The 64,936-nt window shown below is 39.3% G+C and overlaps 2 protein-coding genes across 3 annotated transcripts; both read right to left on the bottom strand.

Moving 5' to 3' along the window:
- Positions 1-7,215: 7,215 nt before the first annotated feature.
- Positions 7,216-22,822, bottom strand: slc6a3 (solute carrier family 6 member 3; the record flags this gene model as incomplete). The annotated part of the gene is made up of 15 exons (XM_080039014.1): positions 22,757-22,822; positions 21,624-21,840; positions 18,827-18,958; positions 16,525-16,741; positions 14,474-14,612; positions 13,630-13,764; positions 12,535-12,638; positions 11,702-11,826; positions 11,228-11,340; positions 10,671-10,799; positions 10,363-10,462; positions 8,556-8,656; positions 7,990-8,157; positions 7,472-7,543; positions 7,216-7,239 (listed from the first exon to the last, which is right to left on the bottom strand). Exons 1-15 carry the CDS (start codon positions 22,811-22,813, stop codon positions 7,216-7,218), a joined length of 1,833 nt encoding a protein of 610 aa, XP_079895140.1. The 5' UTR covers positions 22,814-22,822.
- Positions 22,823-34,296: 11,474 nt separating this feature from the next.
- Positions 34,297-62,977, bottom strand: LOC307259141 (lysophosphatidylcholine acyltransferase 1). 2 transcript variants are annotated; one of them, XM_080038879.1, is made up of 14 exons: positions 62,567-62,977; positions 51,016-51,155; positions 49,414-49,628; positions 42,703-42,815; positions 42,448-42,508; positions 41,925-41,983; positions 39,668-39,702; positions 38,364-38,418; positions 38,171-38,253; positions 37,222-37,347; positions 36,455-36,608; positions 36,034-36,132; positions 35,374-35,515; positions 34,297-34,903 (listed from the first exon to the last, which is right to left on the bottom strand). In XM_080038879.1, exons 1-14 carry the CDS (start codon positions 62,687-62,689, stop codon positions 34,674-34,676), a joined length of 1,635 nt encoding a protein of 544 aa, XP_079895005.1. In that variant the 5' UTR covers positions 62,690-62,977; the 3' UTR covers positions 34,297-34,673. The 2 variants fall into 2 exon arrangements, with proteins under 2 accessions (XP_079895005.1, XP_079895006.1); XM_080038880.1 differs by lacking the exon at positions 51,016-51,155 and having other exon boundaries at positions 62,567-62,659.
- Positions 62,978-64,936: the final 1,959 nt, after the last annotated feature.

Genomic DNA, 64,936 nt, shown 5'->3' with positions numbered 1-64,936 from the left:
AAACGGTGCAAACGACCCGCCTCGTGTGCACCGCTACGGCAGGAGGTGATGGTAAAAGTAAGACGGGTCTCAGTAGATCTCCAACAACATATGCTGAGCATCATGGGAGTTAATTCACTGTGTATGATGGGTATCATGGGACTTCATCTGTTGGGATGTAGCTATGGGAACAGGCCACCGATTACCAGGGACCCCACACAGCCGAAATCAACAGGTGGTTAGTCATATAAACTTGAAGACAAAAAAATAGAAATATGTAGCAAGATTCACGTCACCAGAGCATACGAAACATAACCAAAGATCCATAAATAATTATGTGATCGGAGAAAAACAATTGTCCTAGGCTATACCATTGTACTGGGCTATACTGTAAAACTAACAGCGATGTGAGAACTTAATGGGCATCAAGAGACCAATTGGAAACTCGGGTTGCCTGTGACATCCCGAATGCGGGACAAAAAACATGTTTGTTTTGTGTACTATTATTGTGTTGCACAACAACGTGCAGATCCCTTTTGCATTGTATTGTCAAGTGGCACGTGTAATGTTGAAGCAACGAAAAGCCAGTGGAATTCATCATATCAATGTTGTGATTAATTAGTGAAATTGCATTCAATTCCCTTATGCTTATAAATATTGTCCCACTAGAAACACTTTAAAGTTATACTTTTGTATAAATGTAGGCTATATATGTGCCATAATAGTGGTGGCATAGCAAGTTATTTTCTGTCATTGTTTGTGCCAGCTGCTGTATGGCAGAGGGCTCATCAATCATCACACCAACCTCTTCTCATTTATTTATCTGCTCATTCACCTGATTGTCGTCATGACCTCTTTTATCATCAGCAGCAATCAGTGATATAATTAGGCCTGCCGCCTACTGCTCCACTAAGGCGTGTGGGTTTGAGGACCAACAGTAAGCTATGGTCAGTCAGGGCCAAAACCCGCAGTTGAACTTCAATATAATACCAGTGATTCTTGAGAAGTGGGACAAAACAGGGTACAATGTTGAAAAAATACAAACCCTATGTTTCGGCAAATTAAATTACATGTACTTATCCAACATATAGCCTACTAAGCTAAGCTTTGACACCACCTTCCAGCTTTTGTTTTTTTTACCGTCATTGGCCCATCACCACCGTCAGATGCCAACTCCGTCATATTTCCTGTCTGACTGTGTTGACATATTTAAAGTTTCTTAAACATAACACTGGAATTTATCTAGTAGCCATTTGTTTTTTCTGTTGATGTTAGGTGCTAGTAGGAACTACTTCAGGAAAATAAAATGATCAAAAAATTTCAAATAACTTCTTCAGAAATTGTAAGTTGGTGTTGACATATCATGGTTGTGACACAGGACTTTCAAGATTCGAAATGTAAAATATTCTAAAACTACAACACTTATCAGAGCCTGTCTGACTCTAATGTACTCTGCAGAGGTATCATTTGACACGAGGTCCTTCAAAGTGACAGCTGCCCCTTATTTCACCTGATTTTATTACATTTTACATAAAGAAATGTCTGACGGTGTTGACTTTCAGTAAAGTTGTCCCACCACTAGAATCCTTATAAAACATGAATGTGTTGTAGAAAAACTGTTTTTATTGATATGAGAGATTATTTAGTGTTGCTTTGATGAAAAAAGCTCTTTTTAATCATTAAAGTACATTTTTAATAGGTTTTATTGCATATGAAAGATTGAAACCTTCTCTGAGGACACACTGTTTTTGACGTCGTGAGAAGACAATTTTAAATATTTTTAGTTTTCAACATAACAGCAGTTACATATGGAAGACGGCCTTTTGTCCCGGTTCTCAAGAAACACTGATATATGTATTTGATATACTGTAGGCCTAATTGTCACGTTCTAGCTTGGAGTAACCTACAGCTAGCCTGGTCCTACCAGACCATCGTACTTCGGGAAATAAAAATTTAGAGGAAGTAGGTGGGCGGGCGGTGCCAGGCTAACCAACAGCATCTCAGCCTGCCAAAGAGTTGCTTAAAGGTGAAGTAAGTGTGTTAAATCACTCTTTATTCATACAGTGATCACTTTCATATTGTGCGGGTTTCATAAAGCCGATCTCTCAGTCAGCTGCTCTGCATGTAATCGGACAGGCTTGGGGGGCCCAAGGCAGAGGGGGGCTGCACCCAAATTTTTTTTTTTTTTTTTTACTGGCTCAATATAGGCCCCTGATCTTTGAAGGCCCAGAAAAACGTTATTTAGGGAAAAAAAAGATTTCATGGGCCTTTCATTCATCAGTACACGTTTCATTATCTCAGAGGGCCCATCAGGACTTCCTGTATAGGGGCCCAGAATTTGGACCAACGCCCCTGCCTCCACATATCGTATAAATAATCATGGTGGGCTGCCATGGCCAAAAATGCCAGGGCCGATTTTTTGTCCCAGTCCAGCCCTGCCTACAATGGTGGAGCAGGTAGAAATCCTTCCTAATGTCTGTTTTGATCACACTTATGGATCTGAGATGATGCTAGATAACTCGCTGCTTGAAGACCGCAGTGCATTAATGTGGTGACGTAGGGACGAGCGAAGGGACTGCGAACTGCAGTAACTGACAGGAAGTTAGCAAAAAGAACCATTCCGCCCCATGCATTCCGCTTACAGCACCTTTAAACTGCACAGCTGCACCCTCGAAAAGTTCTACTTAATCCATCTCTCTCCATTCTCTCTTTGGTCCACCAGATGGCGCTATAGTACACCCTTTAAAAGAGCAGACTTGGACTTGGCACAGACAAGTTGCAGTCATGTTTTTAGAAGCAGACACTTTAAATGCAAACCTACAAAGTGAAAGATAGAAAGTATGCAGACACTGTTGATGAGGCTGAGGGTATATTTTGTATTTTTATGATGCTTTGTGTTTAAGTAGAGAGTGATTAACAAAAAATTCCGCCAGGAGGTATATTCCTGATTCACACACATATAGGTTAAGGAATGTTTAGTTAGCTTATTCATGTAAACACAATTATGGGATTCCTAATTGTCAATGAAGTGGGGTATTTTTTAAAGACAGAGAAAGGTTCTCTTTTTGACCCATCTGGGGAGTTGTACTTGTTGACTTTTGGGACATGTAATGATTTTTGCAAATATATTATAAATTGACTGATGTGCAGTAAAGGCATTTTGTCAGCAGATGGCAGTGTACAATAAAAAAAGAAGCCATACTTGGCTCAAAAGACACACACTTCTGAGAAAGTAAGCGTGTTTTGTGGTAGGCCTATCTAAATTCCAACAGCGTGATTAAGATCATTATGAACCAATATATAATTGTCAATACAAATCTACAATACAGAGTAAGTTCAGCTACATAACTTCATTAGCTCTTTGCTGCAGGAAAGTGGCTGGGCATTCAAACTTATTTAGAAGCTCAGTCAGCAGTAGCATTTTTGGGTCATTTTTAAGCAATGACCCATGTAAGTCTGAGGCAGGCAAAAAAGGATTTGTAAAACTCATGACAGGATGAAATAATTGTGTGAATGATCGTATCTATTTCAGCGAGTTACAAAACGGGCCTGATTTTAGGAATGTTTCCTCGCTGGTAAAAGCAGGAGCCAACCAAATAATGTACACACCTGACAACACACGGTAAGCGTGGTCCATTAAAAAAAAAAAAACACGTATAATGGAGTGTATATTTATGAGAACAGGAAATATTACACACTCTTTCCAATAGGAAACATTATAAGTAATGGGGAGATTTACCAATAAAAGCTACTAGTCATTTGTTGATTGTGTGTGTCTTCATTCACACAATGCTAAGTCAAAAGCCGATATCATATAGTCCAGTGCACCTTCAAATAAGTGAACATCCCATTTCCTTCCACCTCTCCTTGTATATATCCTTTCAGTTTCGACGTCAGTGGCAAGACATGAAATTATACATAATTGCCAATGTTCATTGGATGTGATAATGGCACCTTTTAAACCCGAAGATTGCATTGCCAAAATTGCTTTGCAATTGTCCTTGCTTGACAACATTTGGAAAACCGCACATCTTACAGCTGTCAAAGCCCTTTACCATTGTGGATTACAGGTATAAAAGAGAAGGCTGAACTATTGCAAAGTGAATATTTTGATTGAAACCACTTTTATTAAAAGGGAACTGAATTAAAAAAGAAATACTAATACACACATTTGTTTTGGTAGTAATTCTCCCTCTCCACAGATGCAGTTAATGTTAAGATCTTTTTTATATACTATCTATGTTTACGATTCTGTAGCACATCAAGCAGATTGTGTCACATAGGGACAATGTGCATGGATTTTGTGCTTAGTCAGGGATGGAATATGTTGAAATCAATGACAAAGATGACACATTGTGTCAACAATGTATTTATTTTCTGATTTCCCTCTATTAAAGGTCCAATCGATAGCCCATAACAAACTACTAAAGTAGTCTTTGAATATTGGACACTACGCCTACATGCACTACAGGAGGTTAGTCTGTCCTGCCCTAAATAAATATGACTAGTTCCTCTTGCAAAAGGTCAATAGCGTATGCACGTTGCAATAAATACCTCACTTAAGAATCACAGTCCGGCCTCCTATTGATTAAAACAGGTTTCAACATATCTAAATGCTTTTTAGACCGTAAGCATCCCCAAATGTTGCCTGATATGGATATATTGGCTTCTCTGCCTGTAATGAATTGTCTTTGAGAGAGTGTGTCTTGACTCTTTAATGACCGGTATAATGTTATAAATGAACAATGTTGGTTCTGAGTCATGCTGACCAATCTTTAAAAAGGACACACTTATAGGTACTTTTCACTGAGTTGGGGATGTCTTTATGTTTCCCTATTTGTGCTTTCTCTGTTGGTTAAATGGATATAGATCTGTTTGGATCACATTTAGAAATATTGATGCATTATGAATGATGGATCATGAATCTTTACTTATGAGAAACCTTGACACTTTTTCTACTAACGATGGGACAGTTGAAGTGGATTTCTAGAGCATTTGACTATTGTAATGATTTCAGTGAGTCACTGACTGTGGAGCGCTTGTTGCCAAAATGAATATCTTCTCACATTTTTTAGCGTGCACACACACTGTACGGATGGCTAGCGGATCATGAGGAGATATCAACTGATTTTGACAACAAGCATTCGGCAGAATCACTGACTCTACCTGTAATAAATGTTCACAGTATTTTAGGGGGAAACATTTGGCTGCATGGGTACAGACAATAGTGATGAATAGTTCAGCAGTTTGAATTGCAGATCAGTTATGTTGAATATACAAAGAAAATAAAAGTTTCCATTTCGGACTAAAAATTATATCCGCCATATTTGCGTATTGATGATTTTGTTTTTGCTCAAACGACATACCTTTTAATTTAATAACAACATAGGGGGGGAAAGAAGACACGTGATAAGGAGTGACATTTTAAAATAACAAATTTTATTAATGATACCTCATTTGACAGTACAAAACCAAGTCATAAAGTCAGAAACACCACAAGGCACAGTACAGCATCACAGGCAACATATTTAACCCTTCAGAGTGTTACATGTACCACAGGGGGGAGGGAGGGGCAATGCTGACCAGTCTGAAAATTCTATTTATGGTTTCTGATGAAACAAAAAGGTTTTACGGATCCTCCATGTCATTTTCACCAAATCCTTAAAGCTAATTTGGATCAACTTCACAGTAACAAAGCAATAATCCATATATTTACTGGAGGTATAATCTGGTTTGGTCGTGTTATTCAATATCGTACAATACAATACGATACAAGCCCCTCGACATTACATTTACTTACACAGATATATAACTTTAATTACTTTTATATATTACATTTACACACTATTTGTTTGAAGTTCAATAAAAATCAGCTTTTTTAACAGTCTTGAAACAAGGAAAATGATCCTGTAAACAGTCAAATCAAAGCGTTATGCTTTCTGGAATAGCTTTCAAAATCACGACCTACAACTTTGTGGGACAATAAAAACACAAAATAAAACATTAAATTGAACAAATGAAAAATGAGAATGTGCATTTGGCAGTGCACAAATGTGATAGCGGAAATGTGTTAGCAGAGCTTCACCTTTTACAATGCAGTTAACAATCAAGTGGTCCGTTGATTAATTAAAATAAAGAAAATCCCTTGGCAATATTATTCTCAGGTGACAAAGCCATATCTGAATTTCTGATTTCATTTTTTAAGTCTTTGGATGATTAGATCAGCAGTGTGGCTGGTTATTTTTGTCAGTGTGTCCGTAACAATGATCAGTTTCAAGCACTTTGTTTCACTTATTATGCTGATTAAGCTTTGAGGGCAGCTGTTTAAAACTATATAAGTCTGACTACAGACAAGTTTAGTTTGAGTATTTTTTTATTGTTATTTTTCCAATCTACTCACTCTCATGATGGAATGAGAATGTTACAATAAATCAACACTTGATAGCATTGTCTTACTGGTCAGATCATGTCTTGGTTGGTCCATCCACCATAGCATTTTGTGCTCAGGAAAATAATTGACCCTGCTCAGTGAGAAAGCCTAGGCAATCCAAGGTGGAGGTCTATTCAAATAATTTTGATCTATATATGTAGCATCTGTTGTTTCCTGTACATTGGTTTGATGTAAACAAAAGCAGGAACAGTCTTTAACCAAAAAATTAATTAATATGAAATATAACCTTCCATGTAAACATGTGGCATTCATTACAAGTATGACTGCTATACGAACAAAATATTGTTAATCCAGAATAACAAATACTACTGCTACATACTGCTCGAAGATAATCCACTGAGAAATTGTAGAACAGATACAAATTATAGAAAAAATAATAATCATATTTCCACTAAATCTTTCCTTAAAGAAATACCATGCCCTTTTTGTTTTGTATTTATGGAAGTGGCAGTCTCCACCACAGCTTCACCTTGTTTGACTCAATGTCCAGTAACTAGTGTCAACACAGTGATGGAAACCACACATCACACATCCACTGTTGAAAGTAAAGCACACTACAATTTCTACGTTTTTTTTTGTCTGCACTTTTTTAAAGTGCTACCACCACCACCTCCATCATCATCTTGATCGGATTCCAATGGCTATTTATTTCTTCTTAGCTCTTCATATCTTTGCTGTGCTTGCACCCAAAGTCCATACTCCCATTATCTCTCTCTCTCACTCTCTCTCTCTCATACACTATCTATGTCTCTCTCACTCTCTCTCTCTCTCTCTCTTCGTATTTTTCAGACAACCAACCAGTGTTGCAGCTGTGGGAAAGATGAAATATATGCCCATGAAGTAAAATAAAATCTTCTTTCACTGCACCTTAGGCTACTGGTCCTTACACTCAATTCAAAAAGGCTAGACATCTGTTATATCATCAATATGAATATATGTCCAAAATATACACATGTTGGGTTGCAGCCGACAACAGCAATACACAGTTCTGAGGATAGGATACTATAAAAATAAATAAATCACAATTAAGTCAGCACTTACTGTGAACTGCCGAACCTCCCCATTGTCTATCAAATGATGCTCCTTCTCTGGGTTGATGGCATAAGCCAGTCTCTGTTTCAGGAGAAAGAAAGATGAGCACTTAACGCATTTCAGAAAAGTACTAAAATATAATTTTTAATAAAAGTTATCTGCCAAGACAATGCTTACTTAATACTGTATGAAAGATTAACATAAAAGGTGCTCCGAGGAACTTTCAGTTCATGGTAATTATTGCACCTCCTTTGGACAAAAGCGGTAGTGTTTTTACTACGCCAGCTTTTGTTCCTGGGTGAGCGTACCCATGACAAAGGCATTAGGAAAAACAAAATAAAAAAGCATTCCTTGCGCTGATGCTCTCGTTTGCTGTTACATTTAATTTATGATCATCAGATGAAAATACAGACTGTTTCAGAAATATTTAAAAGCTCCTCGTAGCACCTTTACTGTGGGAAATTGCAATAACTGGTCTGCCCTTATTTCATTGTTGCCCAAGAGAAGAAGTCTCAGCTCTGACTTACGTCGCAAAACTTTCCAGGCAGTCTGCATAGTTTGTAGATGGCGTAGAGAGGAACCATGGCCATGGAGGACATGGCCAGACACCAGCCCACCATGTTGGCCCACGGAGGAAAGGTGTAGGAGCCGTAGCTTGGGGAGTTGAACGTGGCAAAGCTCACCACCACCATAAACTGTGGAAGAAAATAAAACAATTGACACACACACAATTTGAGAAACCATCAGTTCAAAATGCATTCACTCTTCATCCCAAGTCATTTTAACAGCAAATTAACTCATTTAAGGGCCCGGTGCCATTTTGTGATACATACTATTGACAATGTGATATACTAGAATGTTCTGCTCAGACTTAAGAATGAGATAATTGACAGACTAGAGTAATGAGAAGACAGGAGTCACAGGTAGACAACTGATGCTTATTTTGGTTGTCGCTCTGTACATGTTGTTTGTGTGTTGAAACCATATATTGGCAAGTTAAAATCACAATCTAAATACTTTTATCCTGCAATTTCCTCCTATTTGTTACCTGGGTTTGATTCCAATGTACAATACGTCTTGTGCAGGGACTCACCAGGAGGAAGCAGGGGCTGACAAACTTCCAGCACAGCCTCCAGTACAATCCTGGACGGTGGCCTATCATCTCCTCTATGTCATCACTGAATCGGTCGACTCCTGCAACACATAGCAATACATGATGATTACCTTCAGACACAACCTTTGCTCAAATGTATAAAATAAGGAAACAAACCTGCATGTAGCATTCATTAACAGCAGGTTTTTGGGTGCAGTGAAGTCCTTGTCTTTGTTTTGGGGAATATTGTTGAAAATATCTCCAAGACAGGATTGAATTTTGTGTATGGTCGATTGGTTCCATATTATGCATACGTTCAAATGAAAAGCTGACCATGCAGAAAAAACCAAGACACAATAGGTTGTAGTAACTTTGAAATACAATTCCCAATTCAACCATTTGCAGTAAAAGTCAATATGCATCGCCAATTATAATAAGTCACTGCTCCATTTTTACCTTTTCACGTCTTTTCTTTTGCGTTGCAATTTTCTCTTGTGTCTAGAAGACGTCATTGACAGCAGAGGAATATATCCAGACTGACTAGCAGCTATTTGGCCACAGCTAAAGGCACTTCTGTGGTGGACAGGCAGGACCAAAGACCACAGTGGCCAAGGTTCAAGGGGTCCTGTCAGCAGTAACGAGGATGGGGGAAGAAAAGAAAAGGCCCACTGAAGCCCTTAGGCTTGATTAATTTGGCTTGCCAAGGTCAGGACCCACTGAAACAGGCCAATATGCTGACCTCACCGCCTGGGGGACTTCTGCTTAGTATTTAGCCCTTTATGGATCCCTCCACAGGCAGGTTCAGTAGACATGAGACAAGACACTCAATAAGGGACTTTCAGGTCAACCGTTTCCCCCAACATCCAGGTTGTTTATAATAATTTGTGCCAGCTAATATTCGAAAAAGGAGGTGGGTTTTTCACACTTTATGAAGAGTAAATTTAATTTAATTTTTTCAGCTGGGAGGGTTGTAGGTGGAAATATACACTATAAGAAAGGTAAATAAATATCCATCATAAAGCCAGTGGGCTATAAATGAAATGAAATGAAATGAAATGAAATGAAATGAAATGAAATGAAATGAAATGAAATGAAATGAAATAAAATAAAATAAAATAAAATAAAATAAAATAAAAGGTGGGTTACGTAAACACAAGGTAGAATTTTGAGGATGGAACAAGTTACTGTGTAATGTAAGAAGCACTGGAAAAGTACATGAAAGATCACCCCAGGGATATGTTGCCTAATTCACTTGGTGAAACACTTTTCATGGAGAGATTTATTATTTTATTTATAGAGTTTTAGCGTGTTGAAAGAATTACATAGACCTAGATATATACAGTATATAGTAACTCAAGTCATAGAAAGAATGTGGACATCTGGAAAGACCCAACAATCTACAACCCAGCTATTAGACACTTGACTCCTGTCCATAACCAATGGACACTGCCTGTTCCCCATCTGCACATTTCTTTATATGATGGCTCCCCACTGCTGAGTGAACACATAGGATTACAGTGGCAACGCTTTGTACTCAAGAGGCCATTACAACTCAGCAGGCTACTTTTACCTTAACATTACATGCACCGAGACTGAAGAGACCAACACAAATCATTAGTGGGAATTGACTGTCTATCTGCAGTATCCTTTCCTCTGATTGAACTATGTCGCACCGAGGCACAGCACACCTCAACCAACAGATTTCTCATCAAACTCTTAATATAGCATCAGCTTTCTTAACCATGAAAAACCGAATCACCCTTTTTCTTTCTCTTTTCTCTTTTACTCCTGTGTCCATCTTTCTCACCGTAAAACCACGAGATGCCGATGGCTTCAATAAGCACTCCAAAGAGAATGGATGTCCCTGCAGCGTAGTGGTCCAGCAGAGTGAACACATACATCCCGCCCTGGAGAAATGAAATGAATGTAAAATAATTGTGCTATTATGGTTAAGTTGAATCATACAGGTTATAGTAAGACACACAAAAAAATTATTTACTTTGTGAAAATTATAAAAAATGTATTGTATACAAATTATACAGCCAAAGCACAGTGAAAAGCACAAGCAAAAAATAAATAAACTTGCAACAACAGCCTGTCCAGTATGATACTTACATTTGTAACACATAATAGGGATATGAGGAAGGTGGAAGACACAATGAAGAGGGTGAACAGCTCTCTGTGCTTGTGGAGGCATTTGAACTCGTCAATCAGCCCTGTGATGACTGATTCCATGCCACCCATCTACAACACAGCAACACGAGAGTTAGAATAACACACACAGTCAGAGAAAATTGAGCCGGTAAGCCAACATAGATGCCCTACTTTTTACTACACATATTCACTGCACAGAGACTCCTACGCACACAAATTGAAAAATTAATAAGTTTGAGATTGTACTGTAACTAAAATACCCACAAATGTGGTTACTAAACGGTTCTGCCACAATTTATCTCACCTGGCTGACATAACACATGTGTAATGTAAGTGTTCATATGTGCGTGTGTGTGTGTGTGTGTGTGTGTGTGTGTGTGTGTGTGTGTGTGTGTGTGTGTGTGTGTGTGTGTGTGTGTGAGTGAGTGAGTGAGTGAGTGAGTGTGTGTCTGTGTGTGTGTGTGTGTGTGTGTGTGTGTGTGTGTATGTGTGAGAGGGGTGGGTGCGTGCAGACTCACAGCACTGTCAATGCCTAGTGTCAACAGCATGATAAAGAAGATGACTGCCCACACGGATGACCCAGGTAATGTTGCAATGGCTTCTGGGTAAATGACAAACACTAAACCAGCACCTAAAGTGACAAGAAAATTCAAGCAAGGTAAGTAAAAAGTAACATACATTTGCACTTGGAGCATCAAAGAGGGGCTAAAAAAGGGCTTTAATGTAATATGGAATAACAAATAAACTCAGCCTCCAGAACAGATTGCCCAAGAGTAGTGATTACATCCATGTAGGAGAAAAAAGTACCGCATATTTGAGAAGAGTTTGTGCTACACGTTTAATTTGAATCTACTTGTTAATGAAGCTTGTAACTTATTTTCCTGCAACTCAATATGTAAAGACAAGTAAACTCAAACACTTATATTTATTCACCGTATATACAGCATACATATCGACACACACACTACAAACACAGAATATCAATAGCATACCGTCTCTGGCTACTTTGTCCAGGGGTACACTGTGCTTATGGGACATGTACCCAAGGAAGGAGAAGACCACAAAGCCGGAGAAGAAACTGGTCAACGAGTTGATGGAGCTGGTGATGATGGCATCTCTGGATCAATGAAATCAAATATGAGCCTTAGGCAGTCATCAGCCATCACACAGTCAATATCGACACACTTGAACAGCCAGTCAATTGAAGAGTATGTATGTGTTTGGCGTCAGGGCATGTCAGATCTCTAGTTAGGAGACCCATAAATATTAGATTTTATAGTCAGGTAGTAAATATTTGTTTCTTATACCACACACTTGCATGTCTGTTGGGATGTTTACCTCCCACAATTGCCAAAACATGAAGTCATTAGATACAATTAACATATACTTACTAAATAAGGACATAATCTTGGTCAGTGAAAGGAGAATAAGGTGACTACAAAAATGTGAAACCCTTCATTACTTTTCCAAGTCAGATATTTTTGGCATTCGGCTCACGATATATTCTCAGTGTTTGTGTGTTATGCTCACGGAGGAATCCTCAAGGTGGACAGTGTCATGCGTCAGTTATCAGAAACATTAAAACAAGGCAAAAAGGGAGATAAAAGCCACCTGCGGGATTTGCTTATGATTTTCAAAGAGTGCGACAGTTCTGTCTGTTGCACAGCATGGTGTCAAAGACAGCGGGTTTCAAGGAGCTTCAAAGGTTATTTTAATTCACCTGCTTATGTGGCGTGCTTGTGTCCATGTGTGTTTATGTTTGTGTGTGTATGAGTGTGTGCAGTATCTCTGTCTGCCCGTATAAATACCCCTATGTGTCCTTCACCTGTAGCAGTTGTTGCTGAATTTGTTGTAGCTGGAAAAGGCGATTAGCACACCAAACCCCACTCCCAGAGAGAAGCAGATCTGTGTGGCTGCCTCGATCCAGACCTGGGGGAGCGACAGAACGGGCACACTTGTGTGAAAGCGGCAAACAAAAGGCACAGGAGAGGAAAAAAGCCATTATTAGGGATAATTGCAGGAAACTCATTCAACGGCAGCAGATGAAAGACGCTAGTGAATACGGGGGGTAATTTTGCAAATTGCTGCTCCATGCATCTACCTAATCTAATTCTCCAATTGCTGCCATGCATCTCTGGATCTCCCAACCCTTCTTCTTGCATTCACTCTCATCCCTCGATAACCCCGGTCCCTTATTCCTCCATGCTTACTTATTGAGCTCCTTGGTGCTCTCTGCTATTAAGGTAAATCTGATATTGTTGGATGTGATCACGCGGGCTTCACGGATAAGGGGGAATATTAGAAACAGGTTACACAAACAATCAACTCAAACAGTTGGAAGTTGAGTTCACAGGAATAATTTTTAAATTCACAGATTATGTCATGACCCTGTGGATCACAATGAAAGATGATTGATTTTGCCACGGGAAATCCTTTGTCTACATGTGTTGGTTTGTTGTGTATGTGCCGTCAAAGCATATGTTTTATATTCTTTCTCGCCCCTGTAATGCCTTCATTAATGTCTTTTTACATTGTACTTTTTTTAAAATTTGGTTCTGGGCTTCCTGTTGCTGCTGTGGATTGCCTGATATGGGATACATATTTTTCTCGTGCATGTAATAGTGAAACATTATTAAAAAATACCATGTCAATATTGTCTTTGTTCATCTTCATCAGCAACTCTGTGTTGCTATCAAAGCCTACAATACAAGATCAACCTCTTACAATGGACACTGTTATAAAATAAAATAAAGTATTTTAGATTTTTCACATTGTATCAGCTTTTATCAGCAACTCGAAAAGTATGTGTAAATGATCATTTATCAAACAATATAAACCCTTTTTACCTCACATGGATTCAGCATGTTTCCTTTTATCTTTTTATCCCCACCTCCCTCCCCTCTTTCCTGTTGACACTCACCTTGGCGTCACAGAGTTTCAGGAAGTCCACGGAGAGGTAGGCCTTAATGCCATCCATGGCTCCGGGCAGAGTGACTCCACGGATCAGCAGCACAGTCAAGACCACATAGGGCATGGTGGCTGTGATCCACACAACCTGAAAAGAGTCGCACAGGGTACACACACACACACACACACACACACACACACACACACACACACACACACACACACACACACACACACACACACACACACACACACACACACACACACACACACACACACACACACACACACACACACACACACACACACACACACACACACACACACACACACACACACACACACACACACACACACACACACACACACACACACAGTATACAGACAGATTTAAACAGGGAATACACATACAGTTGTCTCCGAAGACTACATTTAAACATCTAAACTGGACTAGAAAATGCTTTATTTATTCCCCATTTACATGTCCTTGGAGTAATGTTGAACCTTACATGGAAGTATGACTCACTTAAAGAATCTTAGGTTGAAACAATCATGCTTTCCTGGTTTTCCCAAAGGTTGAGACAGCGATTTCTGGAAAACATTTGTTGTCAAAATCACATTTTGTCAAAATCAGCGAATATCACCTCACAGTGAACTACCTGTCTGTCCCATGTGTGCCTTGAAAAACAAAAATCGGGTTTAATACACCAGAACACACACAGTAGGGATAGATAGGTAGCAGATCGTGAGGAAATATTCACTGATTTTGACAAAAAAAAGGGGATTTTGACAACAAACATTCTCTAGAATATTTGACTCCACCTCTAAGTAACAAGACACACTTTGTCATTTCCTACCTTGCCAGAGGTCTTGACTCCCTTCCAGAGACTGAAGTAGAGCAGAATAATCACTACACCAAGACAAGAAGTCAACTGCCAGCGTGGACGGCCCAGATCATCAATGCCATTACTGTCCTGGATGTGGAGAACGCCCCGTCTATAAGGTAACGAGGATATTCTGATAAGAATCAAGACTGAGCCACCTTTCATAGTGATAAGGTTTTTTTTTATAGACACTTGGAGCGAAGGGATCTTTTCAGGAAAACTGTGAGCACTGTACAAAATCCCAGAGAACTAAGCCTAAGAACGTGTTACCAAAAACCTCTGATTGTTTTACCTGTTGTGACCAATGCCTGCAGTGTTTTAACTGTAAGTGCCAGAGCTACTTATACTGCTTACCATTGCAGAGGAATTCCTCTTGGAACAAGGTTCAGGCTGTAGGGCCACACCAGTACAATTGGAATTTGGAACACATTTTTGAAAAATCTAAATGATCGTGACAGATATGCAGATCGGAAACAACTAAATCCATCGGTTCCAGAGGTATGCAATATTTGACACATTCAATCTCTGAAGGCATTCTTGGTCCATTATGAAACAAGAGGTCAAGGTTCGTTATGTGACCCCATGAGTGTTCAGCAGTCAAGGGGACACTGAAGGGATATTGAAGGCCATGAAATGTTTCCCCATTTCACTGTGCTGCAATACAAGGACAAGAAGTGCAACAGACAACTACAGTATGATGACCCAAAGCTTATTGAATCTAGCGTTTTAAAGAACTGATAATTGCAGGAAAGTACACATAACCTCCTGGACCTCCTGAATTAATGACGGTAAACAATTTTTTTTAGCTCATCTCACCATTCATTATTTCTAGATGTACTACATGCAGAATATTGGGTGCATATTAGATCCATATGGCTGATTTCTGGTAGATTACAATGCTTACACAGAGAGTATGCTGCATTATACCTGAACAACATTATTATTCACCACATCAGTTTCGCTATTCCCACTTAGATCTAGATGTTGTCAACACCTGGCCTTGTTGGAAGCTGGGTATACCGCGTTCATCAGTAGCAAAGGATAGTGGCTACATAAACTGTTGCTACATCTGTTGCAAATGGCAACTTTTATTACGTCAATGTTACATTCTTTAAAGTTGACTTAGTACTGTATGTGCCACCTGAAAGATTACAATATCCGTGAACACCGTCACCGCCCTTGATTCAGATCATTTCACAAACAGCCTGAAGGATGATGCTGAAGACGACCAGCTGATGTTCAGCTGATGTGGTCAAATTGTCTGCAGGTGCTTCTATGTAAATAGCACACTGCCATTTCAACTGGTGTGGATGAAATGCCTCAACTGTCACAACAGTACAACCCCACACATGTCTGTATAGGAGACACCTGGTCAGCTTCACATGGAGGTGGGCTTCAACGGCTAAATGCAGCCAAACGCCGGATCCATTTTGAGAAAATATATACCTGATGTTCTTTTTTGAATATAGTATACATTCTTAAATTATTCATAATCATATATACTAACACATGACTTAATTTAAACAAAAGGTGTGTGATAATTACTGTATTTAAGCAAAAAATACATATATAACATTTATGATAACCTAAAGCATGAACGTAAAGTTTAACTTCACTTATATATTGTGTTATAAAGGCTCAATGGTGTTTTGTGCCCCCAACGGAGCCTTCAAGGCAGCGCTGCCTAGAAGGCCCCAACCCTAACCTTAACCAGGCAGCGCTGCCTTGAAGGCTCCATTGGGGGCACAAAACACCAAACACCGTTATAAAGTATTTTAACTGATATAAGTTATACATATCCTTATAAGGGCTAAACTGAATAAATAACTAAATAAAATCAGTTTTACCCACATAACACATATAAATAGCCATTATTGTATATATCGTAAAAAAAAACATGATGGGGCTCCAAATTGACTAAAATCTATGAAATTGTTGTTGTACTTTTTTTTATTACAACTTACTATATCAAACACATATTCATTAATAAATGCTTATTGGGGCCTCAGTTTAGGCCAACTTACTCAAAGTATTCCTGAGCGGGGGTGGCCTTGTAGATGTCACCGATGGAGCTGTTGTCGGCCCAGTCGGAGCAGTTGGGGCTGTTCCAGGTGTTGTTGCAGTGGACCCACGGCAGCTCGCTGGTGAACGAGGAGAAGAGGTAGAACAGCGCCCAGGAGATGATCACGTTATAGTAGAAACCAACGTAGAGGGAAATGAGGATCACTGTGAAGCCCACGCCTGTTAGAGGGAACACAAATGGTTCATATCCGGAGGCATTAAAAGGTGCACTATGTCACTTTGGGTGTGTCAGAGAAGTGAACATTTTCTTAGGAATATTTTCATAACTGAATAAACAAACTTTCCTCACAGGAAAACTGGATCCTTGGAACACTGTTTGAAGTTAGAAAGCTTCCTGAAAAGTTACTGTTTCACGTTATTTTGTTTGCAGCAAAGGGGCTAACAGTTTGGTTTAGAAACATATGCTAGTCTTATGTTTGGTGTGAGGTGCCTCAAAATAATTTTGTTTTGATTTCTGATGATATAATAATTCATTACTTAAATGACATGTGGACTAAGTATGCTATGTAAACTTACTGCAGGCTCAGCAAACATGAACAAATCCCCCTCCCCAGAAACTGCGTAGTGCACCTTTAAAGTGAGAGGCACAGGGATACAACGAGTGCAGCATTTGCTATCTCTCACTGCACAAATGATCACCTGAGATATTAAAATGGGGCATCTCAATGGAATGTAACAGCCCACTTAGCCATCATTGCCTTAGCCCTTTTACATTGTTCGTGAAATACAAGCATTGCTTTCCACGGCTGCAAAATGGGGTTTCAATTGATGTAAAGGAACTAAGTACATTTGCTCAAGCACTGCACTCCTATACAATGTGTATTTGTTCATGAAGAGTCATTGCGAATGAGTAGGAAGTAGGAACAGTAATATATTCCGTGCGTCGTCCCAACTTAAGCATTGCTCTGCCGTGACTATGTCCTCTTCTCACAGATAACACCACCCATCCCAAGCACACTCACTCAAATAAGTGCATTGGCTATGGATGGATACTGGCCTGCTATCTCCAACACAACTTCTGAAGATTGCCTTTTCATGCCTTAATTATCGACACATCTACCCTTTCTATAAACCTGAAACAATATCCTACCCGACTGAGGCTGAATATAATTGCTAACCTTTGCTGAGAGGCATGACCACAACCGCGTCTTATTGATTCCTTTGTAATGGGGATGTGATATTTTTCCAGGGGAACGACGCCTCATATTAGCGCCACACGCAGCCATGCTATCTAACCATCTCCATCCGTCTCCCTTGTTTCTCTGCCATTTTCTTCAAATGCATTGATCCCGAGAGGAAACCAGCTTGTTGATCAGAATAATTACTGTCAATACTAGCATGTGTATGTGTGTATTTGAATAATTACTATTATCCCCGTCGCCGGGAGACAGAGAGAGATTGAAGCGTGTGATTAGGACGTCAACGTACTCAGTGTGATCCCTGACGGACGGCACATGTTCTCACAAAACACACACGCACAGAAACACATGGTGGAAAACTACACACACACGCACACACACGCACACATTCTACGGGCCACCATCACTGTGGACATGATGTGATAAAAGACAGCGGTATGGCATCATACTGTGAAGCAACAGATGGTCTGATGTTAATTATGGTATTTGAGGTTGCAGCTTTAGATTCAAAGTGAAGTGTTATATTTGGGATTTAGGTGAAAACAAAACTTTACCAAAAGATGTGTACCAGAACCAGACATCAAGTACAAAGCATAGGAAATTCAACCGAGCAAAGTGTAATGTCATCTTTTCGACCAATGACTTTGCTCAGAAACATTTATTGGTTTCTTACTCTTTTGGTGAACGTTGCAACGGCATTCAACTTTAACTGTGCTTTGCTTATCGAAGTGTGGAAAGGTAGATAGAGAGCTATTTGACAGAAGTCTTTGGACAATCAGGACTAAAGTGTAAACGCCCAATTTTCATTTGCTTTCCATCTGAGTGCCAACAGAACCTGGTGTTCTTCTGGGGAGGATAAAGAATGCCTGTCACTGCTCAACACAGAGACAGGCAGACAAAAGACACTGACATGTGGGCAGACGCAGGCATGTGGGCAGACATTTAGACATTCAAGGAAGTATACTATCAGACAGACAGGCACATAGGCAGATGTACAGAATGCAAATCTTACCATGATAGGCAGAATGAATATACATGCACAAACATTCCTGTGGAAACATGCAGGTAAAAAAAATAGTATAGGTTGCTTAGTGTTACTTCCAACCTTTAAATATGGGACAGATCTTCCAGACCCCTGCAGCCCCCTCTCTGTTATATTGTCCCAGAGCCAGCTCCATGTAGAAGAGAGGCATGCCCGCTATCACCATGAAGAACAGGTATGGGACCAGGAACGCACCTGCACACACACAACACATGAAATGATAAATTCCAGAAAAAGGTTCAAATTGTGTCATTGAATTGTAGGGGAGAACGGGGTAAGTAGGCACACTTTTTACTCTAGTGAGAATTGCTCATCACCAAAACATCTGTCAATAGCCATTCCTACATTAAATTGAAGCTTAAGGTGTTGGCTAGAAATGTGTGTCTCTCTTTTTTTCCAACTTATTGTAATGAAGAAGTAATTTACCATCAAAGACACTCTGACACATTGTGACAACCAACCCCATCAAGGGGTCGGTTGTCACACACTATGGGGTTGTTTGTCACAATGTTATCTTAATGGGAAAAATCTTAAAAAGAAGGCAAGGAGGCAGAACCAAATTTGAATGTTTAATTGCATTGTCAAGTTGACAAATAGGCCTACATAACGTTCTGTAGCCTTGGCAGCTGGTCTAGTTTGGGATGCACTGGGTTGTTTTGATTTTGTTGCCCTTTTTTCTTTTGCTTGCTAGCTGCCTTTTCCTGCTCTATTCTTTCCCTCTCTGGGGTGTCAGTGAGGATACAGCTTGACAATTTATTTCGTTATTGGGTTCCTTTTCTGGCTGCAGCCTTGAGATAACATGTGACAACCAACCCCCCAAAAAATTTGACGACCAACCCCAACTTGAATTTCTTGCTAGCATCAAGGCCAACAACCATCTGACAACTAATTAGCTTGCTAACCACAATCTAAACTATAGTTTACCCTTCACACTTTCTGAGGGTAAAAAGTGTTTTGTTATAAACCCATTGTGTAAAAGCCTAGAAGAAAAATACTGAGAAGCAAAATATTTTGAATTTGACATGAAAAACACAAAACATCCTCTCACCTGAAATGCAGCTGTCTTCCTCCAAGGAAGTCTATGTATGTGACCTCTGATCCCAATTCTGGACCTTTTTTATATCAACATTTCAGAGCTAGCGCGCTCTGGTGGCGAGATATAACGAATGTGACATCCAACCCATGTGACAAATTACCCCGTTCTCCCCTACTTCACTTACAGTATATGTGAGTCAAAGCTTAACTGCCTAACTTAACTGTTGCTGTGGTATTCTGAGTAATCTCGACAACACTGTCGGCGCATTTATATGAGGTAGGTACAGTATGATCATCTATGGATTTTATACGTTCAACAATTGAAACATTTCCTGGGCGCTTAATGGAATTTTTCTGAGTTCCTGCGGCCATACAGAGAAATACAGAGGTAGTTTTGTGGAGCTGATAGGGTTATTCAACTTCGTGTCAACTTGTTTGTCGATGGTTTGAATGTAACCGACTTTCATTTATATGAAATAGTTACACACTATAGCTTTAAGTACTCAATATACTACTAATACTCACGGCAACATACATACTTTTCCTAACGTAAGGTACAATATTGAGTGTCTGAGTTAAGATCAACATTCACTGTCCATCAGCCGATGCCTCGCACAAAACATGGTTATCTTTAGTCGAGACTGAATGACAAATGACTTGCATTTCTATTCCATGTTAAATATCTTCTAAGAAACTGTCCAGGTCTTTTTTTAGACTATAGGTTTAACAGCCTATGTACGTTGATGGAGATATTACAATTGACCACATATGATTGCGTAACATAGTTTCCCATCCAGACACATACACACTCATAGAGAATATGCTGATTATTAACCCCTCAAAATGACGGCCTTGGTTGCTTCAGGTTCAAAACCACAAACCCCAACGTCCCAGGTTTATGGTATATGAACCTTTATTGCATGTCATTCTCCTTGTGTCTCACCCTTCATTTTTTCTTTAATCTTTCAACTGACAACTATATAAATACAGGCAAATAATACCGCCAAAATAATAATTTGGCTTAATTGCCTCAAATTGAATATTTAAAACACACATATGACAGCATACAGGATTCGGGTGCATATAGTCAGCCTCGACTATGGCTACAGTGTCATTTACAGCTCTTAAACATAATGAGAGCTCTATGTTAAACAGCCGTAATTAGTGGCAGTGATTGTTAGAGCTAATCTATTCAGAGCAGCTGTGGAGGTTTTTCCCTTATTTTGATCTCTGTGATGGGCTGAAAAAATCTCAAACGACAAACCGCGAGCACAAGGAGCTGACACACACACACACACGTACAAACACACACAATATCACACATACACTCACATAGTTTGCATACATGGGTAAACATGCTTTCTTCTTTTCCTGTTAACTATATTCCCTCAATTCCTTCCTTCACTACTCTCGTTGGAGAGGAGGTTCTTATTTTAATAATACTAATATTACATTTAATTTCTCTTACTCAAAACGCTTAAATTCTCTCACATAAAACACACCCAATGTGAAAAAAGTATTTGGAACATATTACTATGTGTACATTCGCCAACTTAAAAAGTTGGGTTCAATGCTACGTCAGTGTTAATTTTAAAGAAAAAGTACTGGGAGTGTATAAATCACCTAATTCAATGAAGTTAATTGCTTGAAGAAAAAATAACAAACAAAAAAGAGATTCATGCAAACTGTTGCGTTATTTTTTGTTGTTGATCCAAAGCATTTGTTTTCAGAGTGTACCTCCTTCCCTCACTTCCTTAACCCCTTTCTCTGTACTCAATCTGGTTGGGTAAACCCTTTGGACACGGGCTGACATTGTGTCTCTCACCTCCTCCGTTCTTATAGCAGAGGTAGGGGAACCTCCAGACGTTAGCCAGGTCCACAGCGAATCCGATGACAGACAGGAGGAAGTCTATCTTCTTGCCCCAGGTCTCCCTCTCCCTCTCCTCCTCCCCGCCCGGCTGGGTCTGGGAAGGGGGCGGAGCCACCAAGGTGCTGGAGGTGATCTGAACCCCATTCTGCTCCTTCACCAGAATCAGCTCCACCTAAGACAGTTAGAATAGTCTATCAGTCGCAACAGGTGCGTCACACATACAAGGGCCCTCTATATGACTGTATATCTATCTATTTAAAGTTGGAGTCAGCAATTCTGGATAATGCTTTCTGTCAAAATCATTTGTCAAAATCAATGCATGTCTAATCACTATCCACTGCCTGTCCTCACTGTGTGTGCGTGAACAATTCCAGTGTAAATACCAAGCCTATATGCTCTGTAAATGTAAATGGGCCTCCTTTGAATACTTAACCTTTGTTCGGTGTTTACCAGTTCACAGAGCCTAGGCTATGTATTAACACCAGATTTATTTTCAATGCACACCACACAATACGGACAGGTAACGGATCGTGAGGAGATATACACTGATATTGACAACAAGTGATTTTGAGAACAAGTATTCACCAGAATGGCTGACTCCCCCTTTAATGTTGTCATGTTGATTAACAATTGCCATGTATTATCTCTAGGTGTAAAGCAAGACAGGTGAATTAGACAAATCTGATGAGAAATACAATCAAATAGACCACGTTTCCATGTAAAAGCATATACATGTGATTTAATGACTATGTGGTCTCACCTTCATCCTATTATTCTCTCACTTCCCACACATGACAGACAGTGACAATCATCTCATTTCCCCAATGTTTCATGTACCAGCTGAGGCTTTATATTTTTGTCCCTTTAGGTAAGTTATGTAAATGGTAAAAAAAATGCCTCTCTAGAAACCATTTCAGCATCCAGAAAATATGTCTTAAATTGTTACCACTACGACACTTTTCTGTCTAATTCGAGTCAGAAAGTCCAATTAAGAAGCTCACATCCTGCAGTGATTTAATCAGGTTTTTCTTAATCAGACTGAATGGCGTGCTATTTAAACTCTACAATGGTGTCAGATGGGCACTGACCTCTTTGGGCCCCATGGTGTTGGAGGCGAGCTTTTCTGGGGCTACGACTGAAGACATCAGGCCGATAGGGACACTCTCTCTCCGTTAGCAGGAAGGCAGGTGCAGCTGCAGAAGAGACGTGTTTGCATATAGGGAGAAATACATGAGATTGGCCCATCATTGAGAATTTAAGTAGACATAACGGGGTTCAACACAACAGTAGGAGAAAAATATATATTTTCTTAAATAGTCAAACAACATATATTTTAAACACTGAAGCAGTGCATTGGGAAACAAATTATGGTGATTTAAGAATGGAGAATGATGGGATCCATGCTAAAGGGAGTGGGGGTGCATCTCTACAAGGCCATCGCAGCGTGCTCATTTTATTTCACACTTGTTGATCGCCATTTTGCTCACAGATTGATTCAGTGTCTAGTACTAACCCTGTCTAACCACAATATTGTTTATTTCCATCACAATAAAAAAAAAAACTTTTGACTAAAATGATCCTAAATCAAAAGTATATCAGCATTAGTCTCAGTTAATTTAAAAATAAAATAAAGTGATCATAAAAAAGAAATTATGTTAACATTTGTACAATAGAAAATGTTCATATTTATTCCAACTCATAGAGGGCATGGTTTTCATATTTTAGACAGAGTCTAAAATTATTTGTCAAAAAGTGAGTATCATTCTGCTCATGTGAATATTTTCAACTTTTAACAATTTGTGACAACCCAATCCCATCATCACTCAAACCTTTGTAACTATACCAAACACGTTTATCCTGTATATTTTCTGTCACTTTAGGTGACCGATAACACCAGCAGTTACAGTTGAATTCTAATCACAAATAAAACTACTCTTCAAAAATGCAAGACAGTAATTACAGTAAAAGAAACATTTTGCTGAAAATCAAAACACTTACTTTTGCCAAAAAATGACAGGTGTGAAAACTCCTCCAGTCGTCCAGTTGGGTCAATTTAATTCCAGCTGTGTTCTTCAGTGCGCTCTGAACTGATGCAGACCATATTCACGCAGAACCGAATCGATGAGAAGTTAAGACTCGGACCAAGATTTTAGGGATTTTTTCCCCCCAGAGAATAAGGAAATGTAAAAGTGTGAGAAAGATATGATGATAAAGACTTAAGAATTTAAAAAAAGGATGACAGGAACGGATGAGTTGAAGAAAGCCCTCCCACCCTGTATGGCTCCAGTGACAGACACACAGAGCTCAGAGAAGCCTGTGGTCTGCTATGGAGATTCGTCTGCAATACCACTCTTGTATGAGAAACAATCAACAACACCCCCCCACCAGATCCCCGTCACTCTCCTCCCTCCCTCCTTCCTCCTTCCTCAATCCTGCTTCATCTGTTCCTCCTCCTCTCTCTCTTCCACCATTGCATTTTCTTTTCTCCGCTGATTTGATATTTATTTTCCTGGATGACTTTCATTTTTTTATTGTGTGAGAGGTACATATTTGGGGCACACACATGAAGATTTGAATGATTTAAAACACACTGATACAATAAGTTCCCTTAGAAGAGAGTAACATTTGAAATGTAATGTACTGTATTTCATTTGTATAGAAAGTAAGGGCATTATTATGGATCGTTCTTTGCAATAGAATATGACACTTAAGGTTAGTTAACCTCCAGTGTTATTTATTGGACTGTGGTAATATTGTACATAATACAACACATAGACCATGTAATGTAACGTAGGTGCTGACATATTATAATGTGAAAATACACCAAAATATGTCTTTTATAAATATAAATTACGTAGAATTAGTCCCTTGGGAGATCATTTTATCAGTTTTTTTTTTCTTCTTCATTGTTTCTGAAATCTGAATCCTTTTAAATTAATTTAAATCCCAAATAAAAAAAACTAAATGTTATGACACTGATCAGCAAAGATCTGTCCGAAAGCTGGAGGGAACTCGGCCACATGTCTTATACCTAAAGATAATGTTTCTCGATTTTGATTCAAGCATAAGATATCACATTTAGTATCACATTTGATTATGTATTTTATCTAATAGCAAATGACTCATTTAAGATTAAGAACAACAAAATAAATTCAACAAAGACATCTATATGTTATTGTTTGCAAAATATGTATGAAGCCGTGAATGGTGGGAATACAGTTCTGAAAGCTGGTCATCTAAAGACCCTGAAAACTAGGTTTGACTAACTTCTCCTTTTCATTTTTGGGTATTCATTTTTTAATTGATTTTTAAATCTTTTCTCAGGAATGTGTGGATGCAGTTTGCTTAGATTTAATTGACAGTATCCTGCAGGGCAACGACAGGGGGTAAGGCAGATGGTGGTCAATACTCTTAAAAAAAAGACTTTCAAAGACAACATTAATGTGAATGCTAAGTACCATGCCTCACATTCTCTCTGCAGTGCAGGTCTGCATGGTTTAAATCCAATTTGGCGACATAATCCCCACAGACTACCCCGGAAGAAATGTTAAGAAACAACCTCTATTTTGATGCCTTCTTTTGCAATCTGGCATATTACCCACATTTTACAAGTATGTTGTATTGTTTTCTTTCCTTTATCGTGGAAAAACGTGTAGCCTACCTCAAAAAACTGTTGTTAAATACAATTTTAATTTAAATATATGTAAATTGGTGTGTCAGTAATGAAATCATTTCCCATAACATCCACAAACACCATAACAAATAAATAAAAAATAGCACCCCGCTACTTCCCACAGCCATCAGGGCTGTACGCTTATTTTTTAAAGTGGTAGCACTGGTGCTAGCAAGCAAAAAAATTCAGTAGCACAAAAATAAATTTGGTAGCACACAAAGTATGATCGAAAACTTGCATAACCTTAACCCTTGCATTTCGCTCTAATTACCTTTGAGCATGTCATCTTGGTTTTATTTGAGATTCTCAATGAATATGATATCCTAGTGTGCAGTAGTAATTGTAGAAAAATGAATAGGGGTGCACTGATTGCAATTTAGACAAAAGAGTCTAACCTGCCAATGGCAATTTTTTTGCTGATTCAGAATTATTTCCCCCCCATAGAACTATAAAAATAATGTCTATACCTATATATTTTTATAAACATATCATTATTATATTAGGCTAATAATAACAAACATTTTTAGAACATTTCATTCTTTTAATGAAAACCATACTTTAAAACATTGAACATATAGCCTATTAAATAAATTAGTCAACATATTTATACAATTTAGGCCAAGTTAAATAGGTTGTGTCAATCTTTGTCAGTTACTATCATAGATAGTTACTGCTGTTGACTGCAGGGCTGTGAAGCGGCCTAACTTCCTGTTCTTACCTGCTTCAAAATAAAAGTCAACTCGCATTTGGCTAGTAACCGACTTTTATTGTGAAGGCGCACAGGAAATGTTCTGTTTGCACACGCGCTAACTTGACTGCCTTAATGTAAAGGGAGCCGTCTCCTTCCTGTTTTTAACCGTTGGTGAAGTTAGACGCTATAATCTCGCCGCACAAGCACAGATCCCGAGCACACATCTTTCACCAGCCAAAGTGGAGGGTAGACTTAATAACTTACTTGCCTAAGACTACATTCACCCGCATTTGGAGAGTTTTAATGTAGAGCCCTCTAAGCAGTGTTGTGCAGCGCTCCTCTGTGTCTCAAACAGACAGCATCTGCTCATTAGCACTGGTGCGACTGGACTTGTATTCATCATCGCACGTGATCAATTTCAGTAGCAAATGCGATCAAAACTGTCGCACTGTACAGCCCTGGCCATGGTGTCCTGGCATCATAAGCAAACAATTAAGAGACTGCAGAATTCCATGCTATCAAAAGCAATTAGTTTAAAAACAGGAATTTCATTTATATATTTATCATTATTGTCCTCTTGCTTGGTTTAAACACAATCATTTGTATCACTACATTTTGATTTGTTCTAACTGATTTAAACTGATTTTTTTTTAATTTGTATTTTTATTTAATTTTTTTATTTGTATTTTTTTATTTTTTTTATTTATTATTGTCTTGGGTTTTGTTCTTAATTTCTTTGATTGTTTTGCATAGTTTTTTTTTCTCATTTATACATATTGTGTTTTTTTTTTGTGTGCGCGCTTGTGTGCTGATCTGCTAATATTAATATGTAAATGTATTTTGGGTGTGGCTCTATATAAGCCTGTACAGGTTTCTGCCACACCCACACATGTATTTTTTATTTTTTTTACTACATGTTTTTTTTAAATCTATTTTGTATGTGGAATAAAATAAACATAAACATAAACATGTACAGTGCATACAGAACGTATTCACAGCGCTTCACTTCATGTTACAGCCTAGAATAAGGCTGGATTAAATAATTTTTCCTCTGAATTCTACACATAATACCCAATAATGGCAACTTAAAAAAGTGTGTTTGAGATTCTTGAAAATGTATTTAAAAATAAAAAAATTAAAATATAATATGTACATAAGTATTCACAGCCTTTGCTCAATACTTTGTTGTGGCACCGTTGGCAACAATTACAGCCTCAAGTCTTTTGGAATATGAAGCCACAAGCTTGGCACACCTATCTTTGGCCAGTTTCGCCCATTCCTCTTTAGAGAACCTCTCAAGCTCCATCAGGTTGGATGGGGAGCGTCGGTGCACATCCATTTTCAGATCCCTCCAGAGATGTTCAATGGGACTAAAGTCTGGGCTCTGGCTGGGCCACTCTAGGACTTCGATATCTTGGCTGTGTGCTAAGGGTCGTTGTCCTGTTGAAAGATGAGCCATCGCCCCAGTCTGAGATCAAGAGCGCTCTGGAGCAGGTTTTCTTCCAGGATATCTCATTACATCGCTGCATTCATCTTTCCCTATAGTCTCCCAGTTCATGCCGCTGAAAAACATCCCCACAGCAGGATGCTGCCAACACCATGCTTCACTGTGGGGATGGTATTGGTCAGGTGATCCTCCGAACATAACGCTTGGCATTCATGCCAAAGAGTTTGATCTTTGTCTCATCAGACCAGAACATTGTGTTTCTCATGGTCAGAGAGTCTTTCAGGTGCCTTTTGACAAACTCCAGGCGCCACTCTACCATACAGGCCTGATTGGTGGAGTGCTGCAGCCATGGTCATCCTTCTGGAAGGTTCTCCTCTCTCCACAGAGGAACCCTGGAGCTATGTCAGAGTGACCATCGGGTAATTGGCCACCTACCTAACTAAAGCCCTTCTCCCCCGATCACTCAGTTTAGAGGGACGGCCAGCTCTAGGAAGAGTCCTGGTGGTTCCAAACTTCTTCAATTTACGGATGATGGAGGCTACTGTGCTCATTGGGATCTTTAAAGCAGCAGAAATGTTTCAGTACCCTTCCCCAGATCTGTGCCTCGATCTGTGGGACCTTGAATAGACAGGTGTATGCCTTTCCAAATCATGTCCAAACAACTGAATTTCCCACAGGTGGACTCCAACTAAGCTGTAGAAACATCTCAAGCTTGATCGCAATGGCTGTAAATACTTATGTTCAAGTGATGTCTGCAAAAATCTCAAAAAACTTTTTTTAAGTTGTCATTTTTTGTAGAGTTTTGAAAATAAATAAATAATCCAACCTTATCCAGGATGTAACATAACGAAATGTGGAAAAAGTGAAGCGCTGTGAATACTTTCCGTATGCACTGTAACTACTGTTATCAGATAGCAATTTGAATATTGCTAAATCCTAATTGGTGACATCAAAAACAAGACCCGGCCACTTCAGAACCAGTGCAAAGCGCCCAGACAAAAACATGATCACTCAATTGAAACAGTAGCAACTGAACTTTACAAAGACAATATTGTGTTCATGTATGTTCCCCAACCTTTCGGGGACTTTAACTCCTGTAATAATAATTCCACTGTGTAACACTTAGTCCCTTCCTGCTGCTCTCCATGAAACCTGCTGGCCTTTTTTCAGTTCCCCTCTTCTTGCTCCACCTTTCAATAGACCCCACCTGATGTGAGCACCCACCCTGCTGTCAATAGGCTAAACAATCTCATTAGCTGTAATGTCTGACAGGCCTAAAACGCTATCGGCCCTGACACCCAGACCAACAACAGGACTGATTGCATCAAATAACACAATCAGCTCGCTCCCCACGGACAGATTTATGATCCGCGCGTGTGTCCAGGTTTGAGAGCGTGTTGTTTGAAAGCAAATAGCAGTGATCAATCGCCCACTAATCCTTAACACCGCCCAGCAACCACAACGCACAATCAGTGCAATCATCCGTCAAGCCACGGGCCTCATATCAGAAATGTGCTGGGGTCGATGGGCAGCCAGAGAGCTGGATGTATGAGTTGTGTGAGGGTGTTGGGACAAACGATGAGGGCCAATGTAATCTATTGTCTTGTTTTCATAAATTGCAGCAGCTGAGGCCTAGAGAGAGAAGAGGAGGAGAAAGAGCAGGAACCAGGTGAAGAAGGGAGATGGAAGGAATGGTAAAATAGTAAAGACAACAAGTCAAAACGGTGTGGGTAGGTTTTTCATTAGTTCTGTGTCTGTTGGCCAATTGCTGTATCTTTCTCATCACTGAAAACTGAGGCTCTCACCTTTTCCACCCCAGCTGTAGAATCTCAGTAGGTTGTGGATGTGAAGGCATAAGTGAGGGCATGTCACCTGCAGGGGCTGGTTGGCTTAGCTTAGTCAATGTATGCTGCTACGTGTGTAAAAGGGGTACAAGACAATTAGGGCATTGCATATTGTACACATGATGTAATCCTAAGCCTTTATGAAGCATACATCCTCCAAACTTGAGCTTCGTGTTTCATTCAGAAGTGCTCACTTCAAACTATATCACTATATGGAGTTAAAAGGATAAAGGCCACACTTTACTTCAAGTTACATGCCAGGAATGAGAGCAGCTACCCCCCTGTTACACGAGGCATTATAATCCTTATATACACTTATAGAGTAGTTGATATGATGACAGTTTGTACCAATACAGTATAGTCATTAGTCAATGTCTTGTTTTAACATCTTTGGGATATGGACACCATGTGTGCTTCTACAAAGCTTCATAAGAAACCATCCCAGGTTTGTAGAGATACTTAGTCTGGACCAAAGCTATGGACTTTGAGGCGGGACAAGCCATGGAGGTACAGCTTAGCTGATTAAAGTCCAGAATATTGCACACATGTCTCTATCTTCACATTAAAGATAGCAACAACAACAACAACAACAACAACAACAAAACAACACACATGCACAATGAGAACAAAAGTACTGTATCGCAGGTGGAAATCCTTCAATCACTGTCATAAAAATACTTTGCATAATAAATACACACGGTGGAGTTCTGTAAGACAGTGACGGACAGATCATCTATAAACATCAACACACAATCAATGGAAACAAAGAAAGGCCTAGCAAAGGAGAGCTTGATTAGTGATCGACTCAACTTGCCAATTTCAATCCACATAATATTATCATAGACATTTCACTTACAAAAGGTATTGACAGTCACGTCCACTAATATTGATGACATTGGATTCCTTCTGCCAGGATCCTTCTCATACATGAAACCTGCATCTCCTGAAATACAAATTAAGAACACCATAGCTATTTCATGAAAGCAGATATATGAACTCCTTCCATACTGTATACCTGATGCAATTGCACTCAATATTGTACAGCTACAATGCTACCTCAAGAGGGAGACATTTATGCAATTAGGCAGCAGGTGAGGAAGGGAACATGGTTACTGTAGACATACAGTAAGGGATATATGTGTAACTCTTTAAATGAATGTTTTTTCACTTGTAAACTGAAGAAGCAGAATTAATTTGGTTTCAAGCAGTAAGGTGGCTGATGCATTTGTTGGACAGTAGTCTTTTGGCCATCAATGTCAATCAAAACACATCCTATGAAAGTAAAGAATGAATGGGTTAAATTGACTACTTGCCTGTACCATAGTTCAATACAATTGCTTTGACCGTGAAATAGAAATCTATCTATTTAAAGGAATAAAGACTGGAATCTATCTAGCACGCCCCATAAACGAAACTCACAACACGTTCCAGCTCTGCACCATGCAAACGCGCGCGCGCACACACACACACACACACACACACACAAACACACACGTCAATAACCCTGGCGAGGGACACAGCCGTGTGTTAACATTTCTTTTTAATTCAATCCAAGAGTCACATTAACAAGTTATATCATAGCAGTCCCGGACAGACAAATTCAAAGTAGCTTGCAGCAATGACTCTTCATCAAAATGCATTAATAAAATAAAACCTGTTGAGTATAGAAAAAAGACAGGAAGTAAAGCTACAGCGAACAGACAAGGAGTTCAGTTTTTTCTCGGTCCACAGACAATAAGCCATCGGAAAGACACTATCGCTCTTTGAGAGTGCACAAGTCCTTCGTCTTGAGCTCACTGCTGGACAAACTGTGGTAAGCAGGCAGCAGTAGCATAAATACAAGTTTATCTCGCAGGTTTACATTTTCTCAGATCGATAGCAGAAATGAGGTTGACCTCTACTAAGGTATATAAAGAAATGTAAAGGAAAGGAAGTGAGAAAACAGATGGCCCCAATATTTCCATACAGCCCTAATGAGGACGTGTTCTTGATGTAAATATTATTAAATACATTTACATATTTGACTTGCCGTTGAAATATATCAACCTGTAGATGCACAAAAGGTAATAAATAAATACAACTTCATGAAGGGTTACTGTGGCTTAATACATTGCATTATGGGTCAGGTCTTGAAATATCAATTCATTGTTTCAGGTGAAATCACATTCTGCACCTGTTTTTACACAAACAATATGGTTCTTTATACTTACAGGGTTAGTTGTATAATTATTCTCCTGATGTAAAATCACATCACTAAGGAGTACATTTAATACTTATCCATTCCACGGTGCAAATAGCTTTTAGTCATTCAAATCTTGTGGCCAAGTTCTACGAGTTAACAAAGTCATTTCAAGCTACATCATTTCCACAATCTTTAAAACAAAGCAAGAAAGTAGGTCTTAAAAGTGGGTTAAAACTAACCAATCTCGTTTCACAGTACGGAAACAAATGTAGGGCAAGGAACAGCTTCCTTTGATATGAGATCTCTAATTTCCTCTGTGCTCACATTGTCGCTGCAGGATTATGAATGCAAAAACACTTTTTTCATATTAATAGAATATTGTAACCTACAAACGTAACATGCTTTACAGCAATGTGATAAAATAATCTAAAGTGCAAGCACAAATACATTTAAGTTAAAAAGGTAGTAAGGGGAGAAGTACTTAAGATTGTGATATAACATTATGTGCGTACAGTAAACGTACAGTAGAGAGTGTTCAGTGCGATGTGGCCCGTCATGTGGTGGCAGACTTCACCTCAAGGCCTGACAGACTCGCACTACGCTGATTTCAACCTGCTTTGCCTTAAGCGTTAAACATGGAAAAGTCAATGGAGTGATAATTCAGAGAGGATAAAAAGTGTACATTTGAGAACCATGATATCTTCGGAAAAATGTCCACGGGTGACAAAGATTGTCTATACATTCTCTTTTTTTTAGCATAAAAATTCTATAGATTCAAGGCTATCGGTTTCCATAAGAAATCTGCATTTTTGTTTCTTAGCAATCAACTCAGCGATTATTGTCATAATATACCAACGATAAATCTGTACACTGTGTAGGAGGAATACGTCACAGAACAATTGCAGTATATATTACAAAAAGGGAAACAAAAAAGAATGTTGCTCATTTGTCACCATCAATACAATCTGCAGAGGAGATAAGATCACAGATCTTTAGTCATGGCAGTGAAAATAAAAAAATCATTCATATACGTATATCAAATTCACAAAATGTCCCGCATTCGGAATATTCAAAATACATATGTGAACTCTTCAAAAGCATACATCTTGAGAAGGCTTAAGAGATTGTGAAATATTGCTCCACTGAAAGCCGTAACAGGAATACATGTACAATATGCATGGTCATGGAATGTGGCGGGAAATGTGAGGCTCTCCGACACAATGAGGAATTGTAGAAAAAAAAAAAAACACACAAACCATAAGTTGTAAATCCTAATATGATCTGATATCCGTACTGATATCCATAAAGGAAAAAAAACAGGATCAAACCATGAATGCACGGATCCCAAGTACAACTGGCTAAAAACAGATTCCAATGCACTTCAATTCATCTGCTCACGATAGGTATTCCCTTTAGCAATTAGTTGTCTTATAAGATTACATTATAAATAACTGTACATTTTGAGAGAAGTTCCTGCATAATTGAATTTTCATTGCGTGTGCGCTTCCAGACAGAAAGAAGAATAATATGAGCCAAGGATTTGTTGGCAAATGATTGAAATAAGCATTGTGTGTAACACGTTATGTCAACACATGCAAAAGTTGATTGTAATTCATTTAAAATAAAATGTGAAGATAACATTTCTTTATGTCAAATGACTGGGGAAATCTTCTCAATATCAAACACGGTAAGATGATCTTAAAATCAATCATTTAAAAATGGTAAATAAATCACATTTAGTGACAAATATTTTCCCTCCAAATTTCGACCACCATTGGCTAAAACTACGAACAAGGCATACACATCGCCAAAGTGGAAAGTTTGTCTTTTCCAGAGTGGCCCCTCACAAGTGATAACATGTAAAAGGTGCTTGGAATATTTAAAATGTGACTAAGTGAATAAAAATGTCCAAGCACATCTGAAAAAGATTGTGAAGGTCAAATTGACATATGACTGAGGGGCCAGTCTTTAAATATTACAGCCTTCAACACACGCCAGAGCAGTGAGAACTTCAGACGGATGGATGGATATGCTGAGAAAATTGTAAAGATGTCAGAGAAGGGAACTAGTATGACCTTGATTTTAGAATACCTAACATAGCCACCTAACCGTATGTGCTTTCAATGGCCACACATGAGTTTCCCCCTTGTTGCCATTACACCACTGACTGAAAGAAACGACAGTACAAACATGACGAGCGACATTACATCACCCAATGCATTTTTGGTCCACGGTGTGTGATTTCAACACTTAAAAAAGAAAAAAGGATAGTAAGAAAAAAAAGACACTTTTGCTAACCTAACGTAAAAAACTTTGAAGTCCGTGTGAATGACAAAGGACTGGGCAGAAGATTACGGATTTTCTTAGAAAAAAAGACATGCGCGCAACCCAGTCAGTGTCAAAAATGATGACATCATACGAGTTACATTTTTTCATTTTTGTCACTGAACCCTGAGCTAAATCAAATATATCATTGTATTTATACTTATATATAACAGGCTCATATCAGTGATAACCATCAACTCACAGGAACCTGAGTTGACCTCAAATGTGGCTACAGTGGCTAAGCAGTTTAGTCAAACGTAGTCACATAATTGTCACCGGTCCCTCAGGCCTCCCTTCTGTAGATGAATAATCCTCAGTACAGGAGCCCATGCATTCTGCACTTTCAGGTAGAAAGGCAGCTAACATTAAAGAGAAGGAAAAAGGTTAAAGTTGAAAATAAAAAAAGACTCAAATACAAGATTTCACAAAAAAAAAAGTGTTTTCAATGTCCAGGGCTTGTGTTTTTCTGTCTTCCCCTTGTGTTAAAAACATGCACAGTTAGTTTGATGTTGGAGAAGAAAAAAATAAAATAATAATTGCCCCAGGAATTTTCATAAGTGCTTGTCCTTCAAGTATTCAAGCATCGTATCTGAATGGCATTTTCAAAATATTTGCAGTAAAAAAAGAAGAAAAAGAAAAGAAGAAATATCTCACACAATTAACTGTTACAAGGCTGAAAATAATCCCTATTGTACACTAATAATAAAAAATTATAAGGTAAACTGGTTCATTTCTGTATTTGTGGTTAATGAAATGTAGTCCCTTACTAGCTAGCCCCACGCCACACACAACAGCCTCTCACCAGGAGAGGTGTGAGCTCCCTCCCACTACATTTAAACCATTTTAATTGTGTTTCTTGAGGAGTCCATCTATTGTGCCATGGTCATTGGGGCTGAAGTCGGGGCAGATACCGTTAGCTGTTTTGGCGGTGGCAGTGCCTTGCGGGGTTTGGGGAGACGGGCTGCTCTTCCTTTGGTGCGCGTGGCAGGGACTGCTGTGGAGGCAAGCGTTCTCTGTGTACAGGTAGTCCTCTGCAAAGTCTGGGTGCTGCTGCACAAAGCTTCTGAACTTATCTGCGGAGAGACCACAAGGGGGTGCCAGAGACAAAGGCAACATTAAAACAACAGTTTACAAGAGATGGACAGATTGGCCTTAAAACCTCTGTATACCTGGTCTAAAATGAAACAATTTGTGTTAAATAAACAGCTTTTTTACTGTTGAGACTGTTTGACAGGACTGTGTGGCTGTCAAACGGTCGCCATGGCACCAGTGATTTTTTTTATAGAACTTTCGGGGAGAAAACTGCCGTGATTGGTTCAAAATACTTAATGTCTAATCAGGAGAGCACAGCCCACCTTATCTAAACTGAATTTGTGTAAAGTTGATCAAACTTAAATGACAATATCCTTTGGATTGATACATATGTCTAGCTCTTTTCTGATGCTTACTATCATGCAACTAACTCCCCACATTACATATTTAGAAAGATGTTGTTGATTTGTGGTACGGCCCCAGGGGGGGTTGACTTAATTTAGGGTCTTACCAAATGTGGTCTTCCCTGTGTCTTCAGTGTCGATGGCAGTAAACAGACGTGACACACTGAGGTGAGTCACTCCTAAAGCCGTCTTCAGGATAACTGCCAGCTCCCTCTCTGTGATGGCACCGTCCTCCTCTGCCTCAAACATCTGGACAAGATACAACAAAGGACAAATGTCACCTGTGTTTGACTTGACTTTAAGCATGCCACTCTGACTGAGTTTTCATATTAGGAGCCTGTACAATATGGCTGCCCTTTTTCTGAAATGATAGTTATTATAAATTATAAATCTGTGCTAGATTGGTTATGATTAAGGCTTAAACAATTCTGAAAAAAAGCAATTCAAGGAAGAAATATGAAGCTGACACAAACTTGAACTCTTTTGCTTTTCATGCATTCCCAACAACCGATTGGTGGCAATGATGACCCTTGAATGCCCATTTAATCTGATGTTATGAAATGCATATCTGAGCATGAACATGAGGGAGAACAAACAACCATTTAACATGTCAGTACGGTACGCATTATTGATGGTATTTAATTACTGTGCAATGCAAAAAACAAGACGGTAACTTGAATTTTAACATGGTAAATGTCATGCTGATCCTATGAGCAAGGGAAGAAAACTGCTGGTTGGATGAGCGTTAAGCGTGGAAATGAACATACCTTGAAGGCCAATTTCATAGTTTCCAGAGTTTTGGCAGGTCTGCATACGACAGATAAGGCGATCACATATTCTCTGATATCCATGCAGTTATCTTCATGCTGGAAAAAACAAGAGAAAAACAACACGTTATGAAAGATGAAGAGAGAGAATGCGAGCGAGACTCATGTAATTCGCACAAGTAGCTGCAGTTGACTGCTGCTTAGGACATGAACCTATCGCTGCAGTAAAACGTGTTTGTTTGTTTGTGTACTAAACTGCAAATGTATCCCTGAATAAAAAGCAAGTTATTGAATAGCAGGTTTACATTTGCAGGGAACAAAAGCATGACCTATTGCAAAAGACATCAGAATGCAAGTTAGTAAGTAATTGAGAAAGTCTGGGGAGCCAAAGTGCTAGTGCACTATACCCGTCTGTCTATACCTCTTCAAAAAGGGCAAACATGTCTCGCAGCATGTCTGAAACTGGCACATCCAGAAACTGAGCAAAGTCGTCCAAGTTTAGCTTCTGTCCCTCCAGCTTCCTGGCTCGGTTCCCAAAGTCTTGCAAAACCTTCTCCGTGTTGTGGGGTTTTAGCCTGCAAGAGCAAGGTATGCAAACGTAATGATAATAAATGATTTGGTCATAGTGCAAGGACATTTAGAAAGGCCATAATACAAAAATAAAAAGAAACTATCGAGTCATTTTTCAAGACAGTTTTTGTTGTAGTCTGAGTTGTATCAATTCCTCTAAAAAAGACGTCTACTGTAGGTTGTTGTGGTAAAAAATTATATTGAGGTGTTGGCAGAATTTTTTTCCAAATTGTACACATTTTTCCCTCCCCCATTCACAGTCATTGTCACTGCCAACTCCTGAACCAGGGGAGGAAGTGGAGTCATGAGCCTGCTCCAATATACATGGTTGTTGCCAGTGGCATGGAGTTTCACCAAGAACCTGTACTGTGTTTGAAGCTCACACTAGCCCATCAACAAACAACTGACCAACGTGAGTGAATCACTAACAGTGCAGTGACAAACACACTCGCCTAGCTGCATTTGCTGGAATTCACAACAAAGGTACGCTGGTAGAAACTGGATGAGAGTCCATGCTGTGTTTGGTGAGTATGTTTGCCCTGTCACACCTTTCTGCCCCACTTCTCCTTGGTTGTCTTTGAAGGCAGCATTTCACACTGGAAGCTTTGAGTGACTCACCCCAGTCTCCTGACCAGTTTGGCATACTCCAGCAGACAGGTGTCGACTGGCAGTCTCAGCTGGCCTTCTGCCATGGCCAGCTGGCAGTCTTCAAATGAATAGTCAGTGATGGGCACCCCCAGGGCTCTGAGGAGAGCACACAAGAGAGACAATGGGCTGCAAGTCAGTGTGTGCAAATGTGTGCATACAATTTCCAAGTGTCTGGTAGTGTGTATGAACAGCAGCAGTAGGTACAGCCTGTGTGACCTGAGCTCAGCATAGGATATTAAGTTATGGATAACAATGTTGGGAGGTACAGAATTTGATTAATATTCAAGTGCAGGTCTCATATTCAATATGGGATGACATTTATAACCGTACACAATTTACGCTATAGTGCGTGACTTCTGTCACCCCCATGAGGAATTCAGAGGAATTACAACAACACTGTCAACACATCTACATAAGGTACGCCTTCGGTGATGGGGTTTTGTTCCTTTTACTGAACGTCTAGGTTTTTTCTTAGTAGTAGAATCGACAACTGAAACATTTCTTCTTGAGATCCTGCATACTGCAAAATACAGAGTGTGTTTTGTGGAGCTGATAGGCTAAATCAACATTGTGTCAACTCATTTGGAAATGGCTTGAATGTAACCGACATTTGTTCATATGAAAAGGTTACACACTATAGCTTTAATGCTCATGGAGAGGAAACCAAATTAAAATGTTTAAAAAACAGTTTAAATCCAATGTTCATGAACCACACTGAAACAGTGTAGAATTGGTGGTACACGTACAACTCATATCTGCCTGTATAACCTGTACACCACTTTCAGACCAAAGCCACAGTGAGGGACCTGTAGAAAACCCTTCATGTTGTATAAGTGACAAAACTAATAGCTCTAAATTGTCCACTTTGCTTTGTGTGCATTCAAAGTGAGGAACAGCCACATATCATACATTTACTTACTTAGCCAGGATACGTCTCACATTGGTAGCAAAGAGAGCAGGGTTATTTTTCTCCTCCTCTGACGGTGTGTAGATAGGAAGGTACTTCAAGGAGAGAAAAAGTTTTTAATTAAAAGTGTGTATTCACAAAAATAATAATACAGTTTATCTGATTTACGATTGACAAATATATTATTTTATAATTTCAGACTTACCTCGATCACAAACTCGTTGTGCAGCTGGCAGAGGGTCAGCCACAAAATTTCAAACCTGGATAATAAAAAAGGAGCACATCAACAACAATGAATGAATACAGACATAACCAAGTGATTTGTATTGTTTCACGTCATTTAAAAAGGTGTAGTTAGTGATTCTGGAGAACACTTGTTGACAAAATCACTTTTTTTCCAAAATCAGTGAATTTCTCCTCACGTTACCAGTCAGTACTTTATGTATACTTAGAAAAAACATTCTTAATTAATACGCATCATATGCTCTGTAAACTGCAATTTAAACAAAGGGGGCCCACCGTAGCTAGCAACAGGTCTGTTAACATAGCCTAGGCTGGATTATTACCAGGTTTCTCTTCAGCACACACACAGTACAGACAGGTTGTGGATCGCGAAGAGATATTCGCTGATTTTGACAAAAGTTATTTTGTCAACAAGCATTCTCCAGAATTGCTAACTCCACCTTTAAGAACGCAATGCATTTAACTCAATTCAGAGATTTAGAGCAAAGGATATGAAAACATTTCCCAATGTGGTATTTTCATTAAACGTATTGTGACATGTTTCGGAAGAAATGTAACTTCATAATAATACCTGCAAATGCTTGTGTCTGTCTCAGAGATTTAGTCAAAATAGTATATAGTTCTGCTCAGTCGAGCAGGGAACAGCCAACTGTTCTCAGACATAAGAGCATAATGATGGAAGCCAAACTAAAACAGGACATAGTATTCTGAGAACATGGCAGAGAAAGAGAACAAGGACAGTGTGTCTCCTCAAGCCAGAGCTAATCTGCTTCCAGTCTATTTGAGATCTCATTGTAGTTTTTATAAATAGTAGGCTGCATCGGAGCTGTATAATGAATCAGACACAACCTTTACTATGATACATGAAAGTGAGTGTAACATTTTAAAATAACTAAAACAAATATTAAATACACAAATCACTAAGGCTACAGAAAATCTTAATTTCCATTCAATTTCTATTTTAGTTATTTTTTCCCACAAGGTTGAATAATGGTTAATTGTGTGGAGCCAGATGTTGCATGAGTGAATGGTTTCTAACCATTTATTTATTCTAAATTATTTAATCAATAATTTCTGTGATAAATGTTGTGAAGAACACAAACAGCATCACCACAAAATAATAAGTTTAAACATTAATGTGTAATATATGGGTTTATTTTTGTATTTAAATAAAGAAGACATTGAACACAGATACATGTTGTACTGAATTTTAACAGTAAGTGGAAAGTGATACACATCAAAAAATGAAAAAACAAGGGAACTTACGCTCCAGGTCCTTGCCAGGTCCATGTGATGGAGTCCTGTTAAAAGCACATGAAATCAAGACATACTACAAATTAAAATAAAAACTGATATTTAAATATTTATAGGATACATTGTTTAACAAAGGTCTCCTCAACAGAACTCTGCATAGATATTTCTGAATTCAGATTACTGCAAATAGTGGGGAATACCGGTGTCACTGCAGTTCATGTCAACACAGTGAAATTGACTTAGGTTACATTTGTGAAGCATCTAAGCAGCATCTCCTTCAGTACAAGACAGTACAGGTTTGCTGGATTTACTAACAAATCCTTTTCACGGTGTCCCTGGTTAAAAGTGGATTTTCCACCGCCTTACTAAAAACAAGCCTGAGCAATGCTTTGGACTTGCATTTTGAGTCATATCATGATTAATCAGATCCCCAGTCAGGGCATCAGAAAGTTTCTCGGCACGCTTCATTGAATTATTTTCTTAAACGACTGCAACTAAATACACTTCATTGGACTGCGAGTAGTTATCTAGAGAATCAAGAGACCAATCCATACAGAATAGCAGGCACACATGACTTTAATTGACAAACTCAACTTGTATTGAGCAGTAGAACGTGTGACCTTCTGGCAAACACATATTTATTGAAACTTGAACGAGCAAAAAGCTTTCTCAGTCGTCAAAATCACTTTTTTCCCAAATCATTGAAGATATCCTTGCAATCTGCTATCTGTCCATACCAATACAGAGCCTAGGCTCTGTAAATGTTACTAGCTACAGAACAAGCGTTCTCCAGAATCACTGGTTGCTCCTTTAAAGCTTTATATCCTTTTTTCCCCACTTTATTCAATGGTTTACATAGAACTTTTAGCAATTATACAATTCCTGCTGTTAGCTCATCAGCCTAAAGGCTTTTGCACACCGGGCGCGACGCGAATAAACGCAACGTAAAAGCGAATGTTTTGAAATGTGAATTTTGTCGAGTCTCACTTTAAGAAGCGACGTCCCAGAAAAATCAAACTCAGTTCGAAAAAATTAAAAACGCAAATTTGCGATGTGAAATGACGGCGCTGGTGTGGAGGCTTGTATTGACTCTGTATACGTTCGTTAATTAACGGATTAATCGCACGAATAAAATGCGCCCGGTGTGCAAAGGCCTTAATGCATGTTGCATTTAATAAGTGCAAACAGTTAAAACAGACTACAGACCCACACGATATGTATGTATGTGTGGACCGCTGCAGTGGAGTGAAGCATGAGAGCCGGCAATAGTAAACAAAGCACCATGCAGCCATTACTAGTGTGATTGTGCTTTTACCTAAAATGCTGACACTGACATATTTTATATTTCTGATATGTTAGTTTCTAAATTCAAGTTCCGCCTATTAACCGATTGCCAATGCCTTGTTCAATTACCCTACAGTAGGTGGTGACCTGTACTTCCAAATAGGAGCCATGCTTTGAACTCTTATCTGTACTTCTTTTCTAATTTGTTATACAACCATTTCTTTCGCGTGAAGTGTAAACAACTGAGTGCAACTATAAATGCCTTCCAGAAGTCTGAAAATGTGATGTTTGAGCAAACTCGTGGCCCCCCCCTCACTCTGATGGTCGGCTTTTCATACACTCGGAGTAGGCCTACACAGTTTTGATTTCACACAACTTCAGATAATACATCCTACAAAATAGTCCACACAGACACAACCATCAGAGCTTCAGAAATTGCCCAATGCGGTAAGGATCACCACACGGATCTCATTGTGTATGGAAATCTGCTGAGTTTGCGAAATGCTCCTGCATAACTCGGAACAATTTCTACTTCATGGATACTATAAATATGTATCTGCAATATGTTTCTTATCACCATGTGACCGGCAAAATCTTTATCTAGTTGCTGAGTGAGACTGGCAGAATGCCAGGTGGGCTACAGGACATCATGCATAACATACCTACAGACACAGCAAAATGGAGCATGTACATTTAAATATTGCAGGCCCTTCCATGTGATCCAATCTCCTACCACTTACACTATTTGGTTTTGAATTCAACTTAGCATAATATGCACTCCCCATATGTTGATGATGTATACATGTTCTCTGAAGCGTATAATACAATCTGAACACTGGCAGTGGGCCACTGATTCATCTTCATGCAAACAAGTGTTTGAACAATAATGTTTATATTTTGTCACACAGTTAGCCACAGTTAGGAGATATATTAGATAGATTTTTCAACATGTATTTAGGTCATTAAGGTGTGTATCAAATCTCACCATCTTATTAGGGTAACGAATCACCACAGGCTGCACTGGTACAGCTGGGATGAAGGCCCCTGCAAGAGTCAAAAAGAAATAAAATATATATTTCAATTCAAAGTATCTGCATAAACAATGAACTGGGTATTGGGAAGAAGAGCACATACATTTGAACACAAATTACTTTTGACAAATTGCTCCCAAAATAAAAATGTTCTGTCAGCCAAAAAGCACCATTATTTATTCATCTTCCAAATAAAGTCCCATCAGTCATAAATGCATCCAATCGCACAACCCTATTTCATACTTGTGTGTGTTATGTATACCAGAAATGTTTTCTTCTGGAAAGTCAGTAACAAACTCAATGTCAGACAAGGTTGAGTTGGAAATATCAGTGCATGCTGCTATGAGTAAACAGCTGGCAGCATGACTTCAAAGGCAGAGAGAGAGAGATAGAGCAGAGAGAGCAGAGAGAGAGAGAGAGAGAGCGAGAGAGAGGAAAGCTGAATTTGAAGTAAATTGATGGCAGAAGAAGCTTTACCTGGCTTAAAGGTGATTAGGCAGGATCGATTGGTGCATGTTCCCTCTGGAAAAATCATGATCTGTAGAACACAAGACATGGTTCACATGTTAGAGAAAAAACAACTGCCACCATAGATGTTGATTTCAAATAATGTCAGTTAATGTTGGCATCAGATGCTGTTGTGTGTGCGTAGTATGTGTGCCTACAACTGCATAGTATGTGTGCCTACAACTGCATATGCGAGGGTGCAGAATCATTGTTCCATCAATTTACCTGAGGCCATTCCCCTCCAGAGTGCGCTCTGCGTTTGATCTCCTCTACAGTCTTCTTTCTGGAGTCCTGGTCTGACCGCGACACAAACACTGGCCTGATGTACTTTATCAAAGCTACGAGCGGAGAAAAGCAAACGGGAGAGAAAATACTAATGAATACAGAGGCAGTTTTTCTTTTTTTATATCCAAGCAACAAAAGTGTCACCGACTGATCTATATCCACTGCATTTAGTGGTTTAACGGATTGGGAGGGGGGAACTCTCACTCAGACCTTTAGGTGGAGTCAGGGATTCTGGAGAATGCTTGTTGTCAAAATCACTTTGACAAAATCAGTAAATATCTTCTCACAATTCGCTATCTGTCCGCACTTTTTTTTTTTTTTTTACTGTTAATACACAGCCTTGGTAGACTGGTATGTAAATAAAGTGTATGTGAGCAAAGGGGCCCACTGTAGCTAGCAACATGCCCATTTACAGAGCGCAGGTTGTGATTTGACACTGGATCTATTTTTAGTGCACAAACAGTACGGAAAGGTAGTAGATAATTTTGACAAAAAGTGACGTTGATAACAAGCATTGTTCAGAATCGCTGACTCAGCCTTAAAGTTGGTAAGACAGTCAATGTCTGTATTGCCTCAAACAACATATGTTTTTGGAATGGAAATATCATCATTCATTGAAAACAATCTGATACATTTGTAACACAATCTGTACTGGCTAAGAAAAGGCCAGCTAGGGAGGGAATCAAAGCTCCTCTTTACCTTTGCTACCACTTTAACGCCTTAAACAAAGCACTCGATGTTAATCACTCCAAATGTGGTCGTACTGAAAATTCCCTGTTAATGTGACATTTATATGAGTGTACTGTTGAATAGAAAGCCTGCTATATGGATACATTACTGAAACTACTGTAGCTAAGGGCAAAACATTAGAGACAGAGAGAGAGAGAGAGAGAGAGAGAGATTGAGCTTTATTTTATAGTTTTGCTTCTTAGAGCAATCATTACTGACTTTATTTTAGAATGACTATAGCAGCCGACCCGCTGATAAGACTACGAGAGCCTCAGTTTTTGTTTGTTTAACTTGGTCATGTGTTTCTCAATGCTGGCTGCATTAGTCAGTTGAGTCTCACATTGTGGATCACAATTGCAAGAAATGTCTGGCTTCACTCTACAATTCCGGGCTAGAAATAATGTAGTTACAGGCCATGTTGACAATCCTGTCAGGGATTTGGAGGCCAATTTAAGAAAGCCAACTGACAGAGCAATAAACAACAACAGCAGAAGCAGCAGACTCTGGAAATGTTGTTTGGGCTGATGTGAAGGCCAATCCATGCACGACTGCTGAGTGCGGCTCTGGTATTCTTGACGTAACAATCATCATCCCTATGCTCGTATACGATTTCCCGGGAACTTGGACTTAAAGAGTAATGGCAGACAGGAACATCCTGTGTTTCCCCAATGGGACTATATCAACGTTTACTTTGCTTCATCATCGTCATATGACATTATTAATTGAACACTTGTGGGATCAGCTTGGGCGTGCCAGAGTGACCAACACAACCCCAGTGGCTGACTTATGACAAACCCTGGTTGAAGAATGGGATGGCATTCCACAGCAGTGTGTGAACAAGGTGGTGACCAGCATGAGGAGGATCTGCCAGGCTGTTGTGTGCCGCTGTCCTTACTTGTGCTAAGTTTAGATTTGCATGGGTTTGGTGGCTGCTGGGAGCATTTCTTTCTGTACATTGTAACAAAGCCATGGTTGTGGTTTGTGGCCGGAAGACAGACAATCAAAAGAAAAAGACACGCAAAAGTTCAAGTGAGTGTGGGAAAAATCAGATTAAGAAATAAGCGAGTGATGCCATGAGAAGAAGACATTGATTTAAACTGTGAGCCGTGTGTGGACCGGAAGGGATTAGGGCTCTAGCTAGTGTCCTGAGAGATACTCTGCACACGTCACAGTGGCTGATTAGGTCTAATTCTGGATTCCACTTGCTTCGCCAAGAATTGGTGCCTGGTTCCTACTGCAAGGCCAAGGGGACTAGGCAAACTGAAGTTTAACCGACACTTTAGTTGATAATCTTGTTGACAATAATGAAAATTTGCCAGTGAGTCAATGTGTAAACAATGTGGTCAAAATCCTGCAGGACAAGCAGCAGGACTGCAGTAACTCTGCAAGCTTTGCTCAGCATGGAGGTAACAAAGTGGCTAATTACAGACTTGGCAGGCAGAGTAGGATGAGGAGAAAGGATGGCTAAAATAACACACACACTTAACCTTTTACTGTTGGTTCTACAGCCAGGAGCAAAGGGCAAGTGCCTAAACTGGCAACTAGAAAGGGTAAGGTGTTACCGACTGCAACTGAGCGGGGTGTACTCAACCTCTGCATTTGGCCTTAGGTCACCAGGGTAAGTTCTGCTTCCACTACAACAAGTCATTTGTCTTGTTTGTGTGTTTACATATTTACTGGTTTACCACGACTGTGAACATTATCCTACATTACCCCATAGCTTACAACGAAATACAAAATTATTCTGTAGTGTGGTTTTGCATGCCTCAGACCTCATGACAACACAGTGGATGTGCATGTTAACTAAATCTTCCCTGGAACCCAGATGTGGTTGAAAAGGTTTGAATAATAGTAAAGATGTGCGATAAATCAAAATGCGTATACATTTGTTAGGACGATGTTAAAAATAGAAAATCGCGAAATATCAATCTCTTTAAGTAGGGTAAATACGGTTGCCTGCAGCTCTCTCGGCCCCTTGTTTCTGGGCTCCCATCCCCTCCCCCGAATAGCTCTCTGTCTCTGACACACCCACTAGCAGGGAAATATCAACATGGCAGCGTGTACAGGAAAAATGAAGGATTTAGTTCATGATTCAGTTCCTAAAAAGGGCACCTTCACCTCCGTGTCAAAATGTTTCGGGTTTGAGGCTTCTGACAACGAGCAAACCACTTTGTGTTGCGTTTCAATGCAAGCTGCTGCTACACTTGACCACTATAACGTTAGCTTTAAAACCCAAATTACAAAGCAGGTCATTTAAATGGCGTCATTTTCACACAGAACCCCATACGACAAGAAATGGCCCAAGTGGAAACACATTATAGAGGTGGTGTCGTGTCATATTGCCAAAGACAGTGGCCTACAATAGAGAAGGTTTGGTTCATTCACTGAAGGGGAAGTGTTTTCTTCAGGGATGCAATATATTCTTTTCCAAGAGGCACTGAGGCACTTTTATTGATTTTACAAATAGTGACAGCTAGTTTTGCACCTCATTCATTTATCTTGGTTTAAGATAGAGGAACCTTTTACTTATTTATTTTTTTATAAGAAGTTTGATGAAAATTAGGTTGGCACTTCATTTATCCCCTTAGGAGGATTTATCTTTGTTTGTTCAAGATGAACCTAATTCAAAATGGGTTAGTTTTTGTTAAGCTATGTTTGCATGTTTGTTTGGTCACTATCTTTTGTAGTTTGAAAAAAAGATATATATTAACCCATTGATGCCTAATGCTGCGCAATGAAACTGTTAACAGAATTTAGTTTGCTTTATGATTGTATAATATTTTAATGCACAATACATGCTTTCTGGCTGTTGAACTTTGTCCCACTAACCAAAGTGTTTTGCTTCAAGTTGTTGCTTTAGCCTTGAAGAAGAAACTGCCTAATAAGATTTTGGCCCATACAGAGGTATGACGCATTCATGTGCACAGTAAGAAAAGACTCCCTAAATTTCCCATATCCTGTTATCTGCCTAATTAAAAACATTTCTGCTTTCGCCAGCAAAACGGGCTGGACACACCAAACCTAGTATGTGTTTGCGCACACACCACCTTCTCTTGCATATAATCTCTGTACACTGTTCATTCGATGTATTCAATCATGTACGCCCATTTGTGATACATGTTGTTTGACCCTTGCATGCTGTTTGCAAGTAAATTCACCTGCTTCCAAGAAGGCCTGACTCAGTTTCAATTATTCAAACACTTGGGTAGTTTGATGAAATAATTCTAGTAACAAATGGTCCTTCGAGTTGCCGGATCCAACATCTTCTTCTCTGGACAAGAAGAGCCTGCACCGTGCACGGGGGAGTCCAAGATCTCTCGACAAAAGACCTCCAGTAAACAGAGCTACAAAAGAGGCTGTCTGCAGACTCTACTTGGACGGAGGAGGGGTGACGGAATCCAGAGCCTGAGCGAGTCGAGGCTTTCTTGAAATCAGGTGAATATAAACAGCTGATTTTGTTTTGTCCAGGAATTAGGAATTCCTTTGTTTTATGTATTAGGTAGATAAACTAGTTTATGAAGCAGTATTTCTCATGGTTTTACCGTAAGGGAGAATAACTGATCGTAGTGTTTGGGAAAATGCACTAAAGAGAAAAATATTTCAACCTGTAGTGTTTGGGGAGATGCACTAGAGACAAACCTATCTCAACCTGTAGTGTTTGGGGAGATGCACTAGAGACAAACCTATCTCAGCCTTTGGTGTTTGAGAATTTACACTGTCAAAAACAAAAGTCTCACGTACGTAATTAGATGATCATTAGTGTGGGGTCGAGGGTGGTCCCTTTATTCTGACAGATATAGTTTGTTCCATTGGACTGAGAGTTCTTTGTAATTCGGGAAGGTTTTGTGGAAACAAATTGATATCTGGCTGCTTGTTGTTACTTAGCCTGGGGATATAGTACTGCTCCAGGGAGTTAGTCTATGACAGGTTGTTTATTTGTTTTGTTTTGTTATGTTTGTCAATAGTCTACATCTGCAGAGTAGACTTATTAGTTTTGTTTAGAATACATCACATAGGGTGTTCTAGTTTTAAATTGGTGAATTTTGTTAATCAATTGGAGGGAATAGGGGTGTTCACCCTGTTTAAATAGATTACTGGGTAAATTGATTAGATTTTACATTAAAAAAAAAAATTAAATTACTTGTAAGCAACTGCCCCTCTTACATATGATCAAATATCTGACTTTACATTTGATCCAAGCCCCCATCGAGAACAGTAAAGAGAAAGGTGGTGGCCAAAGAGATGATAAGAGAATGTTGTTGAAAGTGTAAGAGGAAAAAGATTGTTTGGAACTGATTGTTTATGGATGTTATAAAGAAAGAAAAAGTATGTAGGGGAAGGGAGATAGAAGGTTTTAGTAAAGTGTGCATACAATTGTTATGCTGTTATGAGAGAAAGGACGAAAGAGCAACCTATTTGCCACAAACTGTATGTGATGAATGAAATACATGTGTGTCTAACTGAGACTCAGTCTCTGTGAAAAGGAGAAAAGGAGAGAGCACAAGAATGTGTGTGTGTGATTCAGTCCCATTCAGAAAAGGGAGGGCCTGCCTGCCTGTGTGTGCTTGAATGCTGCCCAAACACAGAAAAAAATTGTGAACTGAAAAATGAAATCAAACCTATCCTAAAATGTTGTTGTGCGTTAATTGTGACATCTAGAGCAAGCAAAATGGATAGGATGATATTTTAGAAACAACCCTGGCAGAATGATGAGCATTTCTTTTGAGAACATGTTACTGCTCAAATTCATTCTGTTTCAGATGCAAGGAGAAGACGAAGCTGACCATGCTTCAATAAGGACAATTGGACACTGAGGAACAATCTGAATCGGTTATGGTAATATCCTACATAACCATTCCCCCAGTGACTGTGATATGAAGGACACTTTGCGTCAAAATGCCACAAAAGGGACTTGTTGACCATCAAGACGACCTAGGTTCCTGTTCCCTGGCTTCTGCAAAAAACTGTCCTCTCTGAAACTGTACATAGACTGTTGCACCAGTACACACACTTGCATTTTCACAACTGTGATGTTGATGTACTTGATATTATTCTGCTTGACTGAAATATATTTACTCATATGCTTTGCCCTTTTGCTTTGAAGTGTTACCTGAAAGTAGCATTAAATATTATAAAAAGGGTGGAATGTTAACAGAATTTAGTTTGCTTTATGATTGTATAATATTTTAATGCACAATACATGCTTTCTGGCTGTTGAACTTTGTCCCACTAACCAAAGTGTTTTGCTTCAAGTTGTTGCTTTAGCCTTGAAGAAGAAACTGCCTAATAAGATTTTGGCCCATACAGAGGTATGACGCATTCATGTGCACAGTAAGAAAAGACTCCCTAAATTTCCCATATCCTGTTATCTGCCTAATTAAAAACATTTCTGCTTTCGCCAGCAAAACGGGCTGGACACACCAAACCTAGTATGTGTTTGCGCACACACCACCTTCTCTTGCATATAATCTCTGTACACTGTTCATTCGATGTATTCAATCATGTAAGCCCATTTGTGATACATGTTGTTTGACCCTTGCATGCTGTTTGCAAGTAAATTCACCTGCTTCCAAGAAGGCCTGACTCAGTTTCAATTATTCAAACACTTGGGTAGTTTGATGAAATAATTCTAGTAACAGAAACACTGATCTCCTGTCTGTCACGCAGCATTAGGCATCAATGGGTTAAAATTAAGAATCGAATGTGGTGCGAACAAATTGGGGATTTTATGTTTATGCCATATTGCCCATATAATAGTTGTGCCTAAACAGAGATTGAGTACCTCAAATAAGATTGCGTAATTCTGTCAAGATTCAGATCAGCTTTGAGTCCCTAGATAGCCTGTCCTCTCCCTCACAACATAGGTCATAGTCAAAGACGCGACAGTGACAGAAATATTCCCTTTAAGTGTTTGCTACTTACTGCCCCAGAGAGGTATATCCTTGCTCTCGGCCTTCATGACAATTGATGCCATTGTCATCGTGACTGGAATGGCGTCAAAGTACGAAGAGTGGGGTGCCAGCGTGAGGATTGGTGCTTCTGCAGGCAGGGCCCGCCTCCCTTTCACAGTCATCCAATGGAAACCTCCCGCAAACCACATGACCCGCATGATGATCTTCAGAATTAAGTCCACCAGTCTGAAAATAAGAACACGAATGTGTGAGCACCACTGTTCATTTCAACTGCAGATAGGGATACAATGTCCCAACAATAGACAATATGAACGATGCATCAAAAAACATAGTTGGAATACAAGGCTTGGGTAGGATTATATTTATGATTTGTTGTATAGAATAAATAAGGACAGTGAGTGGCGTTGAGAAAGAAAATGATACCATCTAAGGGTAAGATATACCACGATTGTTTCCCAGTGCTGTACTTTTCCACTGTGTATGTTTTGGTGTAGCGTGTATCCCCATTGAATCTGTTTCCTGCCTCTTAATTGTTCCTTTTTCCAGGGAAAACTGTCATCACTGGAGACCTATCAACATCCTGGCCCGGTTCTTGGATTTGCTAAAAATGGCATAAGGGTTGCAAGCAAAAGCAGTAAAATAGATCTAACATTAGTCACTCACTTCCATATGAAAGTTTTAAAGAAAAAATAACAACTTACTTTACTCTTTGTTGTTGAGTGATTTAGGTCATATTGTTAATTGTAGGGGTCTCACGATTCTTAAAATCTGCGATTTTATTTTCAGGCAACAATTCGATTAGTTTGATTATTGTAATGTTTTTTATTTTTTTGAACAGATGGCTATGCCGTTTTAGAATGGTCTAGTCTTATTTTAAATGATTTTGTTGTGTGATATAATCTCCATCAGGCCAATATTTGTTATTTTCAATGTACCACAAAAATGCCTTAAATTATTTATTTTTACTACAAATGTAACAATACCAGTCAATTGGAAACAAAATGAGAGAAATTATAAAAAGGCACCTGCCATCCTGCTCAAACAGCTGATTCAAATCATCAACTCCTTATGAAGTCCTGAAGCTGTTTGATAACAAGCCAACCTTAGAATCAGCTGTTGGAGCAGGGACTAGGAGCGGGTACAGGAGTGGCTAGGAGACGCTTGAGGAACACTGCTCTAGTAGACTGGCGGGGAGCTTTGTTTTCACTATGAACACCTGACGAGTGTAGCATTATGACACGCAATATGGAAACTATGTGACGTCCAGTATGTTTTTTTATTGTATTTGACCAAACTGAAGTTTTTCCCTATGTGACTTTCACTTAGTTAAAAAAGAAAATCTATTTTCTCTTGACTTCTTTCACCAACCTACCGGCATATTAAATAACAAGCAACGTTGTCAAGATTCAAGTCTCCTATTAAAACACGACATTAATAATGGACCACATTAAACAAACAGAGCAAAAAAACATCCCACAACGAAGTGTTACTGTATGAAGTCAAAAACTTGAGCAATGTGAATTCTTATTCATGCTGAATACATGCTGGTTGATTGCAAGCGAATAGCATTCCAATTTGTACAAAAATACGCAAACGAAAGCAAATCACCCACCTCCTCCAGAGGCACTGGGATTCAATGGTGGTCTCTGAGCGCCCTACTGAGGCCAGGAAGGCAAAAGGCCAAGCCAGCAGCATCATGAATGCAGCTATTAGTAGACGGATGGGGAACAGCGTGACTGTCATTAATGCAATCTGTAAGAGATTGAGAAAGAGAAAGAGTTAAAGAAACATATCCAACAACACACAGTTTGTCAGTCACCTTGACACAATAGCAGGCACAGTTAAACTGGAATATATGCAGAATTAAAGCCGCCTTACTCAAACTTTTAAATTTACTTCACAGAAATCACAAAATAAAAGATAAAAAATCCTTTGAAAAGCAATTCATTATGCACACAGTTTCACTTCTGACATGTAATGATAATAAAGCTGACTGAGTGTTTGAACTGCGGAATGCTAACCGCTAACAGCTTCAAAACTTTAGAACGAGTTAAATGATTTTAATCAGCTTGGTTGGAACAGGGAGCGATCTGGAAAATGCAGGACAAGTCAATAGAGGATTGAGAAACACTGACATAACATGGCACTACATTGTTTTTGTCCGAACGTCGAATATTTACTTTACAGCTTTTTATGACTCCCGATAGCAGCACTTATCTTCTGTCAATATTTGTCTTGATAGCGACCACAAGTGGGCAGCATGAAGACTACTCTGCACCCTCACATCAGGGATACCAGATACTCCGGGTTATTGTCCAGAGTATCCTCAATTCAGATCATTCAAATGTAAAAGGTGCACAGGGCTCAACAATAAGGATTGCCTGATGGCCCGGGGCAAGTAAAACGCCTCGGCGGGCCAGTAACTAGACAACCCGCTTGCCCGAACGGGCAATCAGGAGTCTCAGCTGAAATGATTGAAAAACATTTTTCTTAAATAATATGTTTTATTTAATTTTTTACAGCGGCAAATACAAGTCATCTATCTACGGTTTATTTTCATATAGAACTGATGCTAATCATTAAATAAACGCTTATGTTATTTATCTAATGTGCGCGTAGTAGTGTCTGCTGCTTTGCAGGTTGCATCACTACACTCCTTTTGCAGGTTGCATCACTACACTCCTCGGGGCTACACCGCCGACACACACACACACACACAGTCAGAAAAATAGAGGAGAACTACACACGCTAGACAGAAAATCCAAAAGCCAACGAGTAAATAAGTAGACCCCAATCGTCTGAAAAGTAGCGAAAATATCCGCGTTTTTGAAATGCACCCAATGTGAATCTAGTAGCAAAGTTGCTAACTTTAGCTCTGCTAATAGTAGCCTACTACCAGTTTTGCAGGTCAACACAAACATCAGCAACAGTTAGCAGAGGGACATCTCTACATGTAGATCTCAATAAATGGGCTAGAGGTGTCTGACTTCACAGTAGGCTACTGGAAAAGTGCTCAAAACAGTCCTGAGACACATTTTGAGATTTAACTTTTAAAACAGATTGTTGTAGGCCTAAAAAAAAATTGGTCTGACCAATGTTTATTTAAGTGCTGTTACAGTTCTTCAAATTATTTTTGTTTGCATAAAACATGTCTCATTTGTAGTCATTGTAGGTTTAGAAACTAAAAAATTAAAGTTAAATAAATGCATGATGTTCTTAAATCTATGATTAACTGTCTTTAATAATCGTGATTACACAATGTCAATCAAAATAATCATGATTATGATTTTTTCATAATCGAGCAGCCCTACCTTCTTGCAATTTCCATGGTTTTGATCAATTATATTATTAAATAGCTAGTCATCATTATTATTTTGACTTCATATCTACCGGTTGTTTATTGTGATTTCATAAGCGTCAGTGAGCTCCATGGTAACACAGTGATTGACAGGCTGACTGAAATGCTCTTTATCTGTACAGAAACTCCCCTCTCCCAACCCCACACCCCTCTTAAAATACACAAACGTTTTGCCTTTACTGTTGCACACAGTCGCGACCCCAAAAGTCGGTCCGCGTACTGACCCCCCAAAGGCCCATTCTGAGCCAGGAAAAACCCTGGCCATACACACACCAAACGACCCAAATATTTTGAGCTGAATCTTGCAACACTAACTCTCTCTCTCTCTCTCTCTCTCTCTCAATGCCGCTGGTCTCATCGTTTTCTGCAGCATACTTATTAGGGCTCGACCGAATTATCGGGTAGCCTAATTGAACAGCATTAATGCTATAGCCTATTTACAGCAGCAGCAGGTGTGTTGTAATACATTGGATTAATATACACTTGACAGTTCCTGCAACCAATAGCAGAGGCATTGGTCATCGCTTGACAGTTAAAGGAATACTTCACCCATACGGAACAGACGTTCTATCATTATAAAATCACTATTATAATATAATGAATGAGGTTTTTTTTCCCCTCAGTCTTCCCTTGGTCCAGCTGTCCTGTTAATCCTAGGCCTTACTGTGATGTCACAGTAAGGAAAATGTAGGGTTAGACAGTGAGACCATAAAACACTCTTTCTGCCTTTTCTCAGGCTAGGATGAACCAATTTCAATTTTTTTTGCACATTTATACTAAATAGTAGGGCTGAGCGATTAATTGAATTTCGATTTCGGTTACAATTTTGGCTTCCCTCGATCATGAAAACAAGATAATCGTAATAAAACGGTTATTGTGCTGCACGCCGGGTCATGTGTAGTAAATGCAGCGCACCCTTCTGTCTCCACCTGCCCTCCGCCCCGCCCCCGCCCGAACACTGTCGCTTTCAGCGATTCCAGTGGAATTGTTTATTCAGCATAAAGTTAAAACGCTCGTCCAGGATGTTACACCGAAACACAAAAGCCTTGCGCGATTGAAGCAGCGTTTCACTCGGTGAAACATGGTGTGAGTGAGACACTGTGATGGCGGTGGGTAACGGTGTCATTCACTGTGAGAACTTGCCGGTGTGAGCCGCCGCGCAGAAAAGCTCTGTGGCTTTACGGGTAAAATGATAGTCGGGGATTCCTGCACGTTAACGTTGTTGAGGGGAAAGGCTTCCGCTTTCTGATTGCATTTCTCGAGCCTGAATATATTGTGCCATGTCGGCAAAATATCTGCGCGACAAGAGCAAATATACAGTGAGACGCACCCCCTCCGTTAGTTTCAGTCTACAGACGAAAAGTTACAACCAGCACCTAAGCATGGACTTCGTTTAAATAAAGCGTCTAATTTTTATGATCAGCGCTCTGATGCAAATTCTGAAGTCTGAACATTACGGTGTCAGCTGTGGTGTATTTTTTTTTTATACACCAGTCAGGCAAAAATACCAATAAAAACATTTATTTCAGTTTCACTGTTTGAAAAAAAGCACAAGTAGCTTCCTATCCGTTGTGTTATTAAAAACGAGGCTGCTGTGGTTAAGATAAATTAGTGGCTTATGCAACATTCATCATGTTTTGCCGTACTACAGGCATCTAGTCGCTTAGCAACAAGCAAACAACATGGGGGTGAAGGAATATTTTTCGAGAGGATCTCAGGGCCGTGGACCAATAAGAAATAGGGGGGTGGACTGCACAGTGGAAGCTTCTGGCTTTCCAGTTTTTGACGTCAGAAACGGGGAGAATTCTGACAGAAGTATATTGGGTGGAGAGGTGGAGGGTTTCAGAAAAGGGGAGAGTGAGAAAAGGAGAGAGCTTTTTTTTTTTTTATACTTTGGTAGTCTGTAGGCACACCGTAGACCCATAATTATGTTCAAAAACATCGGAAAAGTGCATTTTGCACAATATGGGAGCTTTAAGATAAATGAATAAATGATGTGTCTGCCGGCCACACATAGTTCTCCTTACATTCAAATGTGAAGTATACAGTTTTACACAAGAACAAAACAACTGAGTAAGAAGTGTTTCCCTACAATAAAAGGGTCATTTGAAGGGAATGCTCTAGTCTAGAGCCACTGTGTAATGCATTTGTTGAAAGATTTATTCAGACCCAAAGCATGAGAATGTATGAATGTCACTTTCAATTAAAATAAAGGCAATGCTACAAAAGCAGAGGAGTTAAGAACAAATTCTCAGACATTCTACAAAAAAGACATATTGAAACTTGTGCAATAAGGCCTATTCTCAAAAGTGAAAACCAAATTAACATTCATCTGGACCAAAGGCATTTAGAAATGATATTGTAGCTGCTAACCAAGGGCCTACATTGTAACAATACTATATCACAGGGTATTCGCAACAAAAGGCACATATGTTTAGCAATGTGTAGATATTAACAACATGCAAACAAACAATTGCAGTCCATTGTATACCAGATGTCAACAGTCTTATCATCTCTACAATGATGAAGACAGTTGAAACTAGGGGTGTGAACGTTTACAAAAATGTCTAACCGTGTACACGACGGAATTTTTTTCGTGTACACGGTTAACCGTGACGTCATTGTCTTCGCGCGCCCGCCGTCCTGTAGGCGCGCGCACACACACACACACATACATACGCGTTCGTTCGCCTGTAAACACACAGTTGAAATGAACTACGCTCGTTTACACACCTCTTATAATAGGTCCATGGCACAAACACAAACACACACACACGTTCGCCTGACATGTGCGCCGTCATTATCGCGCTTCATTCATTTCCTGATTAATATAGCCTATCGCTTTCTACATGTCTACGTTCATGCAGGTTGAACAGGTGTTATAAAGTTCGGGCTACTTACGAGCTTAGTTCACGTCAACCGAGTAACTTTAATCTTTAGGTTATCTTTCATCACTCTTCCGTGGCTGTGAGTCGAGCACCGGCACGGCGACTCCCCGTGTGTGTGTGTGTGTGTGTGTGCGCCGATACACACACTCACACACTCGCCGAGGGACAGACCGATTCGGCAGACTAGCTTTTATCATTCCCAATTAGTTTAGGCCTACTAGTGATGTAAAATCAATAAATGTGTGTCTTTATTTAAAAACTTTGAAAAAAAGAAAATTTGAAATTTGATTTTTTTTTTTAAACGGTTTTCGTTTATTGATTTTTCCTAAACGGTTATGATTTACTAAACGGTTACACGTGTACACCCCTAGTTGAAACCAGTCTGTATGTTTAACCCCTACTACAAAACCAAAGATAATAGGACTGGTATCGTCAATGACTTTGCGATATGATACGTATCACGATACACATTGCATATTGTTTTGGTTTTGACAAATGATGAAACACTGCTGCAACTGGCAGCTGCCATAATATCAAAATAACAAATGCAGTTCACTCTTGCACTAACTGGACAGGACACACTGAAAATGAAAACGCATCAGTGTGCTTTTGCGTGTCTGAACATCTGTAAATAAGGTGAATATGCATGCACAACAAGTATGCCTTATTGCCACTGAATACAAGGAACACATGTATGAGAACACAGTGAATCTTAAGTATTCCTATTAACAAAATTAATAAAACGTCAATAGCCAGTATCCTAGAGGATCAGGCCAAAAAAAAAACATACATTTTTTTTTTAAATAATAAAAATAATGCGAAACTAAATATCACGATATATCGCAATATCAATTTTTTAACACAGCCCTAAAAGATAAGGCGAGTAGAACCCGTGTGTGTGGGAACACATGCACCTGTCTTTATGTATCTATGCATTGCCAAAGCAACAAGAGTTTTTTTTCTGTATTTATTTTAAACTGATCACATCTAAAAAGGTCTAAATGTTCTTCCGATGGCAGAAATGTATGATTTCTATCTGGGTTTATAGACTTTTCTTGACTAAATCGAAACTGAAACAGGAAGCTGTGTGAATACACTTAAAAAAATCAAACTGACAGAGTTTGAAATGTAAACTTTTTAGTGGTAACTCCTTGTCTTCAAAATGCAGATGTTGAACCGGTGTTTAAGGTCAGGGTTTTTCAAACTCATTGGAAAGGTTGTTCTGTCTACATATTCAAAACATATACTTTAAAAAATTATCAGTTTATGATACATATTTAAGGTCTCACACTGTGGCAGAAAAAAAACTGTGGTTTTCTAAATCAACTGTGTATTTGCATAGAATGATCATATTTTGTGGGCAGTGTTTAATGTCAGTAACTCCACTGTTAGCTGGCAGTAGGGTTGCAACGGAGTAGGTGTTAACGGTGTTACTCGGTGGTGAGGCTCACACCGATATCATCACCGGTTTAATAAAGAACAAATTCCTAGGCTAGGCTACTATTGATCAATTCTTAGTTATAATACGGGTACTTAGAAAATAATTAAACTGAAAGTGTCTGCTCCGCACAGAGCACTCCAGTAACGAGACGAGAGTTTACCAACTGGACAACAATGGTGGAGGATTTGGCTTCAAGGTGAAAAGCAAACACTCCTATTGGGCAATATTTAGGATTTAAACCCAATGCTAGGGAATCTGAAGAGGTAGGCTACACAAGGCAGTCTGCAAACTGATGAAGGTGGCAGCATCGGGAGGTTACACCCTCTCTCACACGCACGCACGTACGTCTAGTACCGGTGAGAAGATAAAACATAGTAAACATATGAGTTTGATAGACTTTTAGGATAAACTAATAATACAGCAGAACATACAGGACAGGTTCATAGAGGAAACTTTTAGGATTCACATTAACTAAATCCTCAAGTCTCAATGACAGGCAGAACTGCAAATTGAGACACTGACTAAAAAATGTAATGTTCATTAAATATTTAACATTTTATGGACACCATACTGGGAGTCATCATTGAGCCTTTTTTTGACCCTGGGCCTATTCTTTGAGCAAACGTATTATTCTGTCGAATTAATATGAATGACAAGTCTAGAGAGGAATTTCCCATTGCTGTTGCATTTTCACAGGATTATCCTGTGAATAAGCTATTGACATATTGCTGCTTTGGCCGGATCAAAACGGATTTAGGCCTTTGTGGGGTTCCCCGATGAGTCACACTAGGAATGTAAATTAAGTTGGTGAAAGTTAAGATGGGAATTAAATCAACTTTGACATTATCAGATTGCCCTCTGACACAAAGATGAGGACTGGAAGGTTTGCAGATAAACCGAAATTGGTATACAATTTAAAAAACAATACAAAAACAGCAATTTGTTCTCACATTAGGTCTATGACAATCAACACCGTAGATCAATGAATTAGCTCAACAAGGTGCAAAAACTGCAAGAGCATCTTTACAGGGAGTGAAAGGTCAGGCTAGTGAATTACAGGTGTAACCTACTAATGAGTATCTGCATGTCTTCACAGTTATTTCAAGGTGTTTCTGGTAACTGACTAATGTGGCTGTCAGTGAGATGTATCCACTGTATTACCGATGCCAGATTTTCTCCACAGCAACCAGCTATTTAGCAACTAAAGGCCAGGACACACCGGTCCGACTACCCGGAAATGGAGTCTGCCGATTCAGGCAGCTCCAGTCTGCCCGTTGCGGCCAAAAAAGTGCCAAGAACACACCGAGCCGACTGCTGACTTTCCGTATGCTCTGCGCTTGCGTGGGACGTAATGTCTCCATAACAGCAGGTGGCGCTAATCTGCATTGTGGCCCAAAAAAATACGGAAGCCGGAAATGATGGGAACGCTCTCTAGACCATAAACATAGATGGAAATGTATTTATATTTATGGACTAGGGCTGGGCGATATGGACCAAATCTTATATCACGATAAAGGTAATTTTATATCACGATATGGATATATATCACGATATAGTATTTTTCCTTAAAATTCAATGGATTACAATAACCGTACTGAACTTTAATCACATTAGATTATTTTCATCTTTTGCTTGGAACTTAAATTTCCATTCAAAAGAAAAACTGGTGCAAAATACCACACCAGTCTGGCTTTAGTCAGTCAGTGCAAAATAAAAATTACAACATCAACCAAAGAGCCTACATTTTCCAATTGATAGTAGCCTATATCAAAATAATGAAAGACTTGAATTTTGCAGCAAGCAAGTTTCCTTTGCCCGATGACATTTTTGACCGTTAAAACCATCTGCTCTGCCACCGTGACACGGAGTTGGTTTGTTAACTGTCATGGCACACCAGAGCTAGACAGCTAGAGCAACAGATGAGGCTTCTTCTGTTGACAAACTCCCAGAAAACTTGAGGTCTGCTGCAACTCTCAGTTCTTTTAAATCGAGTCTGAAGACTTTTTTGTTTCCATTTTAACCTGCAATTTTAATTTTATTCGATTCTTTTATTCGCTTTTAAATGTTTTATAATGTGTTTCCATTTTAACCTGCAATTTTTATTTTTTATTTGCTTCTTTTATTTGCTTTTAAATGTTTTATAATGTGTTTTATGTATTCTAATCTTGCCCCTGTAAAGCACTTTGAGTGGCCTTGTGTCTGAATTGTGCTATATAAATAAACTTGTCTTGCCTTGTTGAGGGTAGAGAACTCTGCTGCAGAGCCCCCGTGTGGCGCGGCGGTGTAACTGCAGTGTAACTGTAGGGACTCGGAGGGACAGCTGCCTCCCGCTCCAGATGCTCCCGCCACATTAACTTTTTTTCTCCGCGATATAAACGGTATGGCCAAGTCTCTCCCGGTAGACACTTTCATATCGTCCACGATATGATATCGTCATATCGCCCAGTCCTATTATGGACCATAAAGAGCACCATTTTTAGCAGAGTGTCGAGCATGGTGTCGAGCAGTCAACAAGGGTTGATGCATGCGAGTACTTGCTGAACGAAACAAACAAACAAACGCATTAAAAACAATGGCTAGCTCACTTCCGGGCTTCACTGATTCGCTAGCCCTCCACCAATCAAATTGCTCCAACTGAAAGACTCCCCGCCGCCGATTGAACATGTTCAATTGGCTCAAAAGAAGCCCGACGACATCTACGACGACCGACATCACACACCAAACAGATTCGTGTCCCCGCCCCCTCCAGACTCTCCGACGGCGATTATCGGGCCGGTGTGTCCTGGCCTTAAAGGTCACGAGTGCACAATCAAAGAAGTGAGAATGATCCAGTTTCTCTTGTGTGGTGTACTGACTCTGGCATTGTGCCATGTTTCTTAACAAAATGTAAGATAAGGTGATTCCAGTATGGTGTAGAGCCATTTGAAGAGTTATGATGATTACTAATGTTGTGAATCGCAATTACTTTTGCCATGATTTTTTGTGACATCACATTTTCCATATCATCCCATGCTTTATAGCCCATACAAGAATCGCTTTTCTATTTAACTCCATAATCCATAAAAGAATAATATGGGTTAATCTTTTTGTCAGCTGATCAACCAGTTGACACAACTATCACTTTTAGCTCTAATCTTCGAGCTATAGTGCATAACGTCTGTTGCCCCATGAGGAATTCTGAGTATTTACAACAACACGGTCAGCGCATTTACATGAGGTAAGCTTCCCTTGATGGGAAAAAAACTGTATGCCTTTTGCTGTATGTGTTTTTCTTAGCAGTTGAATCAACAACTGAAACATTTCTTGGGTCGCTTCTTGAGATTTTTCTGAACTCCAGCGCCAGTGTCAGGGGGGTGGGGGGACACCAGTTTGCATTCTGCCATACTGAGAAATACAGAGATGTGGAGCTCATAGGCTTAATCAACTTTGTGTCAATTTGCTTGGCAATGGCTTGAATGTAACCAACACTTATTATATGAAAAAGTTATCCACTATAGTTTTAAGAGTCTCAACTCAGATTGCCATCTTTCATGTTTGGGTTGATGCAAAAGCAAGTGCAGTGCAACATGCTGAAATCAGTTGTACTCAGTTTCATCAGAAAAAGTGGAAATGCAATTCCATCACTTTATGACCCACAGTGTCCTAGCCTAAAATGTACTTATTTAATGTAAAGGAGCAAAAATACATGTTGCAATCTAAAAATGTAATGTAACTGCCAAAACAGGCAGAAAGAAAGACGTGTGTGAACCTGGCTAGGGCAACAAGATACCCTCATGTGCCTGCTATGCCAGAGGAGCGCCATTCATAAAACTCAGGTGCTCCCAGTAGACTGAACTATGCTACTGAGAACACCACACGGCTGTATCCCAAGTCCACACTGTTTACAAATACTCTACAGTGTAACCTATGCACAAATCTAATTGTAAACATGTTGACAGACTGTAGCATACAAGAAAGTATTGTGCTATCTGATTTGTACTTATTTGAAATGACTCAAGCTATACACACGGCTGGGGGTCAATCACAGTGCAACTTTGAAAAGCAGCTGCCAAATTCAAAATTGAAAGCTTTGCAAAAGAGAAAACAAACCCAGTTTTCCCAACAAATCAAACATGCAATTGTTTATATTAGATCTTTGGGAAAGAAGAGTCCATCCAAAACAAACTCTGAACTAATGTCTGAACCCATGCCACCAGCAGTTCTAATTCTCCTTTTGTCGGTCTTCAATCCTAGTGGGAATTAACTACAAACATGAGAAGTTTAACAGGGACACAAAACAAAAATGCCTGACTATTGCAAATGTATGGCTTAGAATGCAAACGTCCAGTCTAGTCAAGGCATTCAGAGCCATCATATGAGGTGAACTACAAATGTGCCTGGAAATTTATCAAATTTTGAAGAGTGGAAGTTTCCTTCAAATTGAGCATTATGTGACGTATGTTGCCATGTTTACAAAGTGCACACTTTTGCCTTCCTCATCAGCAACATCAGTCAGATAAAGAAGACTGTTGAACTGTCTATCTAGTAATGTCTTCAAGCTATGATTCAGCATGCAAGTTAACACATTTTGCAAAGAAGCCTGAAAGCTCTAAGGATTTATCAACAGCAATGACTAATAGTTGGGGCTGCACATCTGATCCATGATGCAACATGTTTAAACATTTAATCAGGTAACCAAATAATCGTAAAACAGACACCTGAACTTGCATACTTTCACACTGTCTATGCTACTTTCACAGAGCATAGACAGTGTGTGTAAGTTTCACATGAGAAAAAATAAACCTTTCTATTTCCGACCCTCTACATCCACGTGTTGTCTGATGGTTGATGGGGATGCACCGTGATAACCAACAGAGCAAGAAAAAAAAAGAAAAAAGGCAAAAACGTAGCAAGAGGAAACGTCACTGTTTTAAACAAATTAATGGCACAATACATGTTCCCAAAAAAAACATGCATTCGTGCAACAACAACAAAAAAGCTACCTAACAACATAATCCCATCCTCATGGCTGTGATAACTGTTAGAAGAGCAACAAGCTAGGCCTATCCTTCACAGGCGGCCATGCTCAAAGAGCTCTATTTCAATTTATGTGGATTTTTAGTGGATTCCTGGTCGAGGTGGGCAGATTTCCATGTTGTGTATAATTCACGTGTGCCACAAAAAGCCGTTGCTGCAGCTCAACGACCATGTGCATAATGCAACAAAAAAAGCCTCGCATCCCCTGAAAAGTACCATTAAGGCAAAGGCGGTCAACCAACGAGACTGAAGGAAAAGAGCAACATGTATGTAGCTACTGTTAGCTGACTGGCTAAAATTAGCTCAGCTGACTACATGCGATGGGAAAAAAACTGCTAAGTTAAATGATGCTGACAGCCTCTCTACCGTGTCGCACGAAGGTGTTAATGTCCTACGTAAACGAGAGTTAAAGCGTGTACAAGAGTAACCATTTGCAAACAAACGTGATTATTTTTTTTACCTTTGCCTTTTCCAGAGGGGTGAATTTCAGGATGTGCACGAAAGGGTTTCTGAACGGAGGAGCTTGGTCCATCTTCTTTCCATCTCCTTCCACCACACAATGTCGGTAATTTGGTAACCTCATTCTTACGAGAAGTAGGCTAACGTTAGTCGAGGTCGCAGCTATATTGGTAATATTCAAAAAACAAAACAATAACAAATTATTCCTGATATGTAGACGCAGTTCGCCTTATCTCTCCTGCACGGTGGCTAATTGATGTGGCAATGCGGGGTTATTACCGTTATCTTTTCCCCCCCGCACAGCATGGAGGGATAATGGTTAGCTCAAGGATTAACTAGAGATATCCGAAGTGGCCGATATCTCTATGCCTACAGTGCGCAGGGCGCCTTCCTCGACACCGTGCTCATCGACCAGTCCGCTAGCTCTGAATGCTAACGGAGGGAGCTACGATTCCCCTCCTCTGACCTGGCGCATGCGCACGACAGAATTCACATCCAGCGCGATGTGATGCTGCATTCAAAACACTTCACAACATCGTAATTGCAATGTGACAGCATATATTTGCAGTAGGCCCAGTACTTTTTCAAGTGGCCAGAGCAAACATATGCAACTCAGGAACAAAATGGGATTAGGAAAACCAATACAATAAAGTGTGTGAAATAGCCTAGGTCAAATTCATTTAGTTTTTCACCCACATTTTCACCACAACAAACACAGCTTGCTATAAATTAACCCTCATCCTACCAACCTATTTTAAGCTTACATGGACATCTGATCTGAGTAATAAAAAAAATATATTATTTTCATTTTAGTTACATTGAAGTTGCATATTGTATTCGATGGATATACAGAAATACATATATAAGAAAAAATAGTTTGTATCATATTCATATGTTGAGATCATCCTAGTCATCTTGACCCCAATATAGAATAAAAATTAACACGCCATCGTTTATTCTTCCAAAATGTCTAAATTATATGTTTCTTTCAATGCAAAAGTAGAGAACGACCCTAGTGTCTTCTGAGCCCCAGTCAATATAAAGACTGAATACATCTCGTGTTAGGGTCGCCACCGACCCGTTTTGGTTTTCAAATGCATAAAAGAACCACTTACATTTTGTTTATTGCTTCAAAATTTCTTGACTTTGTCAGGAACCTCAATTTCAACAAAATAAAAACAATAAAAAATGTTTCACTTAATTATAAAATGCTCTGGTGGAAATTATAACACTGGTGGTGTTAGGGTCGTTTTCGACCCGGTTATAGAATAAGATGTAAAAAACAATAACTAGAGCCAAAACTGAAATCTTAAGTGCACTGTCAGCCAACACAATGACAGTCAGCTCCTCTCCCAATCATGTGAGCTCTGGGGAGGTTCTCATTTTGACTTTTTTTGCCCTTAAACCTGCATAAAAGCGAAACAAACAGAAGGGCATATCCAGGCATGTGAGGTCAATTCAGTATAGAGTTGGTGACTTGCAGAGTGCACATCTCCTATTTGCAGTATTCAAAAATGAGGAGATATACAGTGAGCCAAGTTCTGGATCATGTTTTTGGTGAAAATGGCCACCTGATTCAATAAATAAGAGGTGTCAGGTCTGCCGAAGCACTAAGGACAGAAAGATAAACGGATTGTGCTTTACCTGCAAGAAATATCTCTGCAAAGAACACTAAAAGTGTTGCTTTTTGTCACACATCTGTACTCACACACATACACATGCACACAGAGACTTTTCTTTTTCTTTCTTTTTACTAGTTTTGGAGCTAGTAATTGATTTCGATTAGTTTGATTTGTTGATTGGTTGTTGTTTATTTGACCTTACAAATCTATATTTTGTGTTGTGACTTGTTCTGGTTTTCATTGTGTGTTTGTATAATGCTGAAATAAAAGTTTTTTTGCTCTTTTCTGAAATAAATATATATGGGTCGTAATTGACCGGTAACACCATAGATGTTAAAAAGGTCAATAATATTAATATGAAAAAATAAATAAAACAAATTTTGTTAAGAAATGTGTTCTCATACCCCTCAGTAATAATCAGGTAACACAACAACCAAATATTTATATATATGATTCTCTTAAGGTTAATTTTACCATTTTTTAAACTGAAATTGAGGCGCATACTGACAAAAAAAAGGCCCAGTCTCCTACACCAAAAATATTAAAAACAATATTTCCATGGATAAGGAAGCCTAACAAGGTAACCAAGAGATGAGAAACAAAAAGGATGATAGATAATTGTTTTTAGTGTTTTTTACAGCTGATTTCAGACACGGGTCGAAACCGACCCGCTAACACCATGGATGGTAGCAGGAAGTTAACACAGGAGGAAGGTTAAATAAAATAAACACTTCCAATGTGTTCATATT

This window comes from Ammodytes marinus, assembly GCF_949987685.1.
Source record: "Ammodytes marinus genome assembly, chromosome: 13".
NCBI lineage: Eukaryota > Metazoa > Chordata > Actinopteri > Uranoscopiformes > Ammodytidae > Ammodytes > Ammodytes marinus.
This window is presented reverse-complemented; position numbering and strand designations above follow the sequence as displayed.

What these genes read in the sequence shown, in the direction of transcription:
- LOC307259141 (XM_080038879.1), bottom strand. Translation starts at nt 62,689, where the DNA reads ATGAGGTTACCAAATTACCGACATTGTGTGGTGGAAGGAGATGGAAAG. An exon ending in TGTTTGCCCTTTTTGAAGAG is followed by an intron (nt 36,133 to 36,454) that starts GTATAGACAGAC and finishes TGTTTTTTCCAG; the next exon opens with CATGAAGATAACTGCATGGA. An exon ending in CTATGAAATTGGCCTTCAAG is followed by an intron (nt 35,516 to 36,033) that starts GTATGTTCATTT and finishes TATCTTGTCCAG; the next exon opens with ATGTTTGAGGCAGAGGAGGA.